Source organism: Pteropus alecto, unplaced genomic scaffold (genome assembly GCF_000325575.1).
Source record: "Pteropus alecto unplaced genomic scaffold, ASM32557v1 scaffold20, whole genome shotgun sequence".
In the NCBI taxonomy this organism is placed as follows: Eukaryota; Metazoa; Chordata; class Mammalia; order Chiroptera; family Pteropodidae; genus Pteropus; species Pteropus alecto.
In genome coordinates, this window is record NW_006436298.1 from 20,434,535 (window position 1) to 20,506,623 (window position 72,089).

General features: G+C 34.0%; 1 pseudogene; it reads left to right on the forward strand.

Moving 5' to 3' along the window:
* Window positions 1–25,197: 25,197 nt before the first annotated feature.
* Window positions 25,198–25,313, forward strand: LOC112480757 (annotated as a pseudogene).
* Window positions 25,314–72,089: the final 46,776 nt, after the last annotated feature.

A 72,089-nucleotide genomic window follows, 5' to 3' on the forward strand; every position in this document is an offset into this window, starting at 1 on the left:
TAATGAGAATTTTTCAGCATTTACATTTTTATCAAAAAAAATTTTCTATTTCATTGGTATCTACTTTGGAATTGTAACAAATAGTGATAATAGCAAATGTCTATATTTAGGGCAAACTAGCACATGTGTATCATAAATAATAGCACAAGTTAATATTTCTGAATTGCCTATTTTTCTTGATATAGACATTTGGTAATCAGCACCAGAGTTGGCATATAAAGAGGTATTTAGATAATTTTTAAAATACATATTGCTTACTCAATAGACCATGTCTTAATCTGCAAAGAAAATCCATATTCTGGTACATTACAATAAGGTGAGATCTTGACCCAGGAGACAATTTTTTTTAAAAGTATACACTTTTGGCTTAGCACAATCACTTCACTTCAGGACCACCTAAAACATGTCTGTCTGTGACTGATGAATCACTTGCTAAACTAATAGCAGTCCCAAAGTGGAATAACTTTGACCTTAAAACTAAAATGTTTACTACCCAAATATTATTTTTGTACATTGGCACAAAGAAGTTCATTAATTGTGCATCACTGTCTGTCTTCTACAGCTTTTAGTTCTGACTTATTGCCTAATTGGCAAAGCGCAACTTCCAACAGAGAAAGGTTTAGCACAACTTGGCCAAAAAGGGCTTGCTTTTGGCTCCTCACCTGGCAGAACTAATGTCTGTGGAAGCAAGTCTCTTTCTGCTCAGGTAATACAAAGGGTGAATACAGACAACAAATGCAGACAGCAGATGGAAGACTTGCTTGATTTTGTCCACTTTAGCATCTGGTCAACTCTTGGCAAATATTATTTTCAGAGCACAGGCAGACAGGTGAAACACCATCAGCCATTACAAGGTGACACTGACAACAGTGACAGAAGCTGTGACTTGGGCAAAGGGGAGGACCAACTGGTAGTAATCTAAGTTATTAAACTAAAGCTATCTTGCCCCGCCTGTTGCCGCTGTGAGAAGATGATACAGATCAGTGGGCTGCTAATGAGAAGCAAAAGAGGATTGTAAAGGCAATGCCAGCAGGCATAAGTGAGGAAGGAAGATAATTAAGAGACAGCATTTAAACTTCAAGTAAAATCTAAATTCTGTAGCATTAAGATTAAGGACATAGGCCAGTTTGAACTGACTAATAATAAGAATTTAACAAATATGCATGAAATGCTTAGGCAATAACAGCAATAGCATAGAAAAATAGGTTGGAATAAAAAAAAAACAAGGACAATGTGCATATAAATGTAGTTAATATCACACTTAATATATCAAAACAACCTCTGTTAGGATAAATTAGTATGATGAAGTGTTTGCTGGTTCTTGACAAGTTTCTAAAAATTGGATAAAATTTTTTAAATTAAATGTCTTCAATAATCTATTAATTCAGCCTAGATTAGGAAATGTACATATTATATGATTAAATAATGGTTCTCTTCCTTCTCGCACATCAACTCACAGGGCCATTAATCTGATTATTTCTTTCACATCTCTTCTTTTTGTTGTTGTAGTTGTTAATGAATAATGCCTCATGAGATTTAGTATAATGATTTCATATCCTGGCAGAGACCTATAAAGCTCACCTATTATTCCACATGCTCCCTTGCAATGTTTTTTGTTTCGTTTTGTTTTTGTTTTTGTTTTTTATGTGTCAACTTGGCTAGCTACAGTAATTCAATCAAACACTAAGCTAGGTGTTGCTGTGGAGTTTGAAGATGTAATGAAAAGGCCACAATTAGTTGATTTTAACTAATGGAGATTATCCTTAATAATTCGGGTGGACCCGATTCAGTCAGTTGAAAGGCCTTCAAAGCAGAGCTAAAGCTTCCCTGAGACAGAAAAGGAGTTCTCCTGTGGATAACAGCTTCAGCCTCAGCCTGTGAGTTCCAGCTTGCTCATGCTTTCCCCATCCTGGTGGACCCCTCTGGATTTCAGACTTGCCTATCGAGCCCCAACAATTGTGCAAACCAATTCCTTATAATAAATCTCTTAATATGTGTATCTACTACTGGTCCTGCTTCTCTAGTTGAATCCTAACTGATACACCCTGCAAATTTTCCTAACCTCCCTTGCAATTAGGTTGAAGCTATGTGATTCATTTGGCAAATGGACTATGAGGTAAGGATGGACGTGTATCACTGGTGGACTGAGACAACTAAAATAAAGGCTGATATGCCTCTTCCGTCTCTGCTTTTTCTGTGGCAACCTTGGAAGCCAAAAGTTATGATGACAAAGCCACAGTCATAAGGAGCCCATATCCCAGAGTCATAGAATGAAGTATCCCCAAATTGCATCAGACTTTGTGGGAATGACAAATAAACCTTCCTTCTGTTAAACCTCAGATTTCTTGACCTCATTTTCAGATTTTATTTATTATGTGAATGGAGCCTTCTTGTCCCAATTAATAGATGTATTCTTGACTTTCTTTCAGATCCCCATTACACATATACAGTTACTACCCAGAAACTCGCTGAGCACATTTTTGTCATAAGTTATAAAGAAGTAGTTCTAGTACTGGATGATAGAAAACTTCATTTTCACAGGCAATGATTTATGCAAAAAAATAAAATAAAAGTGAAAACCAGTAACTGGATCAAAAACAAGAGCTGTAATTACTGCACTGACTATAACTATTAGCAGGACGTTTGTTACTTTGTAAAATCAAGTTATACTTGTTTGTTCATAGCTCCACTGCAGCGCACTCTCATTATAATCCAAAGAGTCTTCTATGGTCGGAAAGCCAAATATGTAAATGACACCACAGCATATGAAGAAGAAACACCCTATTAATAGTGTCCAAGAAGGACAAAAGAATTCCACACAATAAACTGGAATCTAGGCCAGTTGACCTAAAAATGTAAACTTTTCAACTCTTCAGTGTTATTGGGTACTGATTTATGTGGTTGGACTATTGAAGAATTTCAGATTAGCCACCTTGACTTGTCTGAAGTCCTACAATTCTACCGAAAAATAATAGATAATCTATATGTACAAAACATTATTTCTATCTGTTCTTCCTAGATTTTATTTATTAAGAAAGAAAATGTAAGAAATGTCTGAGAATGTTTTATAGTTTAAAAGAACAGCTTTCATACATGATGTAAGGTGAACTATGTAAAAAAAAAAACCATACATATAGGCCTATTTACATATGTATATACATAGGAGAGAGTAAGAACATAAAAAATTTCACAAGTGAGGTGATTATTCCTCTGAGGTGATTTTTAAATTATTTTCTCTCTATTTTTCAGTTTTTCTAAAATGAATTTTTTTTTAATTGAAAAAAATTTTTATAATATAAGCAATAGTGGAATTAGTTAAATATGAAATAGTAAGATAAACATTGTAAAAAATAACATAAGTATAGGCCTTTGCATTTGTTATAACACTTGTGTTTCAAATAGCTTTTCATCTAAAATTCACAGTATTTGGATTAAGTACCTTTTCTACAAAATTATCAAAATTATTTTTAACGAACATCAAAAAATTTCCCTAGCTAAATGATTACTCTATGAAGTAAAATTTAAATCTGAATGCACATTTTTCATTTTAACAAATAACTACTCAGCTTCCTTAGTGGATTTTTTTTTTTAATAAATGGATAGGACCAATTGTAATTAATGTCATTAAATGCTTTTTATGTTAAAAGATGTTACTAAATGTGTAAGTATACTTGAAAACACTTTATTTCTAGTCAATATGAATATTATATCCACCTCAAAATTTGTAAATATTATTAGCTCCCACTATCTCTTGCTAAGCAAAAGTAAAGATCATCTAGTCTCCACCCAACTGATCACATGTCCTGATTTGCAGGGGCTTATTAGTAGGTTTTAATTATTAACACCATCACAGTTATCTTCTTGCCACATTTTTCACTATTGGTTTATTTTTCTTGGCAATGTCCTAAATTTCCCAGTTTTGTTCTATTCTAATTACATTATAGAAATTATTTCTAGCCTACATATATATGTTATTCTCTTTAATGTGCCATATTTGTCAATAATTGATCTTGGCTTTTGTCTATTCTAAAATCTTTTCCAATTGAGAGGATGATAGAGATTTATTTTCATGGATGTAGAATTGCCATAGATAAATAAAATAAAATAAATAAGTAAATAAATAAATAACCAACTTATTTCAGATACCAACTAAGAGCATTGAATATACTTTGTGACTTGTAAAGATTTAGAAGTGTTCAGCCTCAGAAACCAAGGGGGAAAAATATGAAAGTGTTTTTGGTTCATTTGAAGTTTTAACGCTCCTGCAAGTTAAAAGGAAAAAGAACTGCTCGACAATTACTGTCTGAACTGTTTTTCTCTGACTTCTGCCTAACTCTGGTGACTCTTTCCTTCTTTTCTTCAACCTTTAATTATATATCAACTTCAAAATATTGAAATGTTAATTTTTCTATGTTACAGTATTAGTCTCAACACCAAATATAGCTCTGATTTAACCTGTTTTACCAAGAAGCTCCATAACGTTTTTGAGGTGTTTATAGACTAGCTTTTGGGTTTATTTTAGAAAAGTTCTCTAATTTTTTTTTCAAAAGATAAGTAAACAAGAACAATTATACCTTTTACTTAATTGGCAGAAGGGATCAAGGGTGTCCCTAGACTGTGGTGAATAAAAGAGCAGCTGAGGTGAGGGGTGAGGGGCTGTCTCCTTCTAAGGTATCATTGTGGTTTTGCTGGAGAAGTCCAGGAAAATAAAAGCTTTCTGTATCTTAATAAATGTAGCCATGTCATCTCTACCATAAACATGGGTACAGCCCTGACACCAGAGAAAAAGTAGAGAATTGATGATTTTGAGGTGTCTATCTACTCATCTAGATCCCAAAACTCTAACCATGGTACCCACACCCCCACAAGTGGTTTTTGAAATTAGAAAGCCACATATATTCCCGACCATATATACAAATGTGTATACAGAAATACAGCAAAAACAGCCCCATGACATTTTCAATAAACACGTTCCCAAAATACCAATTGACTATTTGCTGTTCTAAGGCCTGTTTAGTGAGAAATATAAATATTAAAAAATACAAGTAAATATACAAATAAAATATAGAAAGGAGCGTCTTAGCTTTGGAGAGACAGAGAGATATCATGTTCACCATGGGTGGTTGGAACAATGTGGCCAACATTTATTTGAATTCTAAAATAATTATCCAGTCATGGAGTATATAAGTTTCTTTACTTAATTTTTCGGTCCCACAATGCTCAGTTAATGTAGGCATTATTAATGAGAAATGGGAAAATGAGAAGTTTTATATGATGGAAGAATTAAATAATAATGATGAGACAGCATACAAATCAAGCCAGTTATTGGCTTAAAGAGAAGAGAGTCTCCTCTATACCAAGTTTTACAGAATAAGAGAGTAACTATTTCAGAAGCCAAGGTTACCACAGGTATGCACCCAAAGTAGTCTGCCTGTTCATTGTGAAATATGTTCAAAATGTACAAAAAAATAAAATTCATTATTATTAATTAGCTAGCATGTAATAAAACCCAATGACAACTTTTTTACAGTTCAACATCAACCCTGCACACTACAGCCGAGTATTTTTTTCCTGAAGTGCCACAGCTGTTTCTGATTCTCTCACTATTGTTCTAATTTAAAGACCAAGAAGTTTGTTTTCATTTGACACTGTATTAGATTTTCAAACTATTTGCTAGAAACTACACTCAAATTTTTGCTGTTATGCATTCTTCCATTGGAGTAGCATTAAAAAGTCAACATTTTCCCAGTGCTTCAAATTCTGAAACAGTACAAAAAAGTATGCTAATAGGAAGACAACATCAAAATAAGTCAACCACTGCTCTGGAGAATTTGGCACCTTTCTTGTTTCTATTCCTCCCCAAATCAACAAGTTCTTGGTTCTGCCAGACCCAGTGGCTTTTTAAAAATGGGCCACAAAACAAGATGTAAATAAAGGGTATATTTTTACATTTGATATACTATATCAAGACCTAAAAGACTTAATAAAAATGCAATAAAAATGTGGAAAAAATGTTTTTTACTTTTTCTTTATCTTCTGTCAACTATGTCTTCTGGCCTAAAGGACATCAACTATTTAGCAAAATCTAGTGGCAACACTAGCATTCTTAACTTTCTTTCTCTGTTAAATGTGTCCTCTCACAAGTTCTTTTCTTGATAGAATAATAGCAAACTCATTTCCTTTATCACAGTTATCACCAAATAACTTTTGTAATCACAACTTAGCTGTTTGGCTTGGGCAAATTATTTAACCTCCCTGTGCTTGAATTTACCACCTATGAAATGAAGATAAGAATAGTCCCTATATTATAGGATTGTTATAAGAATTCTTTTTTAATTAATAAATACAAAACACTCAGAACAGTATCTGACATGCATTAAGACTTGATAAATGTTATTGTTTTATTTTTATTATCATCATTACTACTTTCACCATCATCAAATTTCTCACCATCACAAAGATTTTATCACAAATTGTCAATCATGACATTCCTAAACTAATCAAATATTTCAAAACCATGGAGCCCAAAAAAATCTTGACAGTAATACCAGACCTCTGCATATGGCAGAGTTCCATTTTCATGATCATCTTTAATATTCCATATGAGGATTAAGTCATATCCTTCCATGACAAAAGAAATTTCTCCTAAATTAATTTTTTGAAACTTAACATAAATAAAAAATTACATTCATGAGTGGAAGTCACTTTCATTTACAAACTTGAAATATTTAATTATGTTTCATAATTTCTATGAATTTTTCTAGAGAATAAAATATTAGTTTGGACTGGCTTCTGTTAGATCTGTTAAGCTGCATACATGTGGTAGTACATATGTAAAAATACAGCCAATCTTGAGCAAAAGAAATAAATCAGGTTTGAACTTTTATCATAACCTGTTGGTGAACTACTAGCAATCTGTCATATTCTGGGTCACATTACCACAGAAATGGAGCATCGCCTCCTGGAGTACCCCTCTGAGAACCTCAAGTTCATGGGAATGAACAGTAGAAGGGACCTCTGAACTTCTTAGCTGATTCGGCATGAAATTTATGGTGCTTCCTACACAGTGTCCCATGCCAGTTCTGGACATTTGTTATTCTGACCAGTTATTGAAGGATATATGTATCTCCTATCATCCAATTTGATCAAAATTCCAGCCTCCAAGATAGGAGGAACCAGCCACAGCTAGGAATGGGGTAGGAGTATATTCTGATATGCTGCCAAAGTTTGTTTCCTGCATCTTAAGTGCAAACTTAAGCACAATTTAATGCTGTTTTTAAAAAGCCATGTCAAGGGTTCATTTGATCAGCAAGTTTATCACTTGATAAAGATGCGTAGGGGGGAAAAAAAACAGACACTAAAAGAGCAGACGAAGACCTCAAACCTTTTTACAAGAATGTTGGGTTTCAATTTTTTCAAGCTTCTATTACTTATGAACAGTGGCACCTTGATAGATTACCTAATCTCAGCTTTCTCATCTGCAAAATGGAAATAATAATGAAAAACTCACAGTACTGTTGTGAAATTCAAACAAAATGGTAGGTGTTAAGCTTTCGATAAAGAAATAATTCAAGTAATAGTAGCTCTTACAAATATAAATAATGAAATTTGGTTCACGTATTTAGTTTGATCTTTGTTGAGATGAATTATTGGCTTACTCTTGAATACTTGAAGCTTAATAAGCTTGTATACTAATTAAGTTCTTTAAAACCAGAAAATAATTTTTCATTCTTAAATTCTAGAATTGAATGAGTGATTAAGTTTGATGAGTTTTGCTATTTTATTTGCATTTAGAGGCAAGTATAATTATACTTATACAGAGAGGAATTATTGTATTTGTTTTTAAGTATTATAATTGTTATCAGTTTTGTATGAGTTTTTTTTAAACTATAAGAAAACTAATGTTTTTATAAATTTCATCGTTATATCCCAAAATATAAAATTTTATTCATTAGAGCAACATTGATTCAACAAATATTTAGTGAGCATCTGCTTTGTGCCAGACGCTGTTCACAGCACTGGATATTCAATGGTGAAAGGCAAAGTCTTTGTTCTAATGAAGCTTACTTCATAGCGGGGAGGTCATCAATAAGTAACACATAACAATAAATTGTATAAGAGTTATACAGGAAAGAAAACAGAGCGAAGTGATCGAGATTGACACTGAGAGAAGAACTTTAAGTGGAGCCCTTTGGATGGAGTTTTAGATAGGTAGCATGAAATGATCTCTAAGGAGTAGCTTTTAAAGTAATTCACAAATGATGAAAGAAGGAGCCAGCCACACGAAGAGCTAGGAAGGAGTATTCCAGGAAGAGAAGACAATGCTGTCAAACACTGACATGACCTTGGTATGTTAGAGGAACATGAGCAGGAAAGACAGGAAAGAGCTAGATGATGCAGGACTTAGAAGGCTACGGGGAAGAGCTGGTTTTATCTTAGGAGTAATGAGAGGTCATTGGATGGAAATGGCTTGATCTGTCTCTGAAGAAAGTTAAATAAGGGAACTGCAAGTTAAAAAAAAAAAAACAACAACAGGGATACTTGTTAAAAGCCTCTTCTTGTCTAGGAGAGAGATGACAGAGGCTTGGACCAGGGTCATGGTAATGGAAATAAAGAAAGGTCGTCACATTTAAATTCCTATTTTAGATAGAATCAAAGAGACATGCCAATGTATTATATATGAGCGTTGAGGAAAAGGCAAAAATGAAAGATGGCAAACAGTGGTGCTATTTTCTGAGATAGGGCAGAATGAAGAAAACTAACTGAGGCGAGAAAGTGGCGAATTAGTTCTCTTTAAGACATGCTATGTTTATGAGGACCACTAGACATGCACACAAATGTAAGCAGGGCCAAGCTCATGTGGACCTTAAGGCTGTCATCATCCTGATACTTGAGGAGATACAATGACTTGATATAACAGCAGCAACTCCTCCTACATGAAACTCTCTAAATTAAAGTGTCGAACGTATTTACCGGAATAAAAAATGTTTGCCTATTATATTTCAAGGAAAGAAAACTCTGGTTGATAGAAATTTGTCTATAAACATATAGCCGGAGATGTCTTTATCACATATCTAGATCTGACTTATAGATTACAGAATCAGTAAGGTGAGTATCCCCTAAGTCCAAATTGCTTGCTGTTCACAGAATGTTAAAATATATCTTGAACAATTTCCTACTCTCTTTCTAGAAGATAATACTTCATAAGAAAGGTAAAAAGTGTGTGGGTGCATATAAGAAAAAAAAGGAAGAGAAGATAGAGGAGACATTTTGTGGCACATCCAAAACGTTATTTAAATTTTAACACAGAATCATAGCAATTGGTCTTTGGAAGCCTGGTGATCCCTGAGGTTGGCATGATAACTCTTAGTCTGAAGTCTTCCATGGTGTTGTCCTGCAGCTGAGCCAGCAGAATTACACACTTTTGGTCTTTCCATCTGAGCTGCTACACAGAGAGCAGGTTTTGGAGCAGGTTCTTACAGCATAAAGCCATAATAACTGAAGCTTGATGCTCCAAACACAGACACATTCTCATTTCCACAAATGTTTAAGTAAAAAGAGAATGTGCTGAAGGAGAAAATTATTGTCTTTTTGTTTCCTTCCTTTTATTTTCTTTTCCTGCAAAAGCTCACCTCATATGGTGTTTTGACTTACAGAAAATGAAAAACAAAGATTAATTCTGAAACTGCTAATTGTGTAAAAGCATGGATTTTCAAAGAAAATAAAAGTTATTTTATCAGCATAGAAAAACTTTTGAAGAGAAGATATCAACTCTTTTCCTTAGAATCTTTCTTCCTATTACAACAGATATTTGGACAAGGTTTATGAAAAATATATTTGTCAAAAAAACTGTCATAGCAAGCTAATTTTTTGAGTTTCTTTATTAGTATAGTTTCTTTAAAGTTAGTATAGTTTCTAAGAAAGAAACATTTCTCTATGAAACAGCAGATTTTCATTTAAGCAAAAGACAGTGATCCCAGGTAATGATAACCAGAATTAATATAGTTAATATTAAAGAAATAAGATCTGCATTTTTCCTAAGCCATGGAAAAGAGAATATATGGTAAGACCATATAAATTGAATACATTTCTCCATGATTAACAATTGTCAGAAATCAAAGCTAAAAATCTCATCTCTGGCTATTCCAGAGCTTCCTCAACAAAGCTCCTAAATCAGAACCCAATGATGAAAAATAATCTCCAACTCTCAAATATTATTCCTAATAATTCTTAGGGGAGAAATTATCTACTTATGTAAAGTACATATTGGATAAGGATTTGGTATCTACTTGATACCACACTCTACCCCCTCAATTTTTTGGTGTACACTTTGATGTTAGCAACTGGCATTGAGGAGTTTTGTGCACTGAGCACATTGCTTACTGCCCACTGCACAGGGGTGAGAGACAGAGTATGTGCACACAGCTGGCTTCTAAAACACTCCAAAGGTGACGTAACTATAGTTGGTATCTTTCAGGTGTAACTAACATTATTTTATGAAAGTTATTCAATTTGTACCTGCATTGTGATTGTTGTAAAAAAATTTAAATCATTTCTTCAGTTAAGAAAAGAAAGAAAGAAAGAAAGAAAGAAAGAAAGAAAGAAAGAAAGAAAGAAAGAAAGAAAGAAAGAGAATGGAAAAAAAGGCAGAAAACAATGCGAGGCCTGCAAAGGGATGTTCGTTTGTTTGTTTTTCAATTATAGTCAATATTAAATTATTTTATGTTAGTTTCAAGTGAACAGCATAGTAGTTACACATTTACATAATTTATGAAGTGATCCCCCAATTAGCCTCACCTGGCACTATGCTTAGTTATTACAATATTATTGACTACATTCCCTATGCTGTACTTTACATCCCCATGACAATTTTGTAATTACCGATTTGTACTTTTTAATATGTTCACCGCTTTCACCCAGCCTTCCAACCCCCATCCTATCTGGCAACTATCAGTTTGTTCTCTGTAACTATAAATGTTTCTGTTTTGTTTGTTTGTTTGTTTTGTTCTTTAGATTCTACACATAAGTGAGATTGTATGGTATTTGTCTTTCTATGTCTGATTTATGTCACTTAGCATAATACTCTCTAGGTCCATGTTGTCGCAAATGGTAAGATTTCATTCTTTTTATGGCTGAGTAATATTCCATATATGTCCACATTTTCTTTATCCAGTTGCCTACTGATGGGCACTTAGCAAATAATCCTAAAATTTATATGGAACCACAAAAGACCCCAAATAACCACAGCAATCTTGAGAAATAATAAATAATAAAGTTAGAGGTATCATGCTACCAGATAACTACAAGGCTATAGTAATCAAAAGAGCATGCTACTGGCATAAAAACAAACACATTGATCAATGGAAAAAAATAGCCTAGAAATAAACCCATGCCTATATGGTCATTTAATCTCTGACAAAGGAAGCAAGAATATACAATGGGGTAAAGACAGTCTATTCAATAAATGGTGTTGAGAAAACTGAACAGATACACACAAAAAAATGAAACAAGACCACTTTTTACACCAAATATAAGAATAAACTCAAAATGGATTAAAGACTTAAATGTAAGACCCCAAATCATAAAACTACTAGAAGAAAACATAAGCAGTAAACTTCTCTGATATCACTCTTAGTAATATTTTTTCTGATATATCTCCTCAGGCAGGGGAAACAAAAGAAATAATAAACAAATGGGACTACATCGCACTGAAAAGTTTTTGCACGGCAAAAGAAACCATCGACAAAATGAAAAGACAACCATCTGAATGGGAGAAGATATTCGCCAGTGTATATCCAACAAGGGGCTAATATCCAAAATTTATAAGGAACTTATACAACTCAACACCAAAAACAAACAATCGAATTAAAAAATGGGCGGGGGACCTGAATAGACATTTCTCCAAAGAAGACATATAGATGACCAATAGACATATGGAAAGGGGATGTTTATTTTTAAAAGTTATAGTAATAAGAAGTTGGTCTATTACCATTTAGTAACAAATGAAAGAATAACTTAAATCAAACTTCAAAATGGGTAGCAGCTTCCTGATGAAGAGTCTAATTCAAAACACTTTTATTTATCAGCGAGTTATAACTACCCCAAGGATTGTGCAATAAAACACTCCTCACTTCTGTTTCCACTATTCAAATGCTTTCTCTGCTTTGTTAGGCCTTTGGGAAATCACAGTTCTCTACAAGTTGCATTTTGTTCCTCAGCCAAGTAAACTTATTATGCGATTACACTGCCATTTAATCCAGTGTAATTGTAGCAATATGTACAGTAGGGCCTACTCAGCAACAACGTCCCTCTGTCCAGGGAGGTAAAAGCCTTGTGGAATCTGGACGCTACATTGCCAAGGAAGAAAATTTCATCGCTCAGGATGGTGAAGTGACTTCCACCAATGGCCAGAACTGAGGAAAATATGGACTTCCTTTTTTTAAGAGATGAAAAGTAAATCATTAAAGAAAAATACTTAGACAGGTTCCTGGATACATGCTAACAAGATTGATGTGTAGCGAAGAAGCAAAGGGGCGCACAAACATCTTGAGACTGAATGTGCTGCTTCCAACAAGCCTGTCTCTCAATGGTCAAAATATGTTTTCATTCTCTCTTTCTTTTTGTCTGCTTTTCTCTGGCAAAGTGAGAGGTGAATCACTTTTGTTCTGCTGTGATTATTTTTACCCCTCAAAACACAGCTTAAGGGCTCCATTTTAGGGCATAATTGTATACAGAGCCAACTTGCTCAAAAGGTTTTAAAAAAAGCTCCTCTAGTCCCAGTAAATATCAAGCAGCAGATGAGTCAGCTTCAAGTGAAAGCAGAGGAAACATTAACCATTTCTTACTAAAAACATGCATTATATACTTCATTGCTCCTGATCAACTCCACTCAATTCTTTTTCTGTACTTCAAGTTTCCTATGTGTAGTGCACACAATACGGTCAGTCTTCATCTTTGCAAGTAGCTTGAAATCCAAAAACATATTTGTAAATCAGTTTTTGAGCTCAGTGCCTGACCATAGGAGAAAAATATTATATGGGGTTAGATTTCTAAGCTGTCTAGGGGTAGTTAATTTCACTTTGATGTATATAAAATAGTGAGCATATTTGTGATAAAAATTGTAGATTTAATATTCTTAAAATACTAACAATAATACTTTAATACTAACAATAACAATAATAATTTAAGCTGTTATTTCAGGGTTTGTTTGTTTGTTTCAGTGGAAGGCTGAAAATAAAAGATTAAAGAATACTAGACTTGGGTACAGGTCCAAGAACCATTGCCTCTATATAAGAAGAAACCTAAATTTAAGAACCTAAATTTGCAAAGAACAAACGTATCAAACTTAAACCTATCATATTTTAATAAATTGCAAATTGCATCATCAACATATTTATTTATTTTGCTTATGACGTCTTCCTTCACCTTTCAATTATTTTATTTTCACCTTTCAATGATTTTATTTCACTCCATATCTACTCTAGTTTTCAATACTCTTTGAGCACTGGATAAATGAAATTATCTCTCAGAAAAAATAAATGAGTTCTATGACCACTTTGAAGCTTATCCATAAGGCTAAGCTTCCCTGGACCTTGCAATGAAACTTATACCTGACCAATGAGAATGCTCTGTGCTGACACTTTATGTCACTATTTAAGACCTGCAACAACACAGCATTCTAAAGGTATCCTCTTTTAGACTCTTTATGTTCTGAGGTAAAGGGAAAAAAAGACATACTAACTGAAAAGCTATTTATGAAGCATAAGAGAAACTATGTTGTCAACACACTTCTCTACTTCTGCTATTTCTTCCAATAGTCTATTTCCACACACAACGGTGATTTCTTAAAACATTGTGTCGCAACGCTGTCCAACAATTATGTGCAGTGGCTTCTGATCACACCTGGAGTAAAATCCAAACTCAGTATTATCATCTTCCAGATGCCATCTGACCTGGTCCCAGTAACCTATCTGAACTCGGAGGGCACCACTGTCTACCTCATTCCCATTGAAAGTCCCACTGGCCTGCGTCATGTGAAGCTCGTCCACCTCTGAGCATTTCACTTCTTTCTTACAGCTGAAATGCTCTCCCCCAGATCTTTATATGGTCAGCTCCTTAACATAATTTTGCTCTCTATAAAATATCATTTCTTATGTGACCACCCTTGTAAAAATAGTCCCTAAACTTCCTCCATTTTTTATCATCATATCCTGCTTTATTTTTTTAGGTCACTTATCCTTATCCTCAAGTTATATTATGTATCTTACTTGTTTCTGTTTATTGTCTTTTGTCCACTAGAATGTAAACTACGTGAAGTACAGACTATTATGTCATAGTTAACATTGTCTGCCTAGCACCTAGCCTGGCACATAGTAGATAATAACTGTGTATTAAATAAATGACCAGTTGTTAATGTTAAAGAGATATCCTTGAGTTTGTGTTGATGTCTGTAATCATTACATTATTGTTAAACTTTATTGTAATTAAATCATATCGTGGCCTAGAGTAAGAAAATTACACCCTTTTTGATCGAAATGCTAAGTTCAAGAGATGAAAGTTCAAGTAAAGAGGAAGATACAAAGTCTGAAAGCACTTTAAGAAAACTCTTTCACAAATGAACAGAAAGGAAAGGTTAAAAGGATCAAGATTTTTAGTCTACCATATAGAGACCTGACAGATTAGTTAATTATTGTTTTCACATATATGAATACATTCTTATCATGAAAATGTCAAGCTTTTATCTGTCCATGAAGAGAAAAAAAAAAAAGAAAACAGATTTAAATTAAAACTGGAAATAATTAGGGTGAACCTAAGACTCTCTTGGCCTCAAAAGAATAGGCTAGTAAAAATGAGAGTGGAATATGGGCATCAAAATTCTGACAATACAGAGTTGAAAATATCAATTTCAAATACATGGACAATAACTCAAATAAGAACTAAACATAGTTGGATTTCTCAGATGGCCTCCATTGGCTAAGAAATAGTGAGCAATATAAGATTAACACAAATTGATACATTTACATAAAATAGTTCAAATTAATACAAGTGTATATAAATACATTCTTCATTCTTTTCTACTCCTCTGCATCCAGCTAATATTCTCTACCTGTCTGTCCATATAAGCAGTTTACCTTCCAAATAAAAAGCTGAATACATCATAATTCTGTCATAGCTGATTTCTCTTTCTCCCTCCTATCCTCTTACTTGGTTTACTCAGCAGATGCCAAAGGAAGAAGAGGAGAAGAAAAATGTCCAGTAAAACTTAAAACCACTAGTAGTGGAAGAGGTATTGTTCCTATCTACTCTGTGACACCAGAAAATCTGTTTTTCCACTCCATCATTAGTTAATAACGATATTAACAGTTACTGAACATTTATTATTTGCCAAGCACTATCCAAAGAGCTTACATGAATTACCTCACTTAACTCATTTCCCAATGAAAAAAAAAAAAGTGCAGCTCACTGACACCGTTAATTTTACATAAACACACTCCTTGAGGCTAAAGCAAATCTGACTGGTTTTCAATGTGAAAATAAAATATAAAACCTGTTCTTAGAGTTACTTCTAAACAACTTGTTTCTAATCTTAATGTAACAGAAATGAATACATAAATCGGATTCATCAAATGAATCTTCTGCTATCAACTGTTTGAGAACGATGTTAACATCACAATTGGAATGATATGTTTTCTAGGATTTAACATTTTCAGTGATCAAGAATTGCTATATTTTGTAACTGGAAATACCACTACTAAGAACAGAATGCTATAAATACAATGATGTAATTTGTTTCCAAAGACTATCACTATACTAGAGCAATGAGAAAAATAATAATAAAAGTGAGATATTTTGTGGCAAACTTTGGGAGTGAGGTTAGGACTGTAATCCACGAGTTATCTTGGGATAAATGCTGCAGCCACAAGTGCCACTGTCAAGTATTCTCAGAGCAAATGGGAAATGGGTTAAATCTGAGAACTAGTTAAAGAAACTGAGACTCAGAAAAGTGAAAATCATTTGTTCAAGTTGATACAGACAGTAAATGGCAGAGCCAAGCCTAGAACACACCTTCTCTGACTACATTCACTATATTCTGAATCACTCTGCTGGAATAAATTGGAATAGACTAGAAACAGATAATAATTCATGGTCTGTTTCTAGTCTATTCCAACTTATTCCAGCAGAATATACATGGATAGCATTTTCATTTATCAGAGAGCATTAGCATTTTCCTGAGTCTCATGAGAAAATGATTATTCCTTTTTTCCTCCCATAATCTCTCCTTTGAGAATCACTTCCCATCTAACATTATCCAAAATTGGCCACCAACCAACAAGTATTTTTATGTCACTCCACTTAAATATTGGACAGACTACCATGCTGAGACAGAACAGTTCGAAGAGTATGAACTGCAGAAATGTCCACAGTTTTTAGTTCTATTTTCAGCATACCTTCTCTGCGCTCTCTCTAAGAAGCCTAGTTGGGATTATAGTCATATGAAGTCTATCCTCATGCACACACAGGGACTAAAGAACATTGCTTTTTCTGTGTAGAGACATAAATGTCACCTTAGTTGTGGTTTCTTGAGGATAATATGGCAAAATATAACAATTTTTTTAATGTACGTGTTTGCTCTAATAATTCTGCTAATGAATTCACAAAGGACATAATCATAAATGCACACAAACTTTAGCTAAAAAGTTGTTTATTGAAGTGTATTTTATCGTATTAAAACTAAATGAAAACAAATTACAAATCCCCACATAGTGAAGTGGTTAAACCAATCATGACACATCAATACGAGGGCATCAATATAATGTTTGAAAGGAATTGTTAATTTCATTAAACTGTTCACAATATATTAAGTGAAAAAGCAGTAAATAATACGTACATTATGGGCTCGTTTTTGCAAAATAATATTAAAATGTGTATAAACATATATAGAAGAGGAAAATTTATGCATCAAAAAGTTTATAATAGTTATCACTACGTGATGGGTTTGTACATTAATTTAATTTTTTGCATACACGCACTTTTTGAAAATGACATGCATTACTTTCATTTTAAGAAAACTGAAAGAAAGAAAAAACAGGCTACCATTATGTCCTTGCACTAGCATATAAACTCCTGTTTTCTAACGAGAATACTATTTGTTTAATATGCTTTTAATGAAAATGTATGCAAAGGAAATGGCATTTGTTCAGAGGTAAAAAGACTTACCACAAGTTTAAAATGATGGAAGTTTCTTCTTTTCATCTCTTCATGAAATTTGGAGAGAAAATGCAACATTAAGTATTTGTAGACATAGCCTGAGCCAAACCTATGTGGCAGAGAATGGGTAGTTGAAAACAGCCAAGGTGCCCAAAAAGAAAATCACTGGATACATGATAGTGATTTGGAAAACAGCATGAAAGTAGTTGAAAAAGAAATATAATAAGAGGCACCAGCCATAAAATATCAAAATATTTTAAAAGCTACAGAATAGAATACAGAAATTAATCCTCATATATATGGCTATTCAACATATGGAAAACATGGCATTTCAAATCAGTTTTAATAAATGGTTCCTTAGTAAATGGTTTTCAGATAACTGACCATTTATTTAGAAAAAAATAAAGTTAGATTCCTACCTCATGCCATCCACAAAAGTAAATTTGATAAGGATTAAAAATCCACACTTATGAAACTAATTTATAAAAGAATTAGAATAAAGTAGTAGAAAGTGAAGAGGGCTTTTGCAGTCATATCTGAAATCTCCAAGAAAACTAGTGGTAGACTATTTCCCCTTGTATCTAAATGAAATCTAAAATTTCTGGAATGTAAAATACACTTTAAACAATATAAAAAATGTGAATTTTTGGAGAAAATATTTGCAATGTTAAATGCATAAAAATCAGCTGACATTCTTAGCACATAACTCATTTTCACAAAACAGTGAGAAAAATAATGATACCATTTTTCCCTTAGTGGATTAACAAAAAATGTTTTAATTTGAAAATATTGATGGTTGGCAATGCTCTCGGAAGTGGAGATTTTCGTACATTAGATTATTGGATTATAATTTGAAACATCTGTTTTGGAAATCTGAATAATATTATCTATCGAAAATTTAATTGTACTTATAGGCATCTATCCACCAAGAAAACTACACAGTAACATGTGTATACATCATTGTTGCTAGTAGTGAAACTATGTGAATGCGAATGTGAATGGCTAAAGAAAATATGCCCCCACATACACACAGAAAGCCTGTATTTATTTGTATATGTTTTACAAATACATATATGTGCACATTAATAAATATCAATATAAAATCCCAAACCAAAGCCTAGGTCTAGCTAAATATAATCTCTATACTGTGTGAACGAAAGAAAGGATGAAACCCAGAGTTGGAAATGAAACCCATTGTTCAGCAGAGGCCTGGCAACAAAGTACGGTACTGTAGCTTTTCACAGGCAAACAAAAACTCAACTCTCAGTTTCAGTTTCTATATAATAAAATCACAGAATTTATTTTCCCTCCGAGGAGTAAAACATTTACTACTGGAAGAGAAAAAATAGAAAGGCAGAGCAACATTGGCCAATATGGCCAATGGACTCCTAGGAATTATAGTAATTTCATTTTAAATTGCTTATGCGGCTGTGGTGTCAAATACTCCACCTTCTCAAACTTTCAGAAACATCTCTATACAAAAACTTTGTGTGTGTGTGTGCTTGCATGTGTGTGTGTATGTGTGTGCAAATTAAGGAAAGGGTCCGAGCTTCATGCTAGGATTGGAGCCAGGGCAGAAATAAGAAAGAAACAGCTAGAAGATAAAAAGAAATGAGAAAAAAAGCAAAAGGAGCAAGGGATCCAGAGCCATGAAAATATACACCTATCAGTAATTCTCAGAAATCTTAGCGGTGACATGCCCTTTCTATAAGCCAAATAACAGAGGTTCAAGAATATCTTGTCTCGTTTATAAGGAATACAGACATCCTAGCTGACATGCAGGATATATACATTTGTACATGTAATGGTATGATATTTACAAAATTCATTGTCGAAAAAATTACAAAAGGAATATAGGCCTGTGTAAAACATTTATAGAATAAAAAGAGAAAGCCTCTTTTCACCGGATTGCCTCTAGTCAGTCCCACTCACTAGCATATTGCATAGTTCTAGACATTCACATGATCCCTAATAGAGAGAGACTGAGGTGAACTGTGACATAGATGCTTTGTGAGTCTTCAGAAATGCCCCACCTTTTCTGCCTCCCTTGAATATACCAACAAGTAGTATACTAGCTATCTTATTTAGATTGGAATAATGAGTATATTTATAAATTTAAGAAGTAGATATTTTTAAAAATGTAACTAGGCTTATGGATGCAACAGAACCAAAGAATGAGGAGCACTGTATCTCTGCAGAAGCTGAGATCAGTGAGTAAAATATTGTTTTATAGAAAATGAGAAAAAGACGAATCCAGGTGATCAGAAGTATGTGACTATTAAATTCAAAAACTAAATAGAGAATCTGTTTCTAAGGAAAATTTAAGACAAGTTCAAGTTTGACCAGAGATGGAATCTGAAAAAAACTAAGAGACTAGAGACATCACAGATGATAAAAACGCATTTGACAAAGGCATCTATCTATAAGGACTTGCCAATCCCAGGGATGGAACTAAGCATCACTTAGCTGCGCTTACCTATTGCCTCACTGTGTCAGGCATTTAAGAGACTAGAAGACATAACAATGATAAAAACGCATTTGACAAAGGCATCTATAAGGACTTGCCAATCCCAGGGATGGAACTAAGCATCACTTAGCTGCGCTTACCTATTGCCTCACTGTGTCAGGCATTGCTAATCTATCCCAGCTCTACTGCCCAGCTGTGCTGGAGATAAATACACAATCCTTCTTAATCCAGGCAGCAACTACCAATGAATCAGAGCTAACATAAGAAATGAAGTATTTTTACCGTCGAAGGGACTGAACAGAGATATGTAGAAATAAGTTCTAAGTAAGCTATCACTAAAATACGTCCTCACCAGAGGAGAATTCAGTACAGATACTCTGTCCAGTGTAAGAGTTACTTACCCTGTCTATGTTTATACCCTGAGTATAAAATAACTTCCTGTCAATCACTTTCGCCATCAGGTATTACAAAACAAAGGTGAAACTCTATGTCCTCAAAGCTCTAACCAGGAAAGAATTCACCTCAGTCTCTAAATTTTAGCCACGAAAGATAAAAGCCTAGTCGTGGTAGAAATACACATTGCTGGAAGGAATCATTCCTGCCCTCAACTTCCTCTCTACTGACTCACCAGGAAAAACTCAGAGCAGGGATTACCAGCAATCTGACATACCCATCAGCCAACTCCACTGCTAACCATGCAGAGAACAGAAACCTAGTGCTACACAATATTCTGTGGGAGGACAGGGGGACCAGGATTTCTGCTCAAAAGATCAAAAGAGCGAAGAATTGCGTTCTTCCTAGAGAAGGCTCTTGCAAAGTTTCTGCTGAATTGAGCTTTACATGAGGGTGGAAAACCTAGTGTAAGGCATGTGGTTGCATTAATTATAAGATTTCAATTTGACAGTTTAATTAGGAAAAGGAGAGTTAGTGTAGGGCTTGCAGAATTTATGATGAATCACATACTCCAACAGACTTCATTTTCATATTTCAATTACACACATTTCTAACTGATGAAGAGCAACATAGCATTTTCTGTTTAATAAATGTGATATCTGTTGGAATTGATAACATTAGTTCAGTAATTATGGAGCCATTATTGTCAGGCTTTTAAAAAACATGGAAAAAAAACCTTAGTTATTAAAGTTTAGCATCAGCACAAAACTACTTTTTCAAATGCTCCTGCTAAAGAGCTTTTTAACAGTGCATTAGCTATCCCTTACAGGTAGAAGGGTAAAACTCAATAGCAGGTATTTGCATGAGATTGATTTTGATCTAATCACACTTTATTTGATTTCTTGATACACTACTGCAGTCATTATGTTCTTTCTAAATTTTTATTCAGAATTTAGGCCAAAAATAAAAAGGAGGGAGGGGGAACAGGACTTAACAGGTTTGCATGACATATTTTAATGCAAGATCATACTGATTCTGATCTTTCCTTAAAATAATAATAATAAAATATGACAAAAACATATTTTCATCAATCTAAAGATAAATGTAGATTCAAAGGGGAGCAAACTTTAAGTGACTTGGTCTGTCAAAACATGTAGAAACTTATGAGTTTTTTTCCCAGAGTGCCTGCTTCGAGTTCTGGGAACCAAAATTGAAAAGCTGGGTATGCTCATAGATGCACTACGGTCTTTTCTTTTGCATGGGTTATGAACAGAAGTTCATTAAATCAAATACAGATGTCAGTTTCCTGAGGGACTAAGAAAAAGATCATGCTCTACAATAAACACAACTGCATTCACTGGCAGTACAGTACACTTCTGTTTTTTAAATTACTTCTAAATTTGTTCATGATTCTTTCATGAACAATATTTTGGCTTTTATCTACCTGAACTATCCACTTACTACTGTTTATCTTGCAAAGATCTTGATGGCATTTTCTTAAAACACATTTATGTTTATATGTTTTACGTATGTATTTGTGTATGTATCACAAATATTTCTAAACATTGTAGTCACAAAAGATAGATAAGAAAATTAATCCTTCAATATAATATCACCTATTGCATGTTAGAATTGTGCATGTAAAAGATGTGTGTTTTACAGTTTCATAAAATAAGTTATATCTCATCCCATGATTAGTAATTTGCTTTCATTAATTTCAGGGAGAATCTTGTAGAATTGAGTATTTTATTGATTGCTTCAGAATATTAAATAAATAAGATAATGAACACACAGTAGCCACCATAGTACCTAACACATTGCTCAAAAAACAGTAGCAGTGATTATTGATAGCAGGCCTGAGGTTCTTATACAAATAATTAATACAAAAATATAAAAGCATAAAATTATAATCACAGAAAAGTAAAAAGCCTGAGAATTATTTCAAAAAATTTTTTAAATAACTATAAAGAAATATAAAGAAATGGCCTTCCTATCCCCAAACAGCACACCAGTAAAAAAATATATTTAAATTTAACATTCTTAGTTTTTTTACTTGACACAAATTGTAGCTTGGTCAGTGGGCAAATGACTGTTTCCAGGAATTAGAATTGCTCTGCCCTGCCATGTGGTGGCAATATAGATGCAAACAAAAGAAAATTAGAAAAGAATAGAACTTAAGAGCTAGAGATTTCCACTTCCTCTCATTTTGTAAATAACTGAGGCCCAGAAAAGCAAACATTTTTTTCCATAATTACAACAGCTAATAAGTAGCAGATTCTAAGATTGTATTCTAATACAGAGCTCTATTCACTTTAGCAACAGTTGCCAAAGTATGGCCCAAGGAGTTCAGAAGATTCCTATCTCTGTCAGGGTCCAAAAGCTAATTATTAGTTTTCTGATAATCTTAAAATTTTTTAAAATTCACTTTATTAACATTTGCACTATTAATACAAAAATGTTGGAAAAAAACTACTGAAATCTTTGAGTGAATCAAGGCAGTGGCACCAAACTGTACTAGTAGTCATTGTATTCGTCACTGCCACATTAAGAAAAGTCAAAAGCTAGTTTCATCAAATTTTAAGTTTTAGTACACATCTTTTAAATATTCTCTGTAACAAAATGGAAAGCACACCTTAAATCTTTCTGCATATTGAAGGATAATGGTTGTCTCCATACAAAGCACTATGTGATTGTTTACATTCCTACTGAACTAGCCACTTTTCCTCATCGAACACAATTTTTTTTACTTGAAAGAATTAACTTTGTTTATTCAGATTTGCTTATTTGCAGACATTGTCTTGGAAACGATAAAAATATCTGTCACTTCGGAGAAAACTATCTAAACAATATTCTTTTGCCGCAGGTAAAATGTAAGCTTTGAAGCACAGCTTAGAATTTTGGAAAATTTGTATCTCTCATCATGACAGCTTTCCAAGAGTTAAAGACTTTCTGATGAATTAATGATAACATTAATGAATGTGTTTTATTGATATTGTATAATAAATCTGTCAACCTTTGGTAGATATGCATAACATAATAAGCCATTATTTTCAAAATCATCAACAATAATGTTACAAAAACATACATGGGTAAAAGGTAAATTTAAATTATAAGATAATCCAATGGATTTTAGTAGTAAGTGTAAAAGTTCTTGGCATGGTTTTAGGTTATACACTGTAAATAATCTTTAAGAAATTATTACCACTTGCTGAATTTAGATGTAGTAGCAAATAAAAATAGTCATAATTATCTGAAAATGCTATTAAAATGTCCTCCTTTTTCTAATTATACATGTGCATTAAGCTGGATTTTCTTTATATTATTTATATAATATAAGCATATTATTTAACAGACTGAATGCAGAAGCAGTTATATATTTATTAAGCCAGATACTAAAGATATTACAAATAGATAAAATAATGCCATTCTCATTAAATATGTGTGTTTTGAAAAATGTATTTTTTCGTAGAATTATGTTAGTACTTTACATAACATACTTTATATAAAGTAATGACGTTGATGTTATATTCAAATGAATTAATGAACAGTTTTAAACTCTCTTTTAATTTCTCATATGGCATATGCTGAAATATATTATTCACAAAAACAAAAAGTCTTTTGGTCCTCAATAATTTTTAAGACTATTAAAGGCCCCTGAGTCCCAAAAAGTTGAAAACCGCTACACTATGTGGTCCAATAGAGATGACAAATAGGTTTCAAATACAATACAAACTTGGATCAGTTGGTAATAGCTGCATGGAATTGGTAGAAAAGAACCTAGAACCTATGTTTTGGGCTATGAAGACAAAAAAATTAGAAAATTTGGTGTTCAAGCCACAATTTTACCCAAAAATACACTGCAGAATATTCCAGATCTTTCAAGAGAGTCCAACATTCTACTCCTCTTTCCTTCCCTCATAGTATTAAGTGCAGTACCTATACAGAGTAGATTAATAAATGTTCATTAATTTAACTGAATATAATGAAAATCATGCTAATGACTCTTTTTCAAATTCTGATACAAGATAGAGGGCCAATGGTTATTGTTCTAAGAAGCAAATGCCAAAAAGAAGTCTTAAGGTGAGAGGAAAATTGAGTAAACAACTACACGTATTGCATGATTTCAAGGGAACAGAATAAATTCTACCCATAAATAAAACTTTATTTTTAACCTCATAATCAGTGCCTAAATTCATTTTTATAGTTAGATATATGGCCTTTTATTCTACAATGAAAATGTCAAAATACAAATACTCTAAGTAGATGCAGTATATTCATTCAAATTCACAATAAATTAAAAATGATTGATATTATTTAGGCTTTAGAGTGACATGATCAAATGAAAATAATAGAGTAGTAGATTCCAGATGAAAGACATTACGAAGATGGTGAAAGGAATGACACTAAGCGAAAAAATTGAAGTTTCAAAAGAAAACTTTGGTTTATTTTATAATTTATATAAAGTCAGTTATGTTTTGGGATTCCCCAGAACAACAAAAAACTTATAATCATGCATTTTCCGTCCATATATAATATTGTAACCACATAGAATAAAAATCTGCTAAATAAAAATCAGAATTGTGCCACAACCTAAATGTAACCTCCTGGATACTCACATGGAAGCTAACATTCTATCAAGTTATTGCACTGCATGTCCTGTATGCAGACTTCAGCAAGACTTCTCTCTTGCAACGGAAAGAAGAAAGGCAGGCTTTTGAGTAAGTGGTGATGTTAGGTAGTTAGGCATGAGCACAGGAGTGAAGGCCCAGCTCTATAACCATAGAAACTTCCCTTGAAGACCTTCCTTAAGGACCTTACAGAAACACCTCCCTTTTAGGGTTATAAATTACCCTAAATCCTAGAACACAAAGGCCATAAAAGCTGCTGTCTAAACCAGCCACAAACTCATGTGCAGAAAGTACTACCCTAAGCCGCCCACAGCCTCAGCCTCATTATACCATCATTATAATCAAGACTATGCCTGGAAGTTTATGAATCTAATTATAACAGATGAATTCTGGGTAAGCACTTACACAGTAGACAAAGTGTTATATAGCAGTAGCAGTTAGCACATCTGCTTTACACATAGAAAGTCCTGGGTTCGCACCCCGGTGGAGCCATGGTCTATGGTCTATGGCCATGCCACCCTGAACAAGCCTGATGTCTGATCTCGGAAGCTAAGCAGGGTTGGGCCTGGTTAGTACTTGGATGGGAGACCACCTAAGAAGACCAGGTGCTGTAGGCATTTACAAAAAAAAAGTGTTATATAGCAGCCAACTGTCAGTCAAAGTAACCTCACATCTAGGACCTCCCATTAGGGCCCAAACATAAACAGACCTTCACACTTCTGCATTGTTACAGCTCTCTTCACTGAAAACCCGCTCCTCCTTTAGAGCTTACTCTGTCTAATCTTTTCACCTTTCACATTCCACACGTATGCAGCCTTCCTTAGCATGGCCTGTCTCCTTCTAATATGTGCTTTCATAAATCTTACTTTTTCTAAATCTAACCAACCTGTAATTCTTTGCTGTGTCAGCAGGGAAGAACTGAGGGACACCACACATCACACCACCACCCTCGCGTGGATTTCACATCATCCCAACAGTAACAATGATGGCTCAGCATAGTGAAAAGAAAATAAGAGTAGAGATAAGTAACTTGGGTTCGACCCAACCCTGACTATTGATCATTAGCTCTGTGACTTTGGGCAAGTTTTTTATGTTCTCTGGGTCTCAGTTTTCCCTTAAGGGAAAGGATCTAATGATCTTTTTTGAAATATAAAATGCAATAGTTTTAAATTTAATTATTTAGATAGGAAATTAACATTTCTGTCACAGACATTATTTTTAGCATGTCTCATTGGAATTTTGTAGAACAATATTTCCTTCAAGGAAAATCAGAATACAGAATATTAAAAGCATTTTAATGAGACAAATTATGTGAGGAGAAAAATCTATATTTAAGCAACTCTTCTGTTTATCTCAATTTTTCATTAACCAGTTAAGAACATACACTATTTCACTCTGCTTTCTCCAGCAATGCCTAAAGGGCTACTACCTGAATAATAAGAAAAAAAGCTTATAAAGAGTTTAAATAGGAATTTGTTTCTATCGAAATCCATCTCTGGCCATTTCCTAGGGGAATTTTAAGAGTTCAAGATGTCAGAATCATGTATTTTCTAGCCCCTATAAAAATGTTACACTGCAAAGGATGAAAAAGCTTTTCTTTTCCTCTTTTTGTTACCTCAAGAAATGCTAAAAATAAAATTTTTGTGTGGTACAGTGTTTGTCATTTTAACTCTGTTGACAACTGTGTTTAGTCATGTTTTTCCCCCCACTGTTGAATAGGATTCTAATCCCTAAAGAATCACTTTAGAGGGAAAAAGGCAGTCTTTTTTAATATAAAAGCTAATGCCACATTGCTAACTGCTCAGTGGCTTTTTAAAAATTTCCTTCTCATATGTATTTAATATTCTTTACCAATAACAACTAAACACTAGATTTCATTAGCACCAAAATGACTAGTGACCCAAATTCTCTACCTGGGCTAAGTATATAAATTACTATCTGTAATCCTCCCTCTTATTTTAGCTTCTCTTTTTTATTTTAAACTCTTTGACATCTGTTGATACTTGCGTGAATCTCCCCTAAGCTCTAAAAAAAAAAACCTAACAAACAAAATGTTATTAAATACTAGAAAACAGGGGAATGGCTGTCAAATTATCCCATGATTACAATAGATTTATTGGGAGATACTTTCCCTCTTACTTGCCAACGGCTGCATGACTGACAGAGTTATTGACTTGGAGCATGAAATGAAGAAGAGTTGTCAATATGGAGCACTTTTGTAACCCAGTTAATCAACAAAGATTCCTATGTTGGTCTTCATGCAGACTAGCTCATAGTAATAATACTTCAGACTATAAAATTTGCTCTGTGTGCTGTACTGTATGCGGGCCATTGCCTCTGTGCCCAAGATTCCATCATTAACTTTGGGTTGTGGGGGAAAACTCTAAGAAGATAAAGTCTGGAGCTGGACTCGTCACTGTGTAAATTCACATCCATAATAATTGGAATAATGGTCTCCAGTCTTAATTTGTTTCTTGATGTTCTTTTCTTTTTTTTAAACTAAAGTTTCTAAATTAGTTTTAAAATTCCAGGAAAAACATTTGTAACAGATATAGAAGTCCTCTAAAATTTTGCTGTCCTTTAAAATACAAGTCAAGGATCAATTATCAAAACAATCTCATTCCGTTAATCAGTTTGCAAAGGTGAAAACTGTTTGTCAGAATACAATGCCAGGGAGGCTGCTTTGTTTAATGACAATCCTAACAGCAAGAATCCCTGGGGCAGGAAGCAAGTAATCAACAATCCATCTCTGAAACTTTGAGAATGCTGGCAACAGTCTATTATAATGCATGGTTACAGGGAGACCTTGTACAGAGAACAATACACTGAAATAGACCAAACTTATGAAACAATAAACTTAAATATAGCTCTGGGCCTGACACAGCTAAGTGGTTTTTGTCTAGGATCAAATTGAACACTCTTGGCTAAATATTTCAAACAGATTTTTCTATCTTCCACTTTGTATGAGTGAATACACATACCATAACCACATTTTGGTGTGCATCTTTAACCATGTGTGTGTGTGTCCATGAAGGATCATGATGTCATTAAAACCCAACTTGAAATGCTAAGGAGCTGAGGTAAAGATCATTTGGTCAATTAGATACTTGAATGGTTCTATCACATACTCTGTACTAGAAGAGACTGAAGATACCAAAACATTACATTCTACAGATACAGCAGCAAGAAATTTGCATGCGAGTGAAACAGCAAATGAAAAGAACCATATGATTTGAGAGGAAGGAAGCATGAGGCTGAACTGAAGAACTGAATTTGAACTTAAAAAGGCAGAGAAGCATCAGCAGCAGACATCGAGGAAAGATATAGAGAATTGTGCATTATGTAGAGAGACAACCAGTCTGCCACCAGGGCTGAAATCATGGGTTCTTGAGAAGGAGCAGTGGAAGGCAAATCCAGGAAGCAGGTTGAGACTCAGTTGTGCAGAACATAGGGCCAGCCTTTCAAACATGAATCCCATTTTTTCAGCACAGTATCTCATGATTTTGTGAGAATGCTGTGAGGGTTACATGATGAGCATCATTTTCCCCAACTTAGAGGTGGGGTCAGGAATGCTGGGAAGAGGTCAGGGTCACACAGAGAGTGACACAGGGAATGACAGAGTGTCCTGTTTCCCAGTCCAGCCATCTCTCAGCCAAGATATACTACAATGTCCCTGCCTCTTTCCCAGGTTCCAAAATACTGAAATGGAATGACCATGCTGGAATGAGCTAAAATGCTGGAACTGCCCCTTATTTTTTCCTTTCTCAGTGACGAGAAAGAAAAGAGAGGAGGACTATTGAACTTTAAACTTCCTGATAAACTATAATGTGGGAAAGTGCCATTTTTAGGTTTACATGAAGGAGCTACCTCTGAGAATGGCCTCTTGGCCTGTGAAAAACTAGAAACATCCCAGGAAGTTACTGAAATGTTGTAGTACTGTGAGAATTTGTATAAAAATAAACACTGGATTATTTCAGGCTTCGTCCCTTGAGAAAATGAGCCAGAATTATTCAGAACTACTAGTCTAATCTTGACAGAACAGAGGAAATTAACAACTGAAGCCAGATTTTTTTTTCCTTTCTGAAAAAAAAAAAAAAAAAAACCAACTTATTTGTGATATTTTGGAAAATGAAAAAAGAATCAAGTTAATCATATGATTCAAATGACCCCAAAACTAAGACGGCTGAGTTTCCTGGTGAGAAAATGCAGCGCAAACCAGTGCTTCTTGGAAGGTGTCAAATGGAAGCCACGGAGGCAGAAGAGCTTGAACTCACGGACTCAAAGAGGCACATAATTCTCCAGAGCTTGCTGTATTTTTTAAAGCTTTGCTCAAATTATTTTTTCTCAAGAGAAATAAAGATTTAAAAACTAAAGGAAGCATATACTATCATATGTCACTTTGGGAGCTGCCCCCAAGCTCAACTAAAGTGCTTTCTTTCCTCTGAAAAATAATTTCCCATTGAATCCTTGATTTGAAAAAAATCTCACTGAGAATGCTGAATCACTCCATGATTTAATTCATATTTGTAACAAGAATAACTAAACAATGACTCAGAGCCATTTATTGAAATGTTGAAGGCAATCTCTCCTTGGCAACACCATCTTACATAGTTTAGTTTAATCAATACAACAGATATATGCTTAGGACCTTCTTTGTGCCCAGCACTGTTTTTTCAGCTGTAAAACTATAAACCACAAGCCTTCTGCTCAAGAAATTGGGCTATTTCTATACACAAGCAGAGGTGTTAGATCCATAGCTTCCTGACGTGCACCTTTCTGGGGCCACAGAAACAATCCAGAGACATGACATGGAACAGAGAAGGAAGATGAAATAAATATCTCCCCTTATTTCTTACAGATAACTATGGTCCCCATAATTCCTAATGCAAAATAACTAATACGTGGAAGAGACTTATAGGATGTCACAAGAGAAGATCTAACTGTTGCTAAGACTGAATGATTAGCCAGGCAGTTTTGCATTTATGTCTATTCTCACAGAAAAATGGGAAAAGATAAAAACGGGAATATGAGTGGCTTTTCTTGCTCCATACTTGAGTGCACCCCTGGGAAGAGTATATTCCATTTAGGGACCAGGATCTCTACCTTTGAGAGCTCAGAGTTGCAAGAACAGGAAGTACAAAGTCCCCCAGCTGATCATCATGAATGATGGTAAGTACAATTTCTGCTTCCTAATCTTGATAGAGACCAAATTCCCAGACCCATGAATTTATCCATCCGATATTATGCCATATAGGAGACTCTGAATGATCAAGGGCATAGCATCACATACCTCCAGATCCCCGGAGCATTCCCTCTGAGCAGGTGATTCAGCTCTGCATTCACCAGGCCATTCTAACACTCTCTCCACCTGGTAGCTTCTGGATGTTGTAGTATTTGAATCAACACACAGTTCTCATGGTCGTGATCTTGCTCCTGCACCTCTTTAACTGTGAAGTGGGTTATCTGGTAGAATTCTATGTATTATGAGATTTCACGCCTGTGGACAAGACACTCTGAAACTTCCTGGATGGTGGTGACTTGGAGGGCAATAAAGATAAACTTATATTCAGAACAGTCATCTATTTCTGTGAGAACAAACCCCTAGGCCTTCCAGAACAGAAGAGACCCAATGTGGTCAACTTTCAATGTGGTTGATTGATCTCTTCAGGGAATGGAGACACATCAGAGATTTAGACTCGGTGATAGCTAGATTATTCACCTTGGCAAGTGAAAGTCATTCCATTGCGTGCATATGAAGCCTTTGTCTCTGCTGCGGAGGTCTCTCTAGTCACATGCCCATTACAACAGTTTTGTGATGGCTGATGACAAAGGCAGACTAATGTCTACTGAGTCATTCTTACCTAGTTTGTAGTTCCATGATTCTTCCATGATTATGTTTTCTTATAAGTATTCACGAGCCATACAAAGGTCTTTTCATTTTGTGCCTACTACCTTGTATGCATCTACAACTTCTACCTCAGTCCCGTCGGCAATCTCTCAGGCCTTTAGAAGCCATTCGAGCCATTTGAATTACTCATGACTTTGTATGTATTCTCACTTCAGGATACTTCTTCTATACAAAGTAGATCCATCACTAGAAACTCTGACATTAGGACAGTTGTCTGAGTTTAGCTTGTAATGCAACCACATCCATTTTTGGTTTGACCCAAATAATGAACCAATATATTTGATTATTTGGTGAGAACTCTATTGATTATTTGGCCCATACATAAACCAAGATTCAGCTTTTTCCTCCTCCATCAGCAGTCATAAAAGACATCCCCATATAGCCACAGACATGAGCTAAAGAAGAGGATTGGTGCAACCACTGTTGTTGACACAGAAGGGGGATATCTAAGCTCCTTGCTCATATATTTTTATTGTGCTTTCTAGTCTCGATGAAAGTTTATCATATATTATAATAGACTTCTGCTGGTTCCCCCCAACTTAAATGCCTTGGAGCATCCAACAGAATCCAGCTCTTATGGGTGTTTACCAGGATCCAGTAACATGTCAGGAGCTGTTTCCTCACTGAAGGTGGCATAGAGTTGCCCTTCAATATGATTCTCCCAAAGGGCTTGCCATAAAAGATGCACATGGCATCTTTTCCCATCACTGATACATCCAGCATCATAGGGCCTGCTACATAGTACACCGTAAGAAGATGTTTGCTGGCTTTATAGCCTGAATCTACTGGAAAGACATTTCCTAGTTCAGGCCCCGCATGAGCTAACAGTCTTTTGCACCATTTAGCATATCAGCTAGAACAATATTTCTAAGTATGAAATGAATTGCCTCCAGAACACAAAGAGGCTTACCAAATGTTATGCCTTTTTGTGGTAGTGAATGCAAGTAGCAATTTGTTTCTCATTTTAGATGAAACGTCCTTGACTGATGGACTCCTACAAACTATGGAAATGTGAGGTCTCTGAATTCTCAATGGGTTTATCATCTACCGTCTAGGATACATATGTCTAACTCAGATCTCCAGCATGCTAATCACCTCTTTATTCTTTATTCCAGCACATCATCAACCAATGTGATGCTCTGTGGGATGTTTAGATGGTCCAGATATTTTCTGGCTACATTACGGCAAGGAGTAGGAGAGCTAACATATACCTAGAACAAAACTTTGAATGCATATTTTTATCCTTTACATGTAAATGCAAGCTATTTCAGATCCTCTTTTCTAGTAATAGAAAAAGATAAGCATGTTACTTCAAGCCTCATGCCATATACCACAAAATTTATTAATCTACTCAAACAAAGATGCCACATCCAGTATAACAGCTACAATTGGGGTTATTATTTGGTCGAGCTTCTAGTAGTCTGTAGTCATTCTCAAAAGTCTACTCAATTTCTGAGGGACCAGACTTATGAATTAATTGAGCTATGACAGAGAACACCACCCCTGCATCTCTAAGATCCTTAAGAGTGATTCTAATCTCTTCCATCCTCCCCGAGGCAATACTGTTTTGGGTTCACTATCTTGGCTGGGGTAGAAAGCAATCTCAAAGGCTTCTACTTAGCTTTCTCCACTCTAATAGCTCTTACGCCACAGATGGAAGATTTAATTATTGTCACTCCAACCACTGAGTATCTCGATTTTAAATTTTATATTTGGGGATTGGGCAAACAACAAGTGCGGGGCCAAAAATCTAGCAGATCTTCTCTAAGATGAACTTTGGCCAAGACTCCATTGGTTATTTGACCCATGTATTGCCCCCACTCTAATAGAGACATGAAAATACTTCAGGCCTCCAGGTATCAAAGTCAATTCAGACTCTGGGTAAAATAGCCCTGGAAATGTCTGGCATTCCCCTCTCCCCAGTGCATGGATACCCGAATAAATGTCCATAAATTCTCTTGGGGAAAGATCAAGAAAATCATAACAGATGATACTTGATATGGTATTGCCAAGGGTTCTCTGAGGATCCAGTCACCACATCAGTCACTGAATTCTGGATCTAAAAACTGACTCTGATCCCAAAACCAGGTACAAAAAAATATAACTTCCTTTTCAGGCATTGACCCTCAGATATCTTCTCATCCATTCTTGTCTTTTTTTCACTGTATATATAAAGTAGCTCACATAATGTCTGTATATGTTGACTTAGGAAAGCCATCTTCTATTGACCACTACACTTCCCTGTAGACAGCCTCCTTGGCTGTCCCTCTGATCTTGCCAATTCTTAAAATAATTGTGACCCCCATACCTACTGGCTTTAAGTGGTTAAGCACTGCCACCTCAGCTTCATTGCTTCAGAGCCTCATCGTTCTCATGAGCTCATGAAGATCCTAGCTCAGTGACTGCCACTCCTGTCATCAGCCCTGGCCTGCAGGGAAGAGTCGCCACTAACCTCCTCAGAGATGCTGATCCTCCTCTCACCAGTGAATTTCCAAAAGCCTTGGTGAATAAGGTGTCTCTCAGATCCTCACTGCTATATAACCTTCTGGTGAATCTTTTAACTTCACATAGTGTATGCATTCCATCATGCCCAGTTCCCTGAAATTTTTAATCCCTTCCTGCATCATCGTCCGCAGCAATCCAGGCATTCTACTTTACTCAGTGTGGGGCATCACTGCCTCCAAGCTCCAAGGAGACACTCTAGCAATGGTTTTCCTCTTCCCCTGGGGTCCTTGACAGGGTGCTAAATCCCATGGGAAGATACATTGTTTATGTCCTGGCCCCCTTGATCAAGTACCCTCAAATCCAATCATGGCTCCTTTTAGTACACACTAGCTCAGCCTTGCAGGTCTCTCAATATGACCGTCCTTTACCCTAATTCACAAATCCTCAAATCATCTTTTATTTGCCCTAAATGGCATTAAATCAAACCGTCATTTATATGCTTATAATAAAGAACACAGCCATTCATTTATGCCACAAAAGTATTTAATATTAATGTAAAAAAATATTTTTGTTCAGATACTTTTAGAGCAGGCAGTGGAAACCCCTATGGTTATCCTTGGGTTCTGATTTGTCCTAATCCTGGATTCCCTCACAGTCGCAAATGGCTGCCAGTGGCAATTGGGCCTGGCCATTGCTTTGTTTATGTCTAGTGGAAGAAAGAGAAAAAAACAGTTTCTTTCCCACCAGCAGAGATATAATCCCTGCTCTCTGGTCTGATTGGAACCATTTGACCCACATGCCCACCACTGGCACTGGATCATGAGAATCACTGGGGGATGCTGTAGCCTGATTGGCAATGCCTTGATTAATTCATTAACCCCAATCATAGTCGATAGGGATTTTCATCTTTTTGTATATTGTTTTTGATTATTTATGATATTTTTTCTCTGTTTTATTTTGTTTTATTCTAGTTTTACAGCTACATTCCCAGTGCACAGAGGAGTACCTGGCCATACTCAGTAAATATTTGTTGAATGAATGAATGAATTGATTAATTAGGAAGCCTTTCTAAAGCTGAGGATACAGTGGATTTCTGAACAGAATTGAGAAACCTCTTAGGAAAGGGAAATGGACACAGAGTAGCCAACTGATATCATGCATCCTCCTATTTTGAAGGAGATTTTACGTAAATAATTCTCAAGCTGTGGTCTGACACATATCTATCCCAACAGAAGAAAAACACTATTTCAACTGATGAGTAGGGCTAATCAAACAATTTTTCTTTGTCTCTAAGAGTTAATTCTGCCTCAGTTTGTAAATATTTAGTTTTCTTAGTATTAGTGAAAATTAAGGCAGTTTTCTCTATTTTAAATAACTAGTACTTTAGAATGCTCTTAAGATGTACTTTTAAAACTGTCATACACTCATATGTCTGATATTCCAAATAATAATTCAAGCAATATAATATCTAAAGTGAGAATTCAATATCTTCTGCCATTAACAACATCATTAATAACAAATGTCTGTTTAATTACTCTTGCTAAGATTAAAAAGGCCATTATTCTTGTAACTTGAGAAATTCATTAGCTGGAAAAGGCTGTTTAATGCCAAATGCACTCCTTAAAGATGCAGTCCCTGATATTTGAAGGTATTTCTGACATTCATGCATTTGCATTACTTTAAAAAAGCACAACCCAACTGTGCTGAAGATCATGCTGTGACAATAAGCAAGCACTGTAACATTTCAAAATCAAAAATGAAGCTACAAGACATTTTACAATACCATACAGAGTCTGTTCTTTCGAATATTTAAACTCCACACACTGAGCCCATTATTCATCATTCACCTCACACTAATTCTGTGCTTAAATGAGTCTTGTACCAACACAGTGCATCCTAAGGTACACTTAATATTCATAAGCACCTCCTCCAAAGGGATTCAGAGCCATAACTTAAGATCTCTGCAAGTCAATTTTAAAGTCTGATACTTCAAGGAATTTAGACCCATTAAATGAAAATTACAAGATGGGATTTAGAACAACATCTTTCTTAATCCACTGTTTCAGCTCAATATATTTTTAGCACACACACACAAAAAAACTGCTTAACATTTAGTAAAAATTAGATCGGTGACAGTGTACTCACATGAAGCAATTCAAATTGCTTTAGTGGTAGTGGTTATATACCATGTGTTATATCATTCTTTCACTTTTTTGCTACTGTGAACAATAAAGCAGAGTCGTAAAACAAGCTATAATGAAGCATATCTCCTTACTTCTAGAATCCATCTACTTACTGAATTTGATTCACATTTTATATGCTTGTGTTTTGGGCTCTCAGAGACAAGATTTTAATAACAGATTTCAATAATAGCAGGAAGAACTGCATAGTTAAAATCAACCAAAGTGAATAACATCTGGGAGAAATTTGCTGCTCAGAAAGAGGAATAAGTGTCTTTCAATAAGAGAATGTTCTCTCTTCTCTCCTTCCTTCATCCAATAAATATAAATTGAGTATCTCCTTAGTGTCAGAAACTAGGCTACCATCTGCCTAGAGTTGCCTAACACATGTATCTGCCATTAAGGAGCTCTTATAACCTGGTTGATACTGCTAAACCTGTGGCTAGTAGATGCAATCCTGTTGTAGGTGTTGTGCTATCATTTATGCCAGATACAGTTGGACGTAAAAAGGGAGTGAGAAGTTCTGTAGAGTAAAAAAAAAAAAAGGCATAGAAGAATTAAATTTTTATGGATATTAAAGAGAATTTTGTTCATTTTTTCTTATTTGTCTTTCATGTGATAAGGCAGAATAGGTGAAAGGAGAGTCCGTACCAGCCTCAAATTTTATCCAGTCACTTTGGCTCCTATTCTTCTTTTGCCCAGAAGCACAGTTAGTCTAATTTTGTTTGTTTGTTTCCATCTGTCTAGAGAGGCACTGAACCAGATAAGCTCATGGTTTCAACATCATTTGACACATTGCTTCTAGGGATGCTTACTTACCTTTGAAAAAGGCGAGGTCTTCTCAACTTTCTCTAAGCAATTTTTATCAATCATTGCTTTCTGTTTCAGTATACTGGTGCTCAAAGTATAAACCTATAAAGATCTTAACCAAAAGCAATAAGCTGATTTTTCTATATTTCTCTGATTGAAAATATAGTGCCTATATGACTTTAAGCACCTGAGATGATTAGATTCATCAATGGTTTTGTAATGATTTGTGATGATGGTCAAGTAAAAGTAACACTTACCTGTATATGCAGAAAATAAGAATAGCTCTAAGGAGGAAAATCTCTTTTAAAGTTAACCATCCATAGAGTAGACTGCATTCTAACTTACTAAATCCCCTGATATTAGAGGTAGGAAAGCCAAAGTTCATTGATGTTAATTAAGGAAGTTAATAAATATCTCTATTTTAGAAAGGTTGTTTGGATTACATGACCTGCCATCTCTAAAAAATGTAAATTTATATTTCTATAGAACATGGTTTAAACAAAAGAAATTTCTATAGCAATCATCTTTTTGGTCTTTAAAAATTTCAAAGCAGCAATATCTGTTCTCCCAAATATAAATAAAGGTATTGAGAACAAGTACATTTGTCTTGGCATGTTATCTTGCTTAGTAGTTTTTATTAACTTAATGTTTATGAATTGTAATGAATATAAGTAATATAAAAATAGAATATTAAGTGGCATCCTCATCTGCATGAATACAGCATTTTTTCTTAATAACATGAATTTCTCCTTTGATCCCCGAAGGGGCTTAATGTCTAAATTTAGCTGTGCTACCCATTCCTAAAAGAAGTCAAAAAAATAATAGGGCTTTATCTGGGAAGACTCTTTAGCTGTTAAAGTTCTGGTAGGGAATCAGAACAGGATTCAATGGCCATGGATTCCCTGAGGTTTTTAAAGATTGCAGCCAATTACAGTGAGTCTCAGAGCTGGGACACCATCCTCATGTGAGAGGTGTGGAATTCGAGCAGTGTCCATGGCTTAGCTTGAGTCTGTTTGAAGACCTATGCCAGGCATCAGCTTGGCTCTGACTTTGTTCTACTTATGTATTTATTTCTGAGATTTAGTGAAGGAAATTATATATAAGTTTTCACAGAATGAAAAATTGAGGAAATGCATTAAAGTAATTCAAATAAAACACATGTTTTCTGGAGATTCTTTTCTTATCCTACTTCATTCCAACATCCTTAGCCCCTTGAGTTTGCTCCAGAGAAGGCAAAAGCATCTTCTTGCCAAACTCCTTTGAACTCATTGTCAGAAACACAATATTAGCCTGCATGACTGGGGGTTAACTCATAGCATGTTTTTCCTCATACACATATACAAACACGTGTATACAGATGTTTTAAACTGGAGTTTACATGTCCATGGAAACTAGATAGACGTTTACAGTACAGATAAAAATGAAAGAAGAGATTTTTTCCCCACTATAAAAGAATCACTTTTATTCTCTGAAACTCTACTGGGAAAATTTTAAAAGTAAGAGTATGACTCCTTAAGTGGAAAAAAGCTTCAGTTTTTGCTATGAATATTAAAATTCACACAAAATTGGTTAAAATTTGAGCCTAAGAGAAGAAAGTGCATGTGTCTGTGTGAGAGTGTGTGCTCATGCATGCTTGTGCATATGCATATATATTATAGGTATAGATAAATATATAATGTTCCAAGTTATTTTACAATTGTGTGGTTTTTACTTTTAAAATCCATAATTATAAAACATCAAAATATTTTACATGGAAATTAATTTTCAGTGAAAGTGATCAAGCTTTCATTTCATGAATTAAATAGCTTCACAAATAGTGCAATCTCTCATTTGATAAACCATCTTGAATTTGATTCTTTGGTATGTGGTTTGGGAGATTTTGGAGGAAATTCTGACTCAGGATCACAGCTTTGTATTCAAGACAAAGTAAGGAGAAGAGGATAGAATGGAACATGTGATTCCTTGTATAGTCCTAACAGAAACCCTTTCAAACTAGCTTCATGAAAAGAAAGTGAAATTTAGTATAAGGATAAAGGAACTCAAGAACAGGGGTGCAGCTGTGCTTAAAAAAGAAACATGCTGAAACCAAGGACTAAAGGGCCATAGGTAATTTGGGAAGTCTTCTCTCCTAATCTTTTTACTCCTATGTCTATTCTTGTCAAGATTTCTGTCCAGACCAAATCTCTCTGTTTCTAAGTCATTTGAAATAAAAATTATATGGAAAATTATACAGAACATACATATATGGGTAAGATATCTAACTTTGGACCAATCAACTGTAGCAAGGTGAATAGAAGTCTGTTATATAAAAATAGTTGCCTCTGCTGTTACTAGGTAGAATTATAGTTCTGCGAAAAATGGCAGGCAAAAGTTCAACCACAGTCCTTGTGCACCAGGAAGATGTCAAAGACTTTGTGAATGAGAAATATAGCCAGAAAGCAGTCATAAGTGATGAGGGAGTTATGTGACCAGTTATTTAGCTCTGGATTAAGCAGAAAGTCAGAAAGCTGTGCTGGAATCAGAGTATTGGGAGATAAACTATGGTGAGAAGAATTAGGTGGTTTTATAATTTTTTCTGTCACCTACTTAGATAAATGATATAAGGTATAGTCACATTTTAAAGTATATTGTGATGTCAGAATGTCACAGGAAGCCTTGGGGTCACATACATTATCTTTGAGAATTTTCCTTAATCGAGGCCCTACTCCTTACACTTGCAGGCTCAAATGTTCAACTTTACAAGGCCTATAAGAAAATCCATCTCTCCAAGGCAGACCTATGTGAACCACCCCCTGAATATGTCATAATACTGTTATTATATAAGCACCAGCGCACTGTAATATCACACACAGATATAGATAGACCGTGTAATATAAACCCCAATGTAATACACCTTCACATGTGCCAGACTACGCATATGAACATGATAAGTGCATTATTTCTTGAAATTAAGAAACATAGGAAGAAATTTCTTAAATACTATAAACAAATAAATGACAATATTTTTTAAATATCAAAGAAATATTTACTTTCCTGAATTCCTAAATAAATAATAGTAAATAAATAATAGCCTACAGAAGATAAATGTACACTGGAGGTTTATCAACTGTAGATGAATTTCTTGCTACTTAATTAACAGTTGGGGTTTTTTTCCTTCATCAAGTAAATTTCTCAACTTTTATTCTAAAATTCAATGTTTTTTCCTTTATTATTGATTTGTTCTTAATCTGACATTAACTATACTTCTGAACTTTTTCCTTTGATCAAATGTACAATGTAAAAGGCATTGATTTTTGACTCGAAAACCATGAATTCAAGAACCGACTGACAAAAATGAGTTTTATAACTTTGACCATGTCAGCGAGGTTTTTATAAAGCACCCTTTCCTTGTCTGCAAAACGTGCCTATAGTGATATTTTTAATATTAAATTATATAACATATATAAACCATATTTTAAATCCTGAAGTTGCCTAAATATATAAATAATAAGAAGGAAAAAAAGAATCCTAAGTTTGACATACAAAAATCTAAATTTAAGTTTCATTATTTACTAGCTGTGAAGCTTTGAGCAAGTTTCTTAACCTCTAAAATCTCAGAAAGGCGGGGTAACAACCTACCCCAGATATATCAGTGAAACTCAAATGAAGAATATACATAAAAGTGGCTTTAAAATATAAAACAACAAAAATAAACCACTATTTTTATGTCATTCTTCATAGAATACATGACTATTAATTTTGTACTGCCAGAGCCTAAGACATTGCCTAAAATATAATTATTATCCAATAATTAGGGTAAATTGAATTGAACTATTTTTTAGAATTTAAAGCACTTCTGAAATGGGCCTAGTTTACTTTGCACGCATTTTTCCTCAGAACTTTTCTTTAAAATAACTGATTTAAAAAAAAAACTTAATGAACTAACATGTTTATACACACAATGGACTTTTCTGGTATTTTCCTGCTGCATTGATTGGTACATTAACTAAATTTCAAAATACTTTTTAAATAATTATTTTGAAAAAAAATTTAGAATGCAAAAATGCTAACAGCTTATGAAATGTTAATAACCTCTGTGTTGGAAACAGTATTTTTGAAAATATCTCCTCATGCATATTTCCTTTTAGTAAACTAGCTTATCTTCCTGCATATCATCCATTATCATCCACTCATCTAACATACGTATATATGACATATACATATATATATATGTATATATATGTATATTTGTTGAATTCATATGAATGTGTGCCAGTAGAACACTACTACTGGAGATATAGTTATCAATTTTAAAAAATCTCTATTCTTATATAGTTTACATGCTAGTAGGGAGAGACTGATAACAGAAATATGTATTATAGCAAAACATACTATTCAAATAGGTGATACTATGAAGAAAAAATAAAGAAAGATAAAGGGCACAGAGAGTTTAACATGTTGAAGGAGGGCTCCCGTTTGACCAAAAGTGGAAAAGAATGGTGTCTATAACAACGTGATATTTGGGTAGAGACCTCAGTAAATATGAGGGTGCAAGCAATGCTGATATCTGGTATGTATGAATTTTCACAAACAGAGAATGGTAAGTGAAAGGCCCTGAGATGGATCCCCTTTATATTTTCAAGGAACAATAGAGAAGTCCATATACCTGAAGCAGAATTAGGAAGAGGAAAATCATCAGGAGATAAGGTCAGACAGATATGAATTCACATGGGATTGACGGGTTTGTAAAAACAAAAAAGGGCCAAATGAGGAGAAGCCTGTATAAACTCTAAATATTTATGAAGAAATGTGGGAACATTACGGCAAAGAGTCTCTTTCTTCAAAGCCTGAAAGAAGTTGCAAAGTTCTAGGAATAGTCTTAGGGAGGGGAAGAGGAAGTGGAGGAGAGAAGTAGTACAGCATGGGTCCAGGGAGGCAGCTAAAGATATGAGCCTGAGACAGTTCTCCTAGTTAGCCATGGTATGTGTATAGGAGCTTAGACGTTTATGCATGCCTCAGTAAGGGGTTATGGAGGTTCTGAGGGGACTGGTAAAATGATAGAAGCCCGAGATCAAGGTTAAGATATTTTAGTGTGCTTTTAGTGTGCTTGCATGCAAATAACTGGGACTATGGACTTTAGTAGTGTTTGCCTTCACGACAACCATAGAGGCCAGATGGACTAGTCACAATCACATTACCCTTACTGCCACCAATCTACCCAGATGCTATCTGGGGCTAGAGGAGAAAATCCAAAGGACTAGCATTTTTTCCAAAAGAGACTGTCTTAAATATAAAGAGGCTGGGAGACCATTGATTGCTGAGACTTCTTCCCACCACACCTTTCTGCACAGTACTCATTGATGGGGAGGTCATGAGAAAGATTAATTACTTATAGACTGCATATTTCAGTCGTGATTAGTAAATTGCAACCCTGCTGCACATCCACATTTTAGAAATGCAGTATCATATATCATTTATCGAAGATGCATGCCATAAATTAAAATACGTTTTCCCGCTTTGTATGATAGCTAATTTCTAGTTTTAAAAATAACCATTCTTAATATTACCTTGACTTTATAATAAAATCTATTTTAATTGTTTGAAAATGTGATAGGGTGATTACCATGTACAACCTAATTATTAGGCAAAATCTGTTGCTGTTGGTAAAGTACCTAACATTCTCCCTTTACTCCACCTTACTGAATGGGTCTACCAAAAGCATGAGCTTTATTATTCCTACAAGTAATTTTTTAAGCATTAAACTGACCGAATTGCTCCTAACATTTACTATCTATACTCAACTGAAAACAAAATATTGGAACTGAGGCTAATTAAGGAACTTTTTCATTTTCTCTCTCTCCATTTAAGCCCAAATCAGATATTATTTTGAAAGTGATATTTATTTGGATAAAATTAGAAAGAAAACTGACCTAAACAAGGTCCTTCTCGTGCTATTATTATGAAACTTCCATTGCTATCTTTGTATGCATTTTTTTCTCTCTTCCTAACAGTCCTTAAAACTTTATTCTCACTGGGGTTCTTCTTTGTTAAAGCAGATAAGCAAAAGTGAATCCTTAGATTTGCCGGAAGGCAGCAGGCATGAGAAGAAAAAAGAAGTGTTGGTCACAATTGAAGGACATGCTTTTCAATAGCAGTTCAGACATTTCAGAAAAGCTTACTCATCTGCTTTCATATCTGCTAGTATGACCACCTTATTCTTCTTTTTCAGATTGCCTTCAGGGTTATCTGCTGTTTGATTGTCATTACAAAAGTAAGGTCTGCTCAGGATTATGTCAATTTATCCCTGTGTCCTTATTCTAACTCCCTATTGCTTCTTCCCTGCCCTGTGCTCTGAGTCCTAACCATACATCATGTAATAGTAGCTGGATGCCACCTTGCATCACTTTCCCTCTTATTAAGAATACCAATGTAATGCAGATTCCACGAGTGTCTCAAATTATGTGGTTTTGTTGTGACATCTAAACAAATACCGAGCCCCTATAGAAAGTTATCTCTATAGTTAATTACATTGGGATTACTATTCACTTAACAAAGTATAATTTCAAAAAATAAATTGCATTTTATAGATATCTTCCAAATAAATCCATATTTTTTAATAACATGCTGCTTTAACTTTGTCTGGAATCTTACCTCCTGTCCCCAAATTTAACAGCTTAGCTTTCCATTGTCTAAGTATTTGCCTTACATTTGAATAATACAGTTTAATCAGATTTTCTAAAGCTTTTATTAGATTACTTTAAAGTGGCATAAATAATGTAAAGTAAGCCTAATTTCATATTAGCCACCTTCTGTGGCGGCTCATGCAGCTCAAGTTTTTCTTTTTCTTTTTCTTTCTCTTTTTTTTAATTAAGGCAATTCCAGCAGTCATTTCTGACTTCTGTGGCATCTTTCTGCAAATCCTATCCACTTTACTGCTGCACTGAGGTTCATTTGTGTCATTCAAATCTTTGCTCTTTAAATATCCACTTATAAATTTATTATGGCAATACATTCATATCTTTACATTTAATCTGAAACTTCGATAACAAGCAGGAGATGGAATAAATGAGTAGCAGACCTACTTGACAAAATTAAAATGCTCCCCTGACAGTGCCCATATGAACTATTACAATGACAGAATAGCATTTTAATTTTGTCCAGTTCTTCTCTCTCCTTTTCACTCTTCATTTCTCCTTCTCTGGCTTGCTATGGAAACTTTGATAGAAGATCCAGACTTTAAGCACCCAACATCCTCACAAAAATGTTGGAGGATGTTTTAGAATCATGGATTTTGAATGACAGAGATGAACGTCACTGCAGCACTGCTACAGTGGGGAATTTATCATTAAGTTAATTAAGAAGGGTTTTCCAATAGTCACTCCAGAAATTGCCTCTGGAATATCATTAATTAACAATCCCACGTCCACCACGGGAGGGAGGGGGGAGGCCAAGCAGTGAAACTGACAAAAGGAGTGACTATTTAAACACACACACACATATACAAATATGAAAAGCACCTGACAAATTTGGAAAGGAGAATTATTTAAAGCTGGTATTACAGGATCAACATAGTTAACAAAAAATCCAATTTGTTGCATTAAAGCTATCTTGGTTCACAGGCCTTGTGCTAGTCTCTAAATAAAGTTAATAGTTTAGAAACTATCTGAACTAAATAATTTACCATATTGTTTGGAATCTGAGGGTTTTTTGTTGTTGTTGTTGTTTTTCCATGATGACTGTTTCCTTTCTATGGAAGAAGAAAACAAGACTTTTTTCTTCCGTTTTCTTATTTGTTGAGTATCCAGGTAACAAACTACTTAAAATCAACCAAACAAAACTTGATAATTGGCCCCTATCCCCATCTGAGCCACAGAAGAATGTAACCATGGCAACCTGTCATTTAGAGCAGACCATCTCGTGTACCTTTCAGAATTTAAGTATGTGAGAATCTATAAATTCCTAAGTAGAATCATCGTGCTGAGAGCATTTTGTTCTTTATTGTAAAGGAAATATGAAGCCAGGCTTCTAAACAGTTCTCAACAAGATGTTCAGGTGAAAAAGAGGTTCAGTAGCTGTGAAAGATGCAGCTACATACTCTAACCTAAATAGCCTGCTTTCTGTTAAGGAATAAACAAGAAGTGGACTTTATAAAAGAGCAATAATTAGAACCACTATGACAGTAGCAGCATAGTTTGTTGAAATCTTAGTTTCCAAAGTAAGAAGCTTTTATGGTTCGAAAGCAGCAGCAACCTGATGCAGAAACAGGTCCTCCTCAATTTAAAGGAGTTTGATCTTTACCACAGTCACGTCTAGCATATACCAGTGAGAACTATTCACCTCGCTTTTTCTGTCGTTGTCCTTTGGCAATTGAAACTTAAAACAGTACTTTACCTCTCTGGATTTCATAATACATGGAAACAATTTTTTTTTTTTTTTAGATTTCTAGTGACAGGGCTTCAATTTGCTGGGAATGATCTCATAGGCTCTTAATCATCAGTTGTCCAAAATCAGTAAAAGAGTTTGAAAAGTGGTCTCTTATTACAGAGACCAATTCTCTTTTCTTTAACCATTAAAATTCCCTCGGTCATGATTAAAATCTGTAATCACTTTTAATTCTACCTATAGAACTAATAGCCAACTTCTCCATTTTCATTAAAATAATTTTAGAGAGTAAGAACATAAAACGGGAAGCTAGTAAGTAAATATCTTAGTTCTGAGGCTAGAAGGAATAAAGTTTTGTTAGAGCTCAGTATATTCTCTTTGTAGTCTCTACATCAAGGGGCTATAATGGGTGTCAGAAGAAAAATCAAGGGTGGATTTTGTCCTTTATATTTAACATGCTATCAGCAGATTTATACTTCTAAATCACTGCTATGAGGGGATCACTATAAATGAGGCCAACATTTTTATCTACATATAACATCGAAACACCTGTGATAATTCTAAAATTCTTCTTCAAGTTCCAATTCTCGTTCAAGTCAACAAATGTGTATTGAACACCTTTTGTGTGAAAGATGCTTTTCAAGGTGTGTGGTGGGGCATGCAAAGGAGCAGTAGTTGATTTTCCATGAAGCTAATATAACTTTAGGGTTTCTCCCACCCCCTTGCAAGAGCCTGACACGGATGCTGGCAATATTTAAATTCATAATTGTTAATATTTTTCTTTAACATTTTTCTAAAAGTGTATGATTTAGGCTCCACAAAAGCAAAATATGCCTCTCTATTACCTTCCACTGAAGCTTAATGGAAGCATCTTAAGACTTGTGAGCGGTGAGGAACTGACTAATAGTGCTAGAGGTTTGGAGACTTTCAGGGAAAGAAGAAATATGGCCTGGGCAATATAGCAATGAAACCTGTAATAATTTAAAGGGGTCGCTATTTTCCTGTTTGGGGAATCTATATTTAAAACTATTTTACTGTGTGAACGTTCTTAGCATTCAGTTAAAGAAACCATTTGGGAGATCCATTTTTGCTAGCAAATGTATCAAGTCTAAAGTAAAAGGATATAAATGAAATAATATATAATTTGTGTAATACATAGGCAGTTATAATTCTAATAACCACTGCTTGTTGACTATTGTATTTTGTGTTGGGCAGTATGCAAAAAAATTTATGTACATTAAATCCTCATAACAAACCTGATAGGTAGATATTATCATTATCTTTATTTTACAGAGGTTCCTGGGGTCTAGAGAGATTAAATAACTTTCTTAGAGTTATACCACTTGTAACCATTTAAAATCTCATTAGAAAAAAACAGATTATTAAGTTACTATTTTCTCACAATAAATATAGGCACTCTTACAGAATCTTGCTTTGGGATTATAAATTAGTAGCACCTCCCTTGAAAACAATTTGACAATATGAATTTTTTTAACTATAAAATTTTCATACCTTTAACCCAATAATTCCATTTCTAGATTAACCTAAATAAATCATCTGAAATTGGACAAAAATTTATATCTAAAAGTGTTCTTTTTAGTATCATTTCTAATAAGAAATAAAAAATATTTAAATCAAAAATATATAATTATAGTGGAATATGAGGCAAATTATGTTAGAATGATATACAATCATTAAGTTTTATTTAAAATTTTACCTTACATTATGATATAAAAGCATTAAACACACAAAACTGCATTAAAAAAGACTGACAGAAATATGCCAATTTATACTAGTTGTTTAAGATTATGGCCATTCAGGTAGTAATATTCTATATGCAATTAAAGGTATGAGACTGAAACTGAGTGATAAAACATACCTCAAGCTCCAAAGAAGAATCATCAAAATAATGATGAAAATCAAAGTAAACAAGACAGTATTAAATGAAATTGTGATATATTATTTTTTTCAACTTTTTGGAGCTTTTGTGGACTTTTAAAGTCTATTTTAAGTTTATTTCATGTTTATAATAAAAAGATTTTTTAAATGGGGGGGGCATCATAGAAAACTGAAGATGTCGAAGGATTTCAAGAGGCAGTGACACTTAATTTGTATCTTGAAATATCAATGAGATTTATATGAGGAAAGAGGAAAAGGCAATCCAGGGCCAATACCAGAAGAAGTAAAAGTTTGGAGTAGAGAATGTGCAGGCTGCATCTGTGAGGAAATGTCTTAATTTGATAGAATGCAGGATTCCCTTTGGAAAAATAGAAAAAAAAAAGTTTGGCTATTAGTGTGAAACGAGGGTATTGTGCAATTTGATGTCACCTTGAGGAGGCTGAATATTATCTAGTAATAAATTCTTGATCAATATAGGCTATTGAGCCAAGGACTGGTGTGTAAAACTGCCCTAGGGGAAGATGAGTGGAATGGCGGTATATAGATGAGACAAGAGCTCTGCGACACTGAAAGCAGGAAGTTCTGCTATAACCTTCAAAGGACACGATGATTGGTTTTGTAACTAGTTTATTCATAGTGGCAATGGCAAGAAACGTACAGACCTCAGAAAGCTTAGAGGAAGAATAAACAGGATTTGATGAAAATGAATGTATGAAATAAAATTGATGAGAGAATATAGATGTTTCAGAGACTCAGTTTTGGCGACTTTCATGGTATACTTTTCTTTGTTAGGGAGAAGAACATAGCTTATTTGGAAAGAAAATGATCTGAAATTTAATGTTTAGTTTGAGGAACTAGACTAACTGTCCACCAAGGGAGCCAGTCCCAAAAGCAGTTGAGATACAGACCTCTGAAGCTGGGGTAAATTAAACAGAAGTTTCTCTTATGACTCAGACAAAGCTATGAGCCAAAGAAGAAAACATGATCAACTGCCTAGTACCATCAGAAGGTGTTAGCAGTTACTCATTTTAAGTGTCACTTTGCACAGAGACTTAAACCAACCTTTTGGAACCTAACCAAATTATAAATAGAAGAAGTTCTGTAAAGAGGAGGACCATCAACATGGAAGTGAAAGTCAAAACCATGAGTCATAGTTGATTGAGGGAAAACATACAAAAAAGAAAGAGAAATGGCCAAGAATTAAACTTTGGAAAGGTTCACAGATAAGAAAAAAAGAAAAATTGCAACACACAGTGCCTCTAACTATTTAAAACTCTGATACGTATAGCCAAATTTGCTCTTCAGGACAAATATGAACAACACACATTGAAACCCTAGAAAGAAAACAAAAACAGGAAAACAACACCAACAAAAAACCTTTAAAATCAGAATTCAGAGTGTATTCCTTATTGAAAAACAAGAAGAAAACTCTCAAAATCAACCCAGTATGATTATATGTTTCACAAGAAATCTATTACTGAAACAAAAATTCTCCAGAGAAAACAAGAAGCAGATATATTTTGGTTTCAAACTCAATAACCAAGAGATCAAGATTAAAGAATATATTTCTCTGGGAAGTGAAATATAATTCAGCCCAGTTAGCTGAATTAACTCGTAATGTCGAAATTGAAGTGGTTATATTTTTCCTTCTAAAATCACACGTGTAAATCAAAAGGCCATTAAAAATAATTACCTAGATAAACTATCTAAATTTTAAATCCTTTTATATGTATTTTTTTCAGATGACAAATACAGTGACCTGCTTTCTCTATAAGTGTTCCTTCTCTGGCCATAATATTAGAAAGATCCATTATACTCATTCTCATAGAACCTCACATTTATGGGTTCTCAAGTATGACTTCACTTTCATTCAAATTAAAGCAAATATATTTCTTCTCCTAATGGCCAAATCTCAAGAGGCTTAGTTAAATTGAAGCTAGACAGAGATACCAAGTCTCAAGAGCACTTATTGGAATCTGGGCTTGTCTTGTCGCCAGGGTTACAGTAAAACATTAGCACCATCCTCAGAAATAAGAGACAGTAAATCAAAAAAAAAAAAAAAAAGTCGAACTTGCTTTAATATGAAAACCAAAAAAAGTAAGGCTTCTATTAATATATTTGTATTTGAATATAACAATTGCCCACATTTTCTCTATTTTTCAAGTCATATTTTTAAGAAATAAATCAATGTGTATAAATTTAAAGTCCTCTATATCCACTCCTACTTCCATGTCACACTTTCTCTCCCTAAAGGCAAATGCTAAAGATGGATTTTCTATTTCAGAAATCTTTAGTAAGTACTCAACCTCACTAGTAACAAGGAAAGTGGAAATTAAAATCATGAAATAACATTTTGCATATATCAGATTGGCCAGAAATTACAAAGTCTGATGAAATATAGCCCTGGTGAGTCTTCGGAGAAACAAGGATTCACATATATTTAATGAGAATGTAAACTTGAAGCTGTCACTTTGGGGAGGAATTTACCAATATATTATAAATGTAAAATGTATTTATCCCATGACAGGGCAATTCCATGGCTAGGTTGGGATGAGGGGATATAGAAGAATTACACCTCGATCCCCTTGTCTTTGAGTGAGGCTAGTTCTGGCCAATGGTTAGGAGACAGAAATGCTGATGTCACGTGTTGCTGAATATATAATTGCCAGTGTAAGACCCTCGATCTCCTATTTGCCTTTCCAAGATGATCTTGGAAGCATGTGCTAATATATGTAGTGAATAAGATCAAGGCAGCCTAGGGAATGCTGAGCCAAACACAGGGAGGAGAACTGCCCTGGAGAATCCCCTGAATCTTTAAGAGATTTTATGTGAGCAAGAAACAAACTTTTTTTGTATTAAGCCACTGAGATTTGGAGATAGCTTCAAATGGCAGCACAAATAGCTTATTCTAACTAATACATAAAAATATACCTCAGACATAAATTCTCATTCATATACACAAGGAGACATGTTCACGGATGCATCTTTTGCAATAATACGAAATTGATAAATATCTCAATATTTATGAAAATGAGATCGATCAATTGTGACATATTTATATTATGGTATACTAACTGAAAACATAAAAAAACTTAATTATGGTATATATGGATTAATCCCAAAAACACAATTATGAGAGAAGCAAGTTGGTGATATGTATGATATGATAATTCTAGAATATAAACTCAATTACGGCAGAAAATTCACTCACTATCTTATTTCTAGTGCTTAGAACATCCTGGTAGGTAATAATAATGACTCAATAAATATTTGTTAAATGAATAAATAAATATTATTTTGGAAAATGTATTAATATATTAAAATTTTATTAATATATTAATAATTAATAATTCATACATGTAGTAAACAGTTTAATAATATTTCTGGAACATCATTTTGTTAACTCATTTTCAGCTCAGTAAAATAACTATAAGATTAATTTAATTGCCTTGTAACTCCTAAATTAATCTTTCTCTCTATTAGGACATTCCAGTTTGGCATTTACGGTTGACATTAGGCAAGCTACTTAATTCTTCAGTGTCACAGTCTCTTCACTGGTAACATGAGGATTAAAACAGTATTTGCTTCATAAAACTTTTATAATGATGAAATTGGATAATACATACAGTGCTCAGAAAAGGGTATAGCAAAAAATAAGCAATCAACAACTTCTAGCTGTTATTATCATTATTGCATTATTCCTTATCTGGACTTTAAAGAATAGATGAGTCTATTTTCTAATTTTTTGCGTATGAATCATGATGTGCATACTTACAGAAATTAAAAAATAAAATTTCCTCTTGTATTCTCCAGCTTCTGGGCAATATATTAGGTTTTTAAGTAAACCGTTTCAATATCTAAACTTTTATAATAACAAGTAGTCTAATAGTATCCTAAACTTGTGAAACTGATACACAGGGAAATGAAACTCAGTGAAGGAGAGTTGTGAGGCATTAAATTCCCTTTCTTCTTAACAGTGTCTCAGACGGTTCTATTTCACACTACAAAGCTGGATAAAAAAAATATGATTTTGTATGCGTGTTATAACAAATAAAATATTATCATTAGCCAGCTGAAATTTAGAGGTTAAATTGAATTGACTATGTGTAGAAGTTAAAAATTCAAAGCTATTTTCTCCACTGGTAAGAATGTACTTTAGTTTGTCATTGTATTGTTAGAGTGATACCTTAACTAATTGATGCCCCTAAGATGGCAGTCTTACCAAACTTTCTGATCACCTAAATAGAGTCTCTTTCATTAACCCTTCACAATTATATCTTTCCTTTCTATTTCTCATTAACAACTACTTATAATTCTAATATGCAGATAAATTAAATTGGCCATATTAAATCTTTTGTCATTTGTAATAATAAGATTGAATGTTAATTCCCACAATGCTTTGTTTTATCTTGAGTCATGTTTTTTAAAAGTTGTAATCAATGGTAGGTAATCTGTTCATCAGTTTTCCTTCAGATAGAGTGTTCGTTTTGGAAATATGCATTACAGTAGTGAGGAAATGATAGCGACTATCCAAAGCAAGTATCAGTTTATAATGTCCTACTGTAAATGGACATGTGTTTTTACTATTTCTTGTGGAACAACTTTTTTGACTACTCTGTACCTGTAATTAATATATAAATTATTTTTAAAAATCAGGCAAAGAATATAATATATAAATTATTTTTAAAAATCAGGCAAAGAAGTTTACCTTACAGTCAAAGTTCAGTGTGCAAACCAGTGACATAAATATATCTTATGTCTCCTATACAGTTTTGTTAGTATTCTTTTCTGTGGTAATACCAATCATTAATAAGTGTATTTGTTGAAAATAAAGCATACAAATATTTGGGATTTTAATTTTCATAAAGTAAACACTGCTTTGCCACTAAACTTTATCCTTAGAGAGTTTTATGTCTTGTAAGTTTTGATAGAAATAAAAGCTCATTAACAGAATTTTTTTTACCCAAACCATTACAACTTCATCATTTTGAATCACAGCTCATTAAAACAATTATAATCAAATGTTTCATTTCTTTTTTCCCATGTGAGAAACAACTGAAAAGGTTATGTTTGTTTTTCTTTATCTAAATCTCCAGGGTGATATAAACAGGCTACATAGATTCGTGTGCTGTTTTTCGTTTAAGTTTCGATGTGTCTCTGATACTAGTTTGATTTATTTCATATTTTAATATGATTTCAACAGAATTTAAGAACTTGGCATTATAAGCATAGTTAAATTAACAAGATATTTAATATCATCCTCTCAAAATTCAAGTATTGGCAGGTGATTGCTTAGTAGAATTCAGTTACAGTCCCCTGCAGGTGTATTCTATCTTGGATCTCTGAAGTTGAAAGAAGATAAATTCTTAATGGTTAGTTTTAAATCTTCTTTTATACTTTGAAGTACAATATAACACACCATGTTACCTGAGCAACCCTGGACAAACAAACAAACAAACAAACAATAAACAAACAAACAAAACCAATGCTCCGGCTGCAGGTAACTCAGCTAACCCAGAACTGAATGGAGCCACACATACTCTAAGAGACACAAGGAGCTAATTGAAATACTCCTTGTGAATACAGTAAAACCACTGAATTGTATACCTCAAAATAATGAAATTTATGGCATGTGAACTATATCTCAAATGATTTAATTAATATAATCAAATAAAAATATCTCAATAAAATGATTTTAAAAATTTGTCTTTAACTACATTGTTTTTCTCATGAATCTGCTGTCTTGTCAGATCTTCGTGTGAAATCAAGGTTGGCTAGTGCTGCCCAAAGTTTGAGATCTGGAATGTCTGGTGCCTGGCCTGACACTTAAATAGCTAGGCTTGGAGCAGTTGAAGATCCTCTGTCTCTATGATGGCTTCACAACATGGCAACTCTGGCTTCCTTTGTTATATATCCCAAAAGAGAGGAACAGACCGAAGCCATAAAACCTTTTATGACTTAGCCTCCAATCACATTGCATTACTTTTGCCACATTCTCTTGATAGAAGCAGTTGTTATATTGGTTGGCCCAAATTCAAGGGGAGGGAACATAGAACCCACCTCTCATTAGAAGCGTATCAGTGTTACACTTATGAAGAGTATGTGGTCTGGGATGCATACTGGCGCAACTACCTTTGGAAAATGAAATCTGCCACACCATGCTCACTGGTCATTATAAGAAATCTAAATCTAATATATTAATATATGCTCATCTGCTAGGTAGAGCATTTCATAATATTGACATACTAAGGCATCAATTGGGCAGAAAAGATTAAATGAAATATTGGCTACTTTGAACCAACTTTTGGTGATGCTAATAAAAGACTTTCTGCTTTTCTCTTTCAACATCCCATCACACATCTATATCCTATACCACTCCCTTTGCACTAGTATCTAAAATTTTTTGTCAAGAGAAAAAATATTCAATAATTCCTGGCCTCGGTTTCCTTTTGCCTCTTTAAGTCACTATGTTTCAATGTGTTAGGTTTGGAGCAGTTTTCTTTTACAAGTTATGGAAACACAAAGCAATTTTTGGCAAGGTGGAAAGAATGTCTAAAATATGGATTATAAGGAAAATTTGAGCACTTTCACATCCCAAGAAAGAAAGAATAGAAAGAATCAGTAAACAGAAACTCATCTGTACTTATCGGCCTGAATTCTGCTTCCCTAAAGTGTGCTTCACCCATAGATATAATAATAATCTGAAAGTAATGGGAGGATAATGATAGATTATAGATACATAGATAGATAAAGTGATACTATGCTTCTAAGTTTTTGCTCTATTGTTATTTTTTCTCTGAATTTGAGTAATTTAATCTTCCAAAAACTAGAGATATATTTACACATTAGTCATTTTTTTCTATAGTAAGTACTATATAACCTTCTTCATTAGTTAGGATATGAAAGGCTATGCTACAATAACAAACAATCTCACAATCTCAATGGCATAATACAACCAAAGTTTATTTTTCTGTTATGCTAAGCCAGTTACAAACCCAGGCAACACTTGACACAGTTATCCTCCAATCAAAGATCTAGAAATCTAGGCTGATTTGATTTTGTGGTTTACCATCTCAATCCCTCAAGATCCGAGGGATTGCCTCCACAATCCTTAAGGCCAAAGAGAGTCTAGAGAATCCAGTAGAAAAAGCTTTCATCACCTCTGACTAGGAGTGTCACGTATGACTTTTGTTACATTGCATTGGTTAGAATTAAAAACTATTCTCTTCCATCTGTAAGGTAACTGAGAAGTATAGCATTTCCTGAAGAGGAAAAGAAGAATTAGATATTGATAACTCATAGTGTTGTCCATATAATTTATTTCAGTTCCTAATCCAACTAGGTAAGAAAACAAATAAATTCATGGATAGTCTCCCAGATATTCACATTGGAAAATCTAATGGTCTGACTCCCTCACTGGGTGCTGTAGAATTCTCCTTTATGCATACCAAAAAAGCAAAGAGTGAACGGGTTATTAGATGTCTTCTATCAACACAAAATATGGTGTTTGTGATTTACAATGGCTCTAGAATTTCTGCATAAGAATATTTTAAAAATAGCAAGTTCTTGGAAGAAGGAGATAAGACATTTACTTTAAAGGTGAATTTTCATAACATTTTATTTGCCAAATTGAATGCTGATGAACGTTAGTGGGATGCTGAACTGCTGCCATCGATTGCTGTATGGGTTAGATTCTGACATCTTTAATCTATTATGTAGTAAACTACAAAGTACTTAGGTATGCAAGCATAGTTCAGATGTCTCCAATATGGCACTCTGTAAAATATCAGTGTAGGTAATGATTCCAATTCTGAAAATATTTTAGAATTATAAAGTCCACTGAGCTACATTAGAAATCATTTGTCTCCATTAAGAATTAATTCATAGAATTTATTGAGCATCTACTAGAAGCCAGGCACTATATAAGTACCTACGAAGTACCTACTAGTACATACCTCAGAATTACTAATCCATACAACTCTGAGATAAGTACTAAGATTCTCCAGTTTTATAGATAAGAAGGTTATATAATTTGCCCTAAAGCTATAGTTAAGTAATGGTCAAGTCAAGAGTTCAAGTCCAGACACTTTATTCCAGAGATTCTTATCCACTATCCTACGTACAGTATAGACAAAGTGGCAGCTAGCAACCACAAGAAAGATGTGAGAGTATTGCCTATGCTTTGCTTTACTATATCAAATCTATGGTTTGATTTACTTCCTTCTCTCTGCCTCTCTCAGCCCATCTGTCCAAGCTTAATGTCTTCCAGAACCTACTTTTCCACTTCCATCTGCCACATCTTGTTGGAGCCACCAGGCCTTCAGGTTTGAAGAAATAGCAAAAGAAACAAGCTATTTACCTAAAACACTCATTCCTATACCAAATAGGAGTGAGTATTCCATTTACCTAAAACATTCATATCCATAATGTGCTTCCAGACTTTGATCTCAAATCCCAGTTACTTAGTGCTCTGGAAATGACTCACATGTTAAATTTGTGAACACTTGGGAACATTTCTTTTGGTTCCCCATAAGAAATGTCACATGGATATGAAGATAGATCTGTGCACAGATACTGAGAACTGTGTTGGGGCATTGGGAATGAAAGCTAAAAGTCTCCTAAAAGAATAGGAAATCACCTAAAAGTCTCTTAAAAAGAATATGAAAAAGGGACCTCCAATAGAAACTCTTGTTACATTTCTTCCAAATGTTCAAGTTTGTAATTTTTCTAGCCCTCTTACGATGTCAATGTCAAAAAATAGATATTTAAAATTCTTTCAAATGCCCTTTCATATTTGTTCTCTTAAACCCTGAAGAGTTATTATTAGTCATCCAAACATTTAGGGTTAAAATACACTTAAAAGGAGAGACAGGAGAGTATAAATGTCGGAGGAATGCCAACACAATATCCAAATTTTATTTGAAAGTTGTAAGTACAAAATTACTGTACTTTATGGAACTCCTTATTAATCTATCACAGCAAAGTCTAAGCCTGCAAAGTTTTGATGTCTAATGCTACAGACATTCTTATGGTCCTTGCTATTCCAATCCTCTTGTTCTATTTACAATTTTTCCCAAAGCCTTCTTGTTTTCTTCCCTTCATTTGTTCAAACTGTATCCCTCTTTTAAAGACCAGTTTTTCTCACCTTCTCCTTTGTGGAGTTATCTCCAAATCTTTGAACTCACACTGGTTTCCTCTTTTTTTATAAGCAATTTGGGGGCTCCTCCTACCCTCTGTTTGTAATAGTTAACAGCTAAATATCACATATTTATCTGCTACAATAAAATCATTAATGCCTTTGTATTGAAACAATGGTTTTAGTTTTTCTGATATCTCTTAAAGGACATAATATAGTGTTTTCCACTAAGTAAGGCTCAATAAGTATATCTTGAATTTAATTAAATTTTTGTTATTGTTCTATTGCTAATCATCCATATTTAGGAGCATTAGAAGGTAGATATTGCAATTCTTACAATCATATTGTTTTAGCAAAATCTTATGTCATGTATTTGAGTTATATTTTGCTCTGAGAAATGCTGACAATAAAATGATAAATTTTATTGGTCTACTTTCTCAAGTGGGAAGGCAAGTCTTCATTTGAAAGTAAACTGACCTATATGTTATATTTGATTTTCAAAAAGAAAATCATTGTTCATTTATATTTTTGAAAATCTGGATTCCTTACAAAGCAAACTGAGATATCTTCCAGTGAAAATCACTTCAGAAGGCACTGACCTTGGATTTTAAAAATACCTCATATTAAGAAACAGTCATAAACAATTAGTTGTCATAAAATTCTTCTCACCAAGTTTAGCTCTTTAGACTATTATTAATAAAACAAATAGAAGCATTTATTGAAAATAAGAACAATTTCTGACATACTTAATCTGTAGCCCTCTCAGCCACTGGACATTGAATTCATTCCAAAAATGAATTAGTTTATCTAGCAATGTCAAACTGTCAATCAAGGTGTCATTTATCTATCTATAACTATCAAGTTTTATTAGAAAAACAACTGCTTAAAGAAGGAGAATTAATAAAAACCATAGGTACAGCTATTAAATTGACCTATTGAAAATGGAGTCCTTAAAAAATACTCTATAGGGCACTTCTGATACCTATCTATACTTCCTTACTTGAAACTTAAATTTTAAATTTTTTCTCTTGAATCTAAAGCTGTGAGCTCAGGACTTCTTGGGTTCAAGCCTCGGTCTTTTCTTATAAAAGTTTTATTTAAAGAAATATGATCGCTGTGGCAATTTCATACCCATCATTACAGCCTATATGAAGAATGGAATCTAGTACTATCCTTGCATGCAACTGCTCTGTTCTTTGTCAAAATCTGTATCACACTTTCTCTTCCAGCTATGAGTTAATTAAAACAATTTTTACCATTTTTTGAAACAGCATGAGCAATTTGGCTATTTTTAAAAATTATGTATATGTGTATACACACACACAAACAATACACACACACAAACATAAAAATAACACATATCTTTCTGAATTTATAATGGAAGGCCCATCACTACTGAGATTTAACTGAAGAAATCATTGTCATGGGAGACTAGAACCTTCAAAGTATACATAAAATTAAGAAGTATGCATGGCTTCTATTATTTTCATATTAAAGCTAATTAGTGCCAGCATGAGCTGTTAGCAAAAGGTATCGTGACTATAATATACATTTCTCATGATAAGCTGATTCTTATATTAACCACTGGTCCTCTCTTACCACTAGATATGTGTTTGCTCCAAACTGAAAGGGATTATTAGAGTTTTAAAAACCAAGAAAGCAAACAAACAAGTTAAAATTGTCAAACATTCCTCCATCTTTTCCCATAATACGAGATTAGATAACATTTTTGCCTTTTATCTAAAACTTTTAATAATGCATTGTATGATCAACCTTTAAATAAAACAGTTGAACTCTTTTCTTTGACATCTGCTGCATTTATCAATGAGTAATGCTTCATCCAAATACATTTTAAAAATTAGACCTTGTATTCCATTATGCATTTAGACATTTAGACATTTATAGCTGGATGATAAACCTGTCTGCACCTCTAGGGGTTGGATTTATAAATCAGTGCTTCCTGTAAAAATATTACACTCTTATTTGAAATTATTGGGGTTCTATATCTTATTCTTCTGACTCCTCCAAAGAAATACTAATTTCTATGAGGGTAAAGATACAAAATATTTGATTTAAGGCAAAAGGTACTCTTTCCTTTATTAAAGAATACTGAGTTACATGGGTTTTCTTCTAGAACTCTAGATTATTTACTAAACTCTCCACTAGTAAAAGATTCAGAACAATAGTTTCTCCCACAGGTAGAATTTTCATCGACAGGAGACTTCCTTCATTATTTGAAGAAATATACTTGAATACAATTATAGTAAAATAAATTATTCATCTATTATTATGTGCTATAAATTTGTTCAAGAAAGGGTTAACTTATTAGACGGGCTTTTCAAACCCTGCACATTCTAAAGAAAGGCCAGTCTTCAAGACTGGCCCTTGGCCTGTCTCCCAGGAGATGACCTCTGAGCCTGATTCTGAAATATTCTGCTGATAAGAATATTTTTGAATGCCTGAAGCCTTGAATCACTCTATTATCAGTTTGCCCTGGGGGAGTAGCGGGTGTTGGAATCTGAGTAGCTGAGGTCAGTCAAGCAGATGCCTACACGGCATATCCCCCCTGAAAAACCCTGGTCAGCATTATGTCTAACCATTATGCTGTACACCTGAAACAAATGTAAAATAATATTGAATATCAACTCTAATTGAAAAATAAAAATAAAATAAAAATAAAATAAATGAAAACCCTGGTCATTAAGGCTTAGGTGAGCTTCCCTAAGCTCACCTAAATACTTCACACAGTATTTCAGGAGAATTAAGCACTTCTCCAGGCAACTCCACTGGGAGAGAACACCTAGAAGCATGCCAGTGGTTTCCCCTGGACTTTGCCCCATAAGCTTTTTCCATCTTGCTGTTTTTAATCTGTATCTTTTCACTGTAATAAACCATAACCATGAATATAACAGCTTTTCTGAGTCCTGTGAGTCCTTCAATCCTCAAGCCTGAGCGTGGTCTTGCGGACCCTCGACACAAAATCTACTGCTAGTTTTAGAAAGAAATAAGTGTATTGATTTCATTCAGGTCCTCATTAATCTGCACTGGGATTCCCAGTCAGTATTTAGAGACCACCCAGCTACTATTTGAGCTTCTCTGAATGTTCTCCAAGCCCACTGACATGGCCGCATTCCCCTTTCTGTCCTATTCTACCCTTCACGGTGTAGCTGGATTACTAAACTTGCTGGTATAAGAAATAGTCTATCATAAAAAACAACAGGAATAAATTTGTGTCTTCAGAAAGTGATTCAGGAGTAATTAAAAATGAGATCATATAAACTTAAAGGGAATAGAATTTGGTAATTTCAAGATATATAAATCTCACCAAAAATCTTCATTATAGTTGGAATTAAATAATTTGCCCCTTATTGTCCTTCTCTCTCTCAGAAACTGAGAGTCAGCCATCACTTCATTATGCTATTTAGGCAATATTGAGAATTTCTTAAATGACTATTTCAATTGGATATATGCTCCTTAGAACCTATATAATCCATTTGTTCTTTTAATCTTATTAGTAAATCTTAGGAACTCATGTATTATTGCATTTAGACTCAATTAAATGAATCCTTCACCCTAAAAGCTGATCCTCGAGTCTCATTGAAAATAAACCAAGACTGATCATTTATTCTAACTAAATGATGTTTTTAAAATCATAAGTATGTAGCCTTCAGTTAATCTAAATGGTATTGATTTCTCTTTTTATTGAGTTCTTGGTGTTGGCTTTGTTGATTTTTCTAAACTGATTGAAAATATACAGTATCTCTCCAAAGATCCTAAAAGGATTTGTCAAGCCAAACTAAAATTGAAGACCAATAAAACATATTTGAAATTGAATATCATAACACTGCAGTTTTTTTAAAGCCTGGATCTAAGTTTCCAAGTATGAGAAGAACAACTGAAAAGTAATATCTTCCTATCTCCACCAAAAATAAAAAAAACCCAAAGGTTTTTATTTAAATATTAATATTAATAAATAAAAGTATTAGTAATTATTGAATGGTATGGGTACATATGACTGACTTCCCTTCATCAGCTCTGTCATTCAGACATTTGTATAAAGTCAAGCCTGAGCTATAAAGGAACAAATGATGATTATATCAGCAAGATTCTAGAAAATGATGAGGGTGTTTCCATTTGTATAGAGAAAGATAAAAGTCTCAGGGACAGAAAGCTATGATTTACATAATGAACATGGCAAAGAGATCTATAAAGTAGTAAGACTTAGATGGCAAAAAAATCACATTGGCTTTACTCCAAGACACCAGGCACATCCCTGGAAAATTCTGATGTGCCGGAATAACAGTATGTACTTTTCCCAGAGCCAGAATCAGTGCAATATTTGGCTTTCCAACTTACACTTGGAACATGGGATTCTTTTTCTCAAATCCTATCAGGATTCCATTTATGTTTAGCACCTGCATGTAGCCCAGGGGCTCTAAGAAGGACTTTTTATATATGAATACAAATTGCTTAAGAATACAGTCACTTTGTGACTTAAGTGTATTTATTTTGATAATCTCTATACACTTTAATATCTGGTAAACATAAGGATCAAAGTGTTACACATATAATTATAGTAATCTCCTTTAAGTGAGTTTCTACAAATTCTTCTCCAGAAATAGGAAGAAATTGCTCAGCAATGTCATATACAATGATAAAAGTTTATCAGTAATCAAAGCCAAGCCACTATATATCACCAGAGGTAAGAACCGAAGTTGTGACGTGTGAATTGCAGCTCTTCCATTTCCTAGTTCTGTGACACTTAGCAAATAACATAATCTATTTAAACACCAGTTTTCTCATCTGTAAATAGGGATAATAATTTTAGCTAACATAAAAATAAGGTGAAGATAAAAAGAAAATAATGAATGCAAAATGCTTTTTCACAGCGTTTAGTTCAGGGTAGTTGATCAATAAAACTTAATGTGGCAGAATAGAGGCTATGCATGTGAAAAAGTCCAGACCCTTCCCTCTCTCTCTTTGCCAGTCATGTGGGGAACTCTATGGGAAACGAAAACTACGTTAGTATATGCACATCTCATGAGAAAACCATGAAATCAGACAAAGAATTTCTCCCCCAGGGCCTCTTTGAGAGAAGACAGGATCTAGCAAGCAAAATAGCAGAGATTATTGGACGTATATGAGGGTGCTATGGTGGGATAAAAGTGTGAGAGATTCCCAAGAGTTGGGAATATTTGGATATAGGAAATGACAGGAGATTAAATGTTATTGTTGACAAAATCATCAGATGCACATTAATTGAGAAAAATATGAATAAATATTGAAATTTTTGCTGAAGTATTTTTTTTTTATGCAACATATTCTAGGAATGGATTTCTGGGGTCACAGATTACAAAGGTATTATGTGCTAAACTGTGTCTTTCCAAAGTTCATATGTGGAAACCCTAACCCCCAATACCAAAGAATGTGACTGTATTTGGAAATAGGGCCTTTAAATGAGTGATTGTATTAAAATAGTGATTAGGGTGGACCCTAATTCAGTCTGACTGGTGTCCTCACAAGGAGAGGAAATCTAAACACACAGAACACACCAAGGATGCACTAGCAGAGGAAAGACCATATGAGAACACAGCAGGAAGGCGGCCAATTGCAAGCCAAAGAAAAAGGCCTCAAGAGAAACCAAAACTGCTGACACCTTGATCTTGAACACTTAGCCTCCACAACTGTAAGAAAATTTATTTTTGTCGTTTAATCACCCAGTGTTGGTATTCTATGGCAGCCCAAGTAAACTAATACAAGAGGGAAGTATTTATATTAGCTATAAAGGGACAATATGTTTAGTGGTTAAAATGGTAGGATAAAGGCATTGCCTGGAATCAGACTGAGTTTGACTTTCCAGTTCAAATTTGATTTCACTACTTACTGGTTGTATGACCTTAAGCAAGTTATTTACTCTCTCTATATCTCAATTTTCTCATAAAAAAAAAGTATTATAATGATGTCTACTTCATTAGGTTGTTCTTAGTCTTAAATGAGATAAAACGATTAATACCTAGAACAGTGACTGGTATGCAGTATTGATTAATGATCTTTATTATTTTAATTAGCTATTATAATTACTTGCAAGGGATCTCTGTCCTTCTGACTCTCAGCATATTGAAAGACCATTGTGGAGATTGTCTCTGGGTCAGCAGAAGCAATTTTAGCTGTGAAGTTATTACAAGGGACAGCTTGCTCCCAGTCATATACATACAGCTCTTTGTGGGGCTACAGTGAGAAAGGGTTTTATATGATAATATCCAAATTTGAGCTTCATTGCAGGAAATGTGTCCCATAAAGAAATTTGAATACAAATCAATTTAAAGAGGCAAAAGAGAATACTGCACTTTAGGTTTCTAAATTTTGACATTCTGAAATGTGTTTGTTGTATACCATTTTTCATAACTAGTCTTTTCTTTCTATTTGTTTGCAGTTTCAGATTCTGTTCTAAGTGCTTGTATATATTAACTCATTTAAACCTCCTTATAAACAAATGCAATAGATATGATCTATAAATGAAGAGACAGTTACAGAGAGTTTCAATAATAACACGTTTAAAGTTAGAGAGCTAGCAAGTAACAATCAGGATTTGTATCTTGGTGGTCTAGAGCCAGAGTCCATGCTCTTATTCACTCTATATACTACCTCAAAAGTTTATTAGGCAGATATCAGTGTTTCTTCCCTCAAATATATTTAACCTAAAATGTTTATTCTCAGAATTCTACAGTGCTATCATTTATTAGGGAAAAAATGATATAATTCATTCATTTGAGCATTAAACAAACATAGATGCATAATATCTTAGTGGTTAAAAAGCAAGATCTCTGTTCTTAGGCTTGTATAGTAGATCTTCATAAACTTAGGGCAAGTTATATAGGTTGATCTATATGAAATTCTGAAGACCATTTTCAAGATATCATGAGCAAAGCTGACCATTTTAGAAAGTCAGATCATATACTAAGAACATTATTGTGCAGTTTTCCTAGAGCATACATAGTAAATTGAAGTAGAAATAATTCTAGAAAGGTATGTTTGGGGTCAATTTGAAAAGACTCTTGATTGAGTTCCAAGAACTCAAACATGATTTTTAAAATGAAAATCATCATTGGTTCTTAACTAGGAGGTAAAATTAATCAGAGTGTCCTAGATGGGATGTGCAGAAGAGATTGAAATTGGGGGTATGAAAAAGAACACCTTTATAATATTTCCAGGTATAAGATAGTAAGGAACTGAACTTGGTTTGCATCAATGGCCATGCAAAAATAGAGAACAATGAAAATGCCCCAAAAAAGTCAAATCTGGCCGTTCATTAGATAGAAAAAGAAAAAGGAAGACAGATAAGATTCAAAGAAGACTGAGGTTCTTTGAGTCTGAATTCATTGACTCATTCAGGTGCTATCAAAAGAAAGTAGTAGGAAGAGAAGATCATGATTTAAAAAAAAAAAGATAAAGAGTTTGATTTTATAAATTAAAACTGTAGTTTGTTTTCCACCTATATAAATACATTTCTGCTATTTCTACCTTAGAAAAGTAAAGTTCTAATAATTTAAAATAACAAAGCCCAAGGAGAAAAACAACTTTGAATTAAAGATATATAAATTCAATATTATTTGATTTTAAGTGAGCCAAGCAAGCACATAAAGAGATTCTTCCTTCAGGCATACCACTTGCTATTGATACAAATTAATATTTGACAACGGATTAGAAAAAAAAGAGTTTAAAAGAAAAAATAAAATGTAAACAGTGCTTTAATCCTCTTCCTTCTTGCTTTTTACTAGGTGCTTTACAAATTGTGAGTAAATTTTATTTTCAGAGTTTTATAAATAGTTTCTTGATATTAACTGTTTCTAGAGGCACATTGTACTAGAACCTTTTGTATTTGTATAGATAATGTAATTTAGGTGACTTGGGAATTATTCTTCAAATTAGAACTGTTTTAAAATACCAACATCAAGTTAATGAAATTTTACTGAATATTTAGGAATTTCAGAAACAAGGAGATTTTTACAAAGGCACTGAGGGTTATTTGCAAAAACTTCAACAGAATCTACAGAATTGTATTTTTTTAAATAATTCATTATGCTTCTACAGGAGCCAACATATTCTCTGGAGCTTTAACAGATGACATTCTTCACTTTGCCAACAAAGTACTCCAGGATGTATAACAGACCAATGAATGATTCCAGCAGAGCACTAAACCAGGGCCTGAAAAAGTTAATGCACCTCTCTAAATGCCAAAGTTTTACAAAGTGGCTTATTTAAAAAGATAGATATCAACCCGGGGTATTACACATATTAGATTCCTTAATAACAGATACTATTTAACAATATAAAAGTAACAATATAAAAGATACTATTTAACAATATAAAAGTGATTTTTCTGACTTCTCAGGAAAAATAAAAGTGTAATAAAACCATTCTGACTTTCCACTAATCCCTTAAATATAGAGGAATGTTAGTAAATTCTGCATTTTGGTATTTGAATTTAGCCAAGTGCATAAGAGCAAAGACTAACTTAATTACATTTAATTGCTCCAATAACACAAGCAACTGAGTATATATATATGTATACACACACACATATATATATATACATATATATTATTATTATATTCTTTGTATTATTGTTTGCATATGTATATTTCAATATGAAATTCTATTTATATATTTCTTTTAAAAATGTGATTTTGTGTTTTTAGGTAAAAAATGGTATGAGTATGAGCTTGGAGGTCAGCAGATCTGGGTTCAACTACTGGCTCTACTGCTTTCTAGTTCTGTGACTTTCAGCAAGTTACTTAGTCTCTCCAGGCCTCACCTTCTTCATCTGTAAAATAAACATAATAATAATTGTCCCATAAGGTTGCTATGAATACTAAATAATTACCCTATGAAGTCACTTATCATTGTGCCCTTAATAAATGCTGGCTTTGACAACAGCAACTTTATTGTTCATTTTACTCTTTACATTAAATTATAGGTATCTTTATGGTAACGATTATATCATACTATGTTTTTATAAGTCTATATGCCATCTAACACTGCACCAATCACTTCCAGCCTTAAGTGACTGCTTTTCAAAGAGTCTCTCTCCTTATTTTCTGCATGAGTTACTGACATATTCTACCATTCCCTAGATTTGAATGGCTATGAAACATAAATAAAGTCAGCCTAAAGCATAACTGTCACTGAAGTTTCCTTTGAAATTTGAAAACAGAAACACTGAGCTAGAAGCAGAACAAATATTTTGTCCAAATAATAGGAAACATTTTCCAAAGTTAAAGTATCCACCCCTCTAAGGTCCTTATATACAAAAAGCATAATACTGGGAACATGCATGGCCCTGGTTAGTGCTTTCATTCATCCTATAAAATACTATTGTTTTAGACGGGTAGTTGTCTATCTATCTTCAATGTTCGCCTTCTTTCTCTGGTAACGGAAAGAATTTTCCTTTATGACTTGGGAAGATAAGACATGGACCTAATATGATTTACAAGTTCTCTTGGAGGGGAAGCTCAATATTCTTGATAGAACTTTAATCTATTTAGAATCTAATCACTTTGGAAGATAATTATACCTGTGAGAGTGAAAGTCTCTCGCCCTCCTGCCTTGCTGCCTGCTTTTTCTTCTGTTTGGAATATCCTTTCCTCTCCCTTCAGAGTCACTCTTAGTCATTTTTCAAACCTAATTTCACAGGTACCTTCCCAGGAAAATCCTTTTGACATCCTGAGATTGAATCAGATTTCTTTCAATCATTAATTCAACAAATTTTTGAGCCCATACTACATGCGAAGTACTATTCTATACATGGAAATACATCGGTGATCGAATTAACTAAAATCACTCCTAGAGCTTACCTCCTAATGGAGGGAGAAAGAGAATAGATCAAACACATAATATGTCACAGGCAATATTAAAGCACATAAATAAAAGTAAAAAGAAAAAAAATAAAGCAGGCTAGGGGGAGCTAGGAATCCTGATCAGTATGATAATTGCAGTTAAATAGGCTGATCCAAGAAACCATTAATAATACAATGACATTTAAGCAGCGATCCCAAGGATGGACATCTTTGGGGGGCATTATTCTGCCCACCACAGTATTAAACAAGTATATCATTGAAAAGACATTTAGAGAAACATTAAAGGACAAATTACAATTAAAAATAAAAAAAAAAACTATGAAAAAAATTCAACATCAAAACTTATTAAAATTAATAAAACTTTAAAAAAGAATATTTTAAAATTGTTAAATCTGCATTATATCTGTACTGAAAATCTGGGATGTTTTAAGTATGCTGTTCTGCTTATTTGATCTTCATACTTTTGTAGGTGATATCCATCCATATTTATAAAACCTAACTAATTAAGAGAGAGAAAAAAGAGAAAGAAATTAGTGGATGAGTTAGGAATAATATGCATTTTAATATGAGATGTCTTTTTTCACCTACACAGTTAACAAAGAATTTTCAAAGCTAATACTCAGTGCTTGAGATAACACAAAGAAACGATCGCTCTCTCTCATATTGGTAGTGGAACTGTCAATCTGAACAACCTTTCTGTAAAACAATTTTAGCAATATAAGCTTTTAAAAACTCCTGTTATTTTGCTCTAAAAACCTCACTTCTAAAATTTTATCCTAAGAAGAAAACAGAAATATAGAAAAGGATTTATACGAAAAGATAGTCATCACAGCAGAAGTTATAAGAGTGAAAACTGGAAATGACATATTGTGATGCATCTATAAGGTAGAATACTATATAATCATGAAAACGGAGTTTCTAAAATTTTTAGTTTTCTGACAAAATATGTTAAGTGGAAGATGTTACAAGCCACATTTTTGTGCAATACGATTTTGACTATATGAAAATACACATGTATGGACAAATAACTGGAAGAAAATATTCTGTGACTATTTCTAAGTGTTGTAGTTATAACATATCTATTTCTTCTTTATGCTCATTTCTTAATTTTTAAATTGCCTTATGTAAATTTAACTTTTTAAAAAGCATACTTTTTAAATTATGTGCTTTGGAATAAGCCGTGTTTTTATACAAATATTTTATTATCTCCTTCTGATACTTTCCTCTCCTCCTTCTCTCCCATATAAGCAGAGGTAAACACTTAGAGTTAAAATTTTGTTTTATAAATCAAAACATGTAAATAAAAATGGGCATAAGTTGCATCTTTTCTTTTCCATTCATAACTTAAATTTTTCAAAGTACTAAATCCAAATTCTATTTGCCATAAATTTTTCTGCCTTATTCTCTAGCCTAGACATTAAATAACCTTTTTCAGAAGAGACGGGATTTTTAATTTTAACTCTGCAAGTCATTCTCCTAACTTTCAAATTGGTGGAACTATAGTATCCTATACAAAGTTAAAAGGAGGGGCAAAACTACGGAGACAGTAAAAAGATAAGTGGGTGAGGGTGGGAGGAGGAATGAATACATGAAGCACAGAGGATTTTTAGAAAAATGAAAATACTCTATATGATATGATAATGGTGGATACATGTCATTATACATTTGTTTAAACCCATAGAGCATACAACGCTCAGTGAACTACTATGTGAACAATGGACTTAAAATGATAACAATGTGTTTGTAGGTTCATCAATTTTACCAAATGTACCATTCTAGTGGAGGTTGTTGGTAATGAGGGAAGCTATGCATGTATTGGGACAGGGATATATGGGAAATCTCTGAATTTTAATGTGAACCTAAAACTGCTCTAAAAATATACAGTCTTTTTAAAAATTAAAAGGAGCGAGAGTTTCGGTCAAGATGGCAAAATAGGAAAATGCTGTGCCTGTCCAATGACTGTATTAAAATTACAATTTTATTATAGGACAATCGACCTGGAGGACCATCTGAAGACTAGCAAAACAGAACTCTATAACAGAGGATATAAAGAAGAGGCCGCATTGAGACTGTTAAGAGGGGTAGGAACATGAAATAGGCTAGCCTGGCACCCACATGTGGCAGTTGAGAATCAGGAGAAATATCTTGGGCACAGAGGTCCCCCTGAAGGAGTGATGGGCACCATCCCCACACCGGGGCTCCCTATCCTATGGTTTCAGTGCCAGGAAGAGGAATCCCCACAAAATCTGGCTGTAAAAATCAGTGGAGATTCTGACCATTCTGGTGAGATAGATGGCTGCAGCAAATCTAGATATCCCCTTAAAGAGCACATGCACAGACTCATTCATTCTCAGGCAATCAATTATCCTGGGCTCCAGTGGAAGGTAGCAGCTCAAGAGGTACCACAAAGAAAAATTGTGTGGCTTTGGGATGAGTGCTAGAGAAACAGTGGCCATTGTCCCTTCATTGAGCCCTCTTCCTGTGCAGCCTACAAGCAAGTGTCATCTTGTCTATGTTGAGTCCTCATCCCACACAGCCAAATCTGAATCTGCATTGGCCTCCTGAACTCCGCTCACTCCATCCTGGTGACTCTGAGAACTGTTCCCACCAAACTCAAGCATTACTGGAGGCATTTTTGTGGCTAGACAACCAGCCTCACCATTTGGACAGGAGGTTCCTTCAGCAGCAATCCTTAGGCCTTGGCTTGCACACCACCAGAATCACTTTCGGTGGTGGGCAACTAGCCCCAGCCTAAGCTGCAGTGTTTCTAGAACAAATTTTGGGGATCTACTGGCCCAAGGTAGGTAGTGGCTGGCCTCAGTGTGATCTGAGATTTTTGCAAGTAGCCACAGATTGGCACCAAATCTCAATCTACACTAATCTGAGGGACACAACTTGCCCACCGTGGTGATTCCCTGGGACCCTGCCTCACGCAACTTATGTACCACCTAAGGCTCTTTGAGCTGCTGAGAGCCTTATGAGCAACCGGTAGGCACTCTCAGGTTTTGGGGTGTCATGGGCCTTTTGCTGAGCTGCCCCAGGCCTACTACTGGTGGCAGCCAGACTCAGTTTGCAGCGTGGCCTCTCCCACATGCCTCCAGTTCTAGCATAGGCAGCAAGTAACCAATTGCTTTGTGGCTCCAACCAATTAGCCTGGGGCGGTAGTAAGCAGCAGCTGACCTTAGCCTGAATGAGGGCCCTCCCAAGGGTCCCCAGAACCAACACACTTGGAGGCCAGTATAAACCATAACAGAGCACTACCTTCTTAGCTCCACCAGTGGCATACCAAAAGGGTGATCTCAAGAGGCACACAAGCCTTCTGGGGCAAATTCAACTCCCTGGGTCAGTCCACACACATGCAGCACATACTCAGTGGCCATGGGCAATCCTCACAGCCATTCAACCTAAGAGTCAATCCAACACAGTGATGTACCAACAGCAATCAAGTGTCAAATACAACAGGAGGGCACACACGATCCACACGAAGTTCACTCCTGGAGCACCCAACATAAGTGATCATGGATTGAAAACTTAAATGTAAGACCCAAACCATAAAACTCCTAGAAGAAAACATAGGCAGTAAACTCTCGGACACTGCTCTTAGTAATATTTTTTCTGATATATCTTCTCAGTCAAGGGATACAAAAATAAATAAATAAACAAATGAAGCTACATCAAACTAAAAAGTTCTGCACATCAAAGAATACCATCAACAAAATGAAAAGACAACCTACTGAATGGGAGAAGGTATTTGCCAATGATACATGTGATAAGGGGTTAATATCAAAATTTATAAAGAACCTGTACAACTCAACACCAGAAAAACAAACAATCCAGTTAAAAAATGGGCAGAGAACATGAACAAATATTTTTCTAAAGAGGACATACAGATGGCCAATAGACATATGAAAAGATGCTCAAAATCACTAATCATTAGAGAAATGCAAATTAAAATCATAATGAGATATCACCTCACACATGTTAGAATGGCTATCAACAAAAAAAAAATCAATAAACAACAATTATTTGTGAAGATGTGGAGAAAAGGGAACCCTCGTGCACTCTTGGTAGAATTGCAAATTGGTGCACACACTGTGGAAAACAGTTTGGAGGTTCCTCAAAAATTAAAAATAAAACTGCTTATGACCCAGCAATTGCGCTTTTGGGTGATTATCCAAAGAGAACCAAAACACTAATTCATAAAGATCTATGCACCCCTATGTTCACTGCAGCACTATTTACAATAGCCAAGATATGGAAGCAACCTAAGTGCCCATTAATAGATGATTTGATAAGATGTGGTACATATATATATATATATGCAATGGAATATTACTCAGCCATAAAAAAATAAAATCTTATCATTTGCCATGATATGATGGACCTAGAGGGTATTATGCTAAGTGAAATAAGTCAGATAGAAAGACAGATACCATATAATTTCAGTTATATGTGGAATCTAAAGGAAAAAAATAAACAAATAAAACGGAAACAGACTCATAGATAAAGAGAACAAACTGGTGATTGCTAGATGAGAAGGAGATTGGGAGGCTGGGTGAAAAAAGTGAAGGGATTAAGAAGTACAAATTGATAGTTACAAAATAGTCAAGAGGATGGTGAAGTACAGCATAGGGAGTGTAGCCAATAATATCGTAATAACTATGCATAGTACCACGTGAGTACTAACCTAATTGGGGGGATCATTCATAATTATATAAAGGTCTAACCACTATTCTGTACACCTGAAACTAATATAAATATTGAATGTCAATTCTAATTGAAAAATAAAAATTTCAAAATATAAAATAAAAAGTGGGATAAAAGAAAAAAGGGAAATATAAGTAAATTCATGCCTTCTTATCCATTAAAAAATAATAAAACAATACTGCTGCTTACTAAAAATAAAGGCCAACATTCAAAATGTTTTCAGCTAATTTGTTTTCATACATGTTATGTACCTTTGTGCCTATATACATTCTTTTCAAACAGAAAACATTTTATTAGTCTATTATTAGAGAAATCAGTACAGGAATCAAACATATTCTCCTTTTCCAATTGCCCTTTGATGATCATACTTCTCCCACTTTGAAAAGAAAAAGCATATTTGTCTTTATTTATCCAGAATCCCACCATAGTACCTTAAGGTGTAAATCCCACCATAGTACCTTAAGGTGTAAATTTCTCTGGCTCTCAACAAGAAACAATTTGAAATATTGATATATGTGAAGACTTCTTAAATAAAGGCAAAATAAATATATGATTTAACTTTGTGTCTATCCTTATATTTATTATCTCTATTTCCATTAATAGCTAAGAGTGAAATTAAAGACTGGAAAATATGTCCACATTGGAATAATTTGAATTTAGATATACTGTGAGTAGGGTAGCAGGAATAAAGACAGTTTTTTATTTCCTACTCCATCTTGTCTCACCCCTGCCTATTGACATTGCTCCTGAGGGAGAGTCCTGTGAGTATTTATCCACAAAATATTAAAGGAACAGCCACCTTACTAAATGCAAGTGACAAATTCATGTTAAGACTCAATTTGTGACTTATCCATCAGAATCACTTCTGGAAATCAGAAGCTATGTGGTTACAACAAAAAATATATATCGATTTTTTTTTATTATTGAAAAGCAAAGACATATGTTTTGTCACAGAAAGTAAGTCTACCATCACTGATTTATTTGACAATGAAAACTGAACTTTCCAATTAGATTATAAGGTGAACATTTTCTAAGAATGAAGAGTTAAGTGTACAAGCAAAAGTTTTGATGGAAATACATATAAAATACTTTATAAGAAAGAAATGCTTCATCAAAAAATGTGTATTGGCATAGATGTATTGAAATAAATATTTATTTCACCGATCCTTTCTAAGTATATTGAGTTAAATAAGGTGCCATTACATGAAATGTAACAGGAAAAAGTCACTTGAAAAACTTTAGGAAAGACTCTACGTTGCAAAAATATAAGTCAGATGACTTCTAAATCTTTGCTTTCATTAAAATGGAAGGAGATCCTGATCATGTTGAGAATTAAAATATAATTTTAATAATACATCACTATATGACTTTTGATATAAATGATAAAGAACTAATATTAGTGACATTCCTATGGAAGTAAAATTTATTTCCACTTACTTATTTATGTGAAAATATTTATCAATGTTTTCAACTACAAAAACAAATAATAGGAATAGAATGATTATAAAACTTGTGTTACTCTGGTAATAAATAATATACATCTATAAATATATGATACATTTCAAACCAAAAAACCCTTTAATTTTGAATAATTAATTTTTCAAGATTTAAATTTGCATATTGATTTGATCAATTGTGCACTAATAGCAGTAATGATATACAATAATGATATAGCAATAATGATAATTCAATTCTGAAGAAAAATTTAACATTTATACCTTTATGGTCAGAAGAAATAAAGATTTTAATTTCGATTAATATAAATATGTTTTTTGCTTAGATTAAAGATAAGGTATACAATAAAAGATTTTCAAGCATAAAAATGTATTACTAAGTTATAACCTTTGGAAAAAATGAGATGACACTATGAGTTCAAAAAGAAAAATCTCCAACTAGTAAGGCATTTTGTTCACTTTTTTAAATGGATGATGTTGGTTTGATATCATTGTAGTATTTGGATTCCATTGGATAATTTTAAAAGAGTGATGCTATAGTTTCAGTTTACAATGTTAATATTTTCAATAAACTGGAAATTATATCCTTTGCAACATCTTAAAATTAAAATAAAAAATTTTGGACAGCAATTTAAT